Source organism: Lynx canadensis, chromosome B2, assembly GCF_007474595.2.
Source record: "Lynx canadensis isolate LIC74 chromosome B2, mLynCan4.pri.v2, whole genome shotgun sequence".
Lineage (NCBI taxonomy): Eukaryota > Metazoa > Chordata > Mammalia > Carnivora > Felidae > Lynx > Lynx canadensis.
Window position 1 is genome coordinate 102,845,898 of NC_044307.1, and position 72,089 is coordinate 102,917,986.

Consider the following 72,089-nt stretch of genomic DNA (forward strand, 5'->3'; position numbering starts at 1 on the left):
AATGATGGAAGGACCCATTGAAGCCATTCTAGTACGGTGGTTGGTGAACAATGCTTTTGGGGAGGGTACTCTATACTGACCTATATTGTGTCATTTCTCACATAGGCTAAATACAGAGATCTAGAAACCAGGGAGTAGAAATACGAGTGGCACTTTTTGCACCTGGAAAAGTGGCTCCTGGGAAAATTTGACTGACAATCCCAAGACAATAGGCTCTGATAGATTAGAGCTCTGCAATCCAATATGGTAACTAATAGTCACATGTGCCTATTTAAATTCATTTTATTCTATACTTTTAAATGGTTATTTATTTATTTTGAGGGGGAGGAGGGGCAGAAAGAGAGAGAGAGAGAGAGAGAGAGAGAGAGAGAGAGAATCCCAAGCAGGCTCCACACTGCCAGCCTAGAGCCCAATGTGGGGCTGAAACTCACAAATCGTGGGATCATGGCCCGAGGTGAAATCAAGAGTCAGACGCTTCACTGACTGAGCTACTCAGGTGCTCCTTAAATTCATTTTAATAAAAATTAAATAAGGGTAAAAATTCAGTTCTTCAGATACATTTCAAATGCTCAATAGCCACATGTGGCTTGTGGCTACTTGTTGACAGTAAAGATACACTTTCATTGTTGTGGAAATTTCTATTACACAACACTAGTTTCGGGTCCAAAGGTAAAAGGAATAGAGAGTCTGGAAGTGACAGTTGACACAAGTGTCCAGAGGTGGCTCTGCCAGGGCCACCTTCTTGGCCGGATCCCAGCTGCGACTGGATGTGAGCTGTTCTTCAGCCTAACCACTACAGGTCGCTATCTGTCTTCCGAGCCTGAATTCGGGAGCCGTCTACATTCCTTCCAACACATTTCTCTTCTGTTTAAGTTAACCACAGTTGTTTTCTGTTAGTTCCTGCAAGAACCTTTCCTGATAGAAGGGCCTTTACTTAATATTTCCTGAAACTGGAAAACCCACACTTCAGGAAATTACCAACATTGGGTCGTTACATATTAACATAATTGCTCTTGAATCTCAAGGTTAATTACCCAGAAAAAAAGTAGGTTTGGGGATAGAGTTATGTAGACCTGAGATTGGTGTGAGGGTACATGTCTTTCTCTTCCTTGGCCTAGTGAATCTTGGACCCCAGGACGCTTGGACCGTGAATCGTGCCTGCCGTAAGAAAACCAGGGACTATATAGGGTGTGTGTTTTGAGAGCTCCATGGTTTGCAGTCTTCAAGGCCAAACAAATAGCAAATAATCCCAAGTCTTTGATAAATCTTAATGAAAGTTACAGCTGGTGCTATAAAGAATTACATAAAGATTTTGCTCTACTCCTGGGATGGATAACCAAAGGAAGAATTGTAGTCCCAAATTAGTAACCATCAGTGACAGCCAGCTGTGTCCAGCCGAGAGATGGCCACCTTATAAGGACCATCTGGGTTCAAGCCAGTAGCATGGCAGATTGATAACAGGACCAGAGTGTAAGAACTGGGCTGAAACTGAGGTCACATGTGAAACAGCATCCTGGAGGAATCAATCAAACAAACAAACAAACAAATAAAAAACAAACAACAAAACAAAACAAAAGAAAACCCTGGGAAGTGTTCTAAAACATAACCTCAATTTCTTACAAGGGCCCATAGGGACTCAAAGTCAGCACAATTTGGGTTTTAATGGAAACATAATTTTACAAATTTTCAGAGGCTGAAAGGGTGAATGGCATTTGAATTATATAAGGGAGAACATTTTTTTGCCATCAGATGTCTTCAACAATAGAATGGACTGACTTGTGCACCAACAAGGTACTTATCACTGGAAGGACTCAGCTAGGAAATTGGGTAAACAACCTTCAGCAGGAAAGATTTCCATGCAGGTGGAATTTCAAAAGCCTCCTCTCACCTAAAGATTTTATGAACCTCTGTTTCTCACTAGACTAGCCTTTACAAACCAATGTGATTTCAATTGAAAAAGTAGCAAATTTTCCTTAAAGCCCAGGGAAAACCAAGAATATCTATTAAAATACTTGGAATTTTGTGGTTAGGCTTTTCCAGTTTAACTCTCTTAATGCCTCGTACTTTCCATTTTCTTTCTGTTTCCTTTGTGTGTAAAACAAACTGTAATTTTGTGCAAGTTGGGAGCTATTAAATTGCTTTAGTGGAGAGGTAAATGATTCTTAATATTATTAGAATTTTAATCAGAATATGGTGAACAAATCTTGGGGAATCCTAACCTTATTTGCTACAAAGATTAAAACATTTCTCTGTAAAAAAAAAAAACAATCATATAAGCCGTCCTGATTTCTTCTGCATATTTATGTTTCCAAGAACATTTCAGTCAGGGGCTGAGCAACTTGGGGAAATAGAATTATGGCTAGGTTTTCCAGGACATTCACATGTGCGACCAACTCTGTGGATATGCTTGGAATCTGTTCCTGGCCCAGGATCAGATACATACATAAACTCCTCATAAACTCATACCACATTTTCATCCTATCTGTTTCCAAGAGTAATTCTTCACAAATGCTAGAAGCCTGCTTTGTGTTTTACTCATTTATTAATGGCCCACATAATCTGTAATTTTTCATACCTTTGGAGACTTCAGGACTACCATGATCTCTGCCTATTCTGCTTTTCATATTTGCATTTTCTTTTCTTTTTTAAGTTTACTTATTTTGAGAGAGACAGAGAGAGAGAGAGAGAGAGAGAGAGAGAAAGTGGGGGAGGGGCGGGGGGAGGATCTGAAGCAGGCTCTGTACTGACAGCAGAGAGCCCAACGTGGGACTCGAACTCATGAACTGTGAGCTCATGACCTGAGCCGAAGTGAGGCGCTTAACTGACTAAGCTACCCAGGCACCCTACATTTGCATTTTCTTTTAAGTTGCCCCCTCTCCAGCGTATAGTATAAAGAAATATCAAAATAAAAAATGTTACCAACTTTTTTCACAAATTCATTCAGTAAACATGTATTTTTTAAACCTATTGTCCAACTGAGGAGGGCACCTGTTGGGATGAGCACGGGGTGTTGCATGGAAACCAATCTGACAATAAATTTCATATTAAAAAAAAGAGGAAGAAAAAATAAAACCTATTGTCCATATATATATGTACATGATTTGCCAAATGGCAAGTTACCACCATGTGGTGTTGTTTGCATTGTTGTACATGTTCCTACTCCTATTTGTACATGTTCCTATTTCTCGTGAGTTCTGTACTTTGCCTCAGTACGTAGATCATAAGGTCTTAGAGGGCAATGTTAATATTCCCTGTATAGGCTAGTAATATTTTGAGCATACTAGATATGTGACGATATTCTCATTTTATTCTTGACTATAAATATTTTTATATGAAACATGGCAAAAACCAACAGCAAGGAAGCATCAGTGAACAATAATAATATTAGCTAACATCTTTTGAGTACTATGTGGCAGTCACTTTTAACTGCTTTGCATGAATTATTTAATCCTTCCAACACCTCTTTGATGTAGGTAGTAGTATTATTATTTCTCCTTTACTGATGAAAACACTGAGGCACAAATGGTTAAGTGGTGGGCCCAGTGCCACACGATACATAAGTGGTGCAGCCAAAAGTTGAACTCTGATCCTGGGGCTCCGGAGCCTAGGCTTTCAACCACAACTGTGTGCTGTCTCTAAAGATGGAGAACAAGTTGGAGGATGTGGAAATTGAAGGATTTGGAAAATGTAATTTTTTCTCACTTTTCATAAAATCGTCTCCCTGGAGGATCAGTAATCAAAGGTGGCGAGGAAATTGGATGTGAGCCTTCCCCTCTAACACCGGCGCCAACTAAACATCCTCTACACCAGTACGCAAGCAGACAGCTTGTTGGAGTTCAACAATGCAGCTGCCCTAACAGTATGAAAGGCAGTGAAAGAATATAGGCTGCTGAGCCCTGTTTACTGCACAAGAGAGAAGGGAGTTCTCTATGCCACAAGAATAAACACAAATGCCCTTTAAACATTTCTTCCCGGTGGTTTTTCCATGACAAATACCTTGCCTCAAAACTTTAGGATTATTTTACATTTCTGCCTTACCCTGAGATGAAACTATCCTGAGATAAAATGATAGATCAGTCTCTCACATACACAGTTCTGTGTGTGAATCTGCGGTGTGCTTACTCAGTCATTTATTTCTTCAACAAACTATTATCTGACTGCCTTCCTATACCGGACGTGATTGGGGCTACAAAGACAAACAAGACAAAATTCCTGTTCACGTGGAACTCACAGTTTAACCCTAAAGGTAGACAACTGACATACAATTGCATGGAGAGGGAAAAAAATAAATAAATAACAGCCTCTCTTACACGAGTGAAATATAACCCTGTCCCTACAAACGTTGATTCAAACATTTATTAATTCTGCAAGCATCTATAAAAAATATAGTATGCACAGGGTGCTTTGTAAATGATAATTTTCGTTGATAAAGTATGTCCCACAACTGAACATAGCTTCTCAGACATACTTGACCATCATAGAGTAGCATAGAACTGTTGGCCTACCTGGCTCCAAACCCAAAGGTCAGCTTATATTGAACTGTACTTGATACTGGGCCATCATCCCATACTGAGAAATATTCTAATAAACACTTCTATAAAATCTGTCTCCAGATTTACAGTAAGTATATTTGCATGAAAGCCATTCTGGGGAGGCCTGGGAGAAACCCCCTGGTTACATATAAGGAATAGTGGTGCTTCTTCTAGATATCTAGTCTACTTTGACTACATGGATATTATGTCCATCATAAGTGATTCTTATCGTAGCTAGCTGATAGAATACATAAGTCATTATTTACGAATCCCTCCTCACCATACCTTATTCAACTACTCCTACTGGTCTACCCAAGCATGTGTAGAGGACCTCATGTCAGGCACATTTTGTGCACAGTTCCTTGTATTTGTTCTGTGTTCACTTTCCCTTTGCTTCAATTTTTATTTATCTTGCACTTATCTTTTCTTGCAATAATGTACACTTCTTTGTGAATGACTTCTCTCTTGTTAAAAGTGAGATTTGGTGGAGAGATAAGTAACTTGATATCTAGCTAGCTAGATGACAGATAACAATGAAAGAAAGAGAGAGATGGCAGGTTGTTTAACAGTCTTTGAATTTGATACTTTGCATCTATCACAGCTGATGAAAATGTCACCTGTTTATGGCTTTTAGTCACCGCTGTCCTCTACTTACATGTGTCCTTTAATGCTAACCCACTAGACACCTACACTGCAATAAGTCCCTTTGATTTTCCCTTGTGCACGCCTCTCAGAAACTCCCTTTTCTCTCCAACCCCATTTCCTCTGTCCTTGTCCAGATCCTATGGCTGAGTTAAGGCAGCCATTCTTCCAAATATCCTTGTAGCAAATTCAGATTGGGGCTTCTGCCCCACTTGCAGTGATTCCCACGGCGACTTTTCCATGATACACTCCCTTTCTCCATTGGAGTAAATGGGTCCCGTGCTGTTGTATACGTGTTCTGAAGAGTTGCTGCCAATTTCTTGCTTGACCTTACCTCCATGGCCACAGTATTTGACTAGAAGGACTGCGTAACACGTAGAAAGGTATCTGGCTGCAAGGAACCAAAATTGTTTAATAGTAGCTTCAGCAAATAGAGTTTGTTTTTCTCACATAATAAGAATGCTGGAGGTAGGCGGTTGCTCACATTAGTAACGGTGCCTCAAAAAATTAAGAACTATAGTCTTTGCAATTCCCCTGACATTTCCACATACATTGCAATTCGTGGTCACTAGTTGGCTACTACGGCTCAAAGCATTATATCTATTCTAAGGGCAAGAAGAAAAGCAGAAGGAAAATGGATCCCTATCCTGCCCAATCCCTTTCATCAAGAGAGCCAATAGGTTTTTAGAAACTCTTACCGTACAGGAATCTCATTGGAATGGAGTAGGCTTTAAGAATATCTCCAGTGGCAAAAAGAAAAAAGAAAAAAACACAGAATGAGATTGTAATGCTTGGCTTAAACTAATGATCAGTTGCGTGATTTTGGGCTCACTACACCCCTAACAGACTCAGGGTTCTGTCATCAAAAAAGAAGTTGAAGCTAGGTATTGGATAGGCAGGTGAGCCCCAAAACTGTCAGCATCCCAACCTGTGGCCTCACTGATTTTTCCACGGGTGAGCACATGACCCAAACCCAACCCACAGAGACCTTACACAAGATTTTTGAAACTCTCTGGCAAGACAGCTATCTATACTCACAGATTAAGCTGAATAAAGAATGTTCTGAGAAAAGGAAGCTAACATAAATAGAAATAAAACCAAGAGATGGAACATTCAACCGATACTCAGGGCACTGATTCTTATAGAGTCATTGTTAAGGCCAGTTTACATCTACCCTTGGGTATAGAATCCAATCAGTTCTCCATTATGTTCAAACTAGATCAAGTTCGATTTCTATGCCTTGCAACCAAAGAAAGACTCTCGACTAACCTACTTCTCGACATGTTTCCCTGCTTCAGTCAGTGCAGCACTGAGCCTGTACAGTTGTTTTTATCAAACATAAATCCAGTGATGCCACCAGTTAAAAATCTGTGATGATTTCCTCATCACCTACAAGATGAAGTTCAAACATTTTGTTATATTAAAAGCTTTTTGTAACCTGCCTTAGAGATAGCACACAAATCTGTGCTTTGACCATATAAAACTTTAAATACTCTAACTTTCATGCCATTACCTCCTTTATCTGAGATGTCTTTCCCCATGTTGTCCAACTAGATAACTCCAATTAATTCCTCACGACCCAATTCAGCATAACCTGCCTCTATAGCTTCCATTGACCTACATAGGTACATTTACACCCAAACATACATATATCCATCTGCAAAAAGTCTCACTCATGTCCTTTTCTCAGCTCTAATAGTCCATTTTGCATATCTTGATTACAACATGGATAGCATTGTAGCATAATTCCTCCCAACTAAGTGTGAGTCCTGCAAGGTCAGGGACTGAGAAAATTCAGTGAGTGTTTGTTTAATTAAAATAAGTGAAATATTTGCACAAGTGGAGGAAGAAAGGAACGCCAAAAATCGTCTGAGTTTTTCTCTCATTTGGCTTATAGTCAATTAAATTCCTCCGTGTTTTTTTCTTGAACTGTTATTATAGTCACCTCCCATCTTGTAATAATGTTACTGATAATTTATATTTTTATGATCATGTCTGTGCATAATAATATGTTTACGCACAATAAACCTGGTATTGTGTTTTAGCTTAGTTTTACAGATGTAAAATATTTTGATGATTTGATTCTATAATTGGAAACTATCTTCCCATACTTATGTAAAGCATTTAGAATTATCACTTCTATATTTCCACAACATGTATTGATAATATGTGGAGAAGGGTAGAATTTAGAGTTGTGTGGGGCATCTAGTAGGACCTTTATACAAAGTTGACATTGATCTATTGACCAACAGTCTTTGAGCCTAATTATTATAATTTTTTAATTGAGGTATAATTGACATCAGCCCAATTTTTTTTAATCTTACCATGAATCTATCTAAACAGAGTTTCATCCAAGTCATAGTTCTTTTTTTTTTTTTTTCCCAAACCATGGTTCTTAACTTTGTTCTCAAGAAACCAGTAATTTTGGAATGAGATTGAAAATACGTACATAAATATACTTATTTTAGAGATGAAGAAATGTAGCTTCAGAAAAGCTATGTGACTCATGAAAGTTTATAGAACTGATAAATAGGAGAGTTGCATCAGTTTTCTGACAATCCAATGATTGTTTAATTATACAATAACCACCTCAATGCAAACTCTATCAAATGTCCTACTGAAACAAAACACTGTACCTGTAGCATTTTTTTCTATCTACCACTCCACAAAGCTCATTTAAATAGGAAATGGTATTTCTTTGGTATGATTTGTTTTCAATGAACCCATGGAATTTCTGAACAATCACGGCTTCTTTTTCTACATGCTCACCAACCATCTGTTAATAATCTAGTTTAATCCTGAATGTCTCTTCTAGTTATCCAAGACGCCTCTAGTCAGAGTGTTTGCTCAGCCTCTTATAACCCTCAAAACTGTAAGACTTCTGTAGATTTTTTGTGCTTGGAAACACTTTTGTTCAGGAGCTACATGATCCAAGGAGGCTGAATATGACTAAGGAGATACCAGTGAACAAGCTTAACAACCACAATTCTTTTTCCTTTTTTAATCTGGAAGATATTCCCTTCTCAGCTATTGTCCTGAGTGGCTTCAGAATTACTATATAAAAAGGGCTTACGGGCAAAAATCCATTTTGGAAGAGGAGGACTACATGTTTGTCGTGAATTTGCATGCAGAACAAGTTCACTGTTTTTGCATGCAAATGTTTTGATTTAGATTGTTAAGCATTTGGTATGTTTGGAGGGTATGTTATGGAGATTGGGGTAGGGAACTAAAACACTGCCCCCAGCCACCTTTGGTGTTGTCACTGGATCCTGGCCAGTTACTTCACATGCCTGAATTCCTATCTCATCCAAGTGACATGCTTGCTTTGCAGTCAATAAGACCAAGGACTGAACAGAAGCCTGCTAATTGTCCAGACCACTCATGTCTGGTTGCCAATTGGCAGTTTCCCCTGGAACAGTAGTACATTGCTCAGTGAGAGAAGTCATTGTAGACCAACCTGAGACGTTTCCATCCCCCAAGGGGAGCACAGCAGAGGGACTCAAAGACTTTGCCAACCAGAAGTCTGAAGACTTAATTTCTCCAGGGAGGAGCAGCCTGCTGTTCAAGCCAATAAAATCACAAACCAAGAAATCCAGACTATAAAATACCTCTTCATAAAATTCACACTGTGTTGGAGGTAAGGATTAGATCTATCTTGAAATCTCATTTTGGTTGCCGATGAACGGAAGAAGAAGAAGAGGAAGAGGATGAGGAACGTGAACAAGAGCAAAAACAAGGGGAAAGAAGAAGAGGAGAAGTGGAATGAGGAGGGGGAGGAGGAAGGGAAGAAGAAGGAGGAAGGGGAGGAGGAGAAGGGAGAGAAGGAGGAAGGGAGGGGGAGGAGAAGGGACAGGGGAGGAGGGGGAGGAGAAGGGTCAGGGGAGGAGAAGGGACAGGGGAGGAGGGGGAGGAGAAGGGTCAGGGGAGGAGAAGGGACAGGGGAGGAGGGGGAGGAGAAGGGTCAGGGGAGGAGAAGGGACAGGGGGGGAGGGGGAGGAGAAGGGACAAGGGAGGAGGGGGTAAGCCACATAGTTATTGTACATTGCATAGACACACACACCCTTACACATGTACCTACAACCTTGATTTAGCGAGGAAACCAACGTAAATATAGGACCCTTGTTTCTCAGCTGTCAGGGCAATGGGGCCAAAGATTATCGCTCAGTCTAAACCAATCTCCTAAACTTAAAAGCTTAAAGGCATTTCCTTGGTTTGTTATTGTCAGGGCCAACTCGGGGCGGGGCAAGGCCCTAGGCAAGTATTGTTCTGTGTGCACATTCATAATGAGATCAAGTTAACATAATATTTCGAATGCTGGAATTCCTTTCTTTCGGAAAGGAATATAAATAAAATGTCACCTCTAAGATGGGGACAGTGAAGACCTAGGAAGGGGAAAGACTCAAGGTCTGATTTCGTCTGATCTTGGTGATGTTAGGATGAGGTGGTTAGACTGCATTGTCTGCATGTGGATCAATGGTATTTGTCTCTTGGTAAACCAATTCCCTTCTGCTTTAGAAGCAGTCTCTCAAACACCAATGTTGGAGTGCCCCTAAAATGGTAATTTCATACTCTCTAGGGGCCATCCCAGACATGACCTTTAAAACACAATTAAAATAGCCAGCCATTTCCACATTTTTCCAGGACTCAGAAATTATGTTGTTTAATTAAATTTATCAGTAGCTAAAGGGAACGGTACCCCAGTCATCGTTTACTTGTTTCTAATAAAATTTATAGTTATTTTAACTTTTCTTATTTTTTCTTTAATTTCTGAAACTGTTAATATAGTGGAAGGCTATCAAACTCAAGTTTGTGTAGGAATAGTTTAGAATATTCTATTGCCTGGATAATTACTAACAAGAATGTTATTAGCCTGCAGTGAAGGGAAGCTGTTTCCCCAGTGTTAAGTCAGGACTATTTTCAGAGCTTTCCTTAATGTGGAAACTAAAGAATTAGCAGTAAGACCTTAGAGAAGCCTTTCAATTCTCAAAACATCTTTTTAAATTTTTTTTGTTTTTTGTCTACCCTGTAGGTTTGCCCACAGAGTTAAACATTTGGAAAAACATTTTGCAAAGAAAAATGTGAAATGCATGTTCATGGGAAATGGTACTTAAGAGCTACTCTTTAAGAGTGAGATGTTTATCGAAATAAGGGAACCTAATTGTCAAAAATGATGGGAAACAAATGTGAAAAGTCCTGTGTTTGGAACGCAGGCTACACGGAACACTTAAAAAATCAAATGCTGTGTTTCAAAAGAAGAGGCATAGTTTTAGAAGTTGCCATCTTTTGGAAAAAGTGTTCAGTTTAGGGATGAAAAAAAAAAAAGAACATGGCTGACAAGGGACGTGGAATAAGAAACAAAGAACATAGGTGCCAAAGTTCTCTTCTCTGAAACATTGGGTCACCACTTGAATATCAGTCTACCTGTTCTATAATATTCAGTGACATCCCAGACCAGCCCTGCTGAAGACATATACTAAAGAGGCTGATAAGTGAGAGCTGCTGGAGATAGGACAAAATTCTCTGCGAAGATGAGATGTATAGCACTGCTTGTCTAAATTCTCAATATCTGCAGGGGTTTATTATTAGTTTCCAGAGCATCTAGACTAGAGTTTCTCAAACTAGTGCTATTGACACTTGAGGAAGCTAATTCTTCGTTGAGAGAAGACTGTCCTGTGCATTGTAGGATGTTTAGCAGCAACCAGCCACCCTGGCCTCTATCCACAAGATGCCAGTAGCAGCTCCCACCCTGCAGTGACAACCAGAAATGTCTCCAGGCATTTCCAAATGTCCCTGAGATGGACGAGGTGTAGGAAATTGCCCCTGATTAATATCTGCTGCTCTAGAGGATAAAACATTGATTAGGATTCTGAGTCTGTATTGTGTATTTGCGAGTGCATTCAGCAAAGATGTAAAATTCATGAGGACAGAATAACCCTGGTCCCCACCAAAAAGGTCAGTAAGTTGAGGATCCCTCTATTCTTGTCAGGTAATAAGGATTGCTTCTGGTCCTTCCACAGAGTTTGGTTCCAGCTGTATCCTTCGTCACTGGTACGACCAAGAACTTGTGATCTGACCTTTCAATAAGGCTTCGTTTTCCTCAGTGCAAAATGGGGTCCGTATCTGCCTCAAAGGATTGTTGGAAGGATCAAATAAAAAGCTTATCTTAACACTCACACTGGACGTCACCTAGCCAATCACCATCTATTATTGCCTGGCACAATTCATATTCAGGTTCAATGAAGCAGATCGGTCAACTTTTTATTATTTTAACCACTAACCCAATCGGCATGGACAGATCTCATTAACTGGAACACGTTTGAATAATCATACAGGAAGACCTACAAATAATTAGAGCTCTTTCCAGCTTGTATTTTGACTTGCCTTTAGTTACCCTCATGATGGATGGGTATTAGTCACTTGCTGCTGTACCATCAGCCCACAGTTTTTGTTTTCAGTGGGAGTGCCCAGTAAAATAGTTAACATCAACTTAACTGCAGTTTGACAAACCACAGAGTCGTTTCAATAAACACACAGTGTGCTGAGCTGTGTGCACTTAGGAATGGGTGAATGTTGACCAAGAAGATCCTATTTGGGGGTCCACCTCATCATAAGGCAGGCACAGTCTTCCCCTGAAATCACGGAGCAGTTGCAATTACTCAAAGCTTCACCTTAAATAGAAATACACCTGCCAGAGGAGAGAGGATGGGAAGGACTCACAGCAGGTAGGAGCAGACCACGATTCGAGTGACAGGAGGAAACAGGCCCTTCTGAGGTGGTCCCTGCTCATTTTTGCTGAAATTTTCCCAAAGACCGTGCTGCTCAGGATTGTGCAAGAGGACCAATGATTACTATGAGAAGCAAAATATTCTTCTTTACAAAAGCTTTCCAGAGGGATTAGAATGTTTATGACACTTGGAGACTAGCCAAGCCAGTGTAAATTCCAGCACAGCATGGAGAAGTGATCAAGTTTACAACCTGTGGTCTATACATTGGGCAAGCATGCCAGATAGCTCCCCGAGAGTGGCATTACCTGGAAAGCTCTTCAGAGGAGTCTACAAGGGACAGATGATTCCTCGTCTACAGTCACCTCTCTAGGGGAGAATCCCTGCTTTAACCAGCTGTGCAACCTCAGGAAACCTCCCCCAGAAAGATGTCTGAGGGCTTCACCTTGGAGTGCAGCTAACCCAAGAAGTAACTGCTATCCACCCCGCTCTTTCCAGCCTCATCTCCGGCTCCAGAAGTTGGTGCCTACTCACCTGGGTGGACAAGACCCTTATAGCAGCAAGAAACAGAAATACAGCTCCCATCAGCATAGGCCAAGTACAAATTTATTGACTCAATGAAAGAAAAGAGTTGACTCGGGAAAAGAAGACTCTCAATCAAACGAGAGAATACAAGCCCAAGCTCCTCCCTCACGGTGTGAGTGCGCAGTGAGCATTTCTCTGAAGAAGGAGACTGCTGTTCTGGGCATCCAGAACCATAGATGTCTACCCCTACATTCAGTAACTCCCCACAAGGAATCTTGATGCATAGCAGTATCGGTGCTTTGGATCAGGCCCACTGCCTGCTCTGGTAAATAAAGTTTTATCGCATACAGCCAAGTGCATTCATTTACGCATGATCTATGGCTGTTTTTGCCCTGCAATGGCAGACTTAAATAGTTTGCTATAAAGATCGTGGTATCGACAAAGCCTGGGTCTACTGGCTGACTCTTCCCAGAAAAAATGTGCTCACTCCTGCTCTAACTAATTCTCTCAGAGATTATCTCGACTTAAAATCTGGCTTGAGTAAATCCAAAATGGTTACAGGTTTGACAAACCTTTCCAGTCCCTAAATGTTTTCTTTGAAAGAAAATTGGTTGTGTATTTATTCCTGTACTTTCCCTGAGACATCTACTTGTTTATACCCCCTATTTTGAACGGCTAAAACCATGAGGCTACACGTTTACATTTTTAAACTTGTTTTGTATTTGGTAGGTTTGATCATGTATGAACCCCAAATAAATAGGCTTCCCATCACCCTAAGTAGGTAAGAGTCATGTGTATTATTGTTAGAATTCCCCACTTCAACTCTTTTTTTTTCCCTTTAAATAATCAACTAATCTCAAATGATAAACAGATTAAAAAAAGGTCCTTTCACACATTTAAATCTCTTGCAAAATCCATAAAGTCTGGACAAGATTTGACTGAAACAAATGTTTTTATTCTTGCTGATTTAATTATTACTGATTAAAATAGATCTTATTTTTCCCTGGGACTTGTCTACAACTCAAGATTTCAAAAGGGACTGGTCCTAAAGATGCTGCAAGGGACTTCCTTTTAGTCTACGTTTTCTCTCTGTAATTGCTAAAATTGCCTGGCAATCAAACTGGACTATTAGTTCATGAGAATTCTTGTGGGTTTTGTAACGAGCTCGATAGTCCATGCCCCATTTCTTCTTACTTGTCCTCATATTCTATGACTTAACGAGAAAACAGAGGGAGGTAAAAAAAAAAATAATAATAATACAAAATAAAATAATAAATTAAATTATATAGGAAGAACATTCTATCCTTTTTTGCCTGTAAAAATTTTCTTGATGCTATAGTTTAGGTGATTAATGATTTTTACACAATGGTAAAACTTAACTTGAAAAAGCTACATCAAAAACAACCAAGTAACTGGGGCGCCTGGGTGGCGCAGTCGGTTAAGCATCCGACTTCAGCCAGGTCACGATCTCGCGGTCCGGGAGTTCGAGCCCCGCGTCGGGCTCTGGGCTGATGGCTCAGAGCCTGGAGCCTGTTTCCGATTCTGTGTCTCCCTCTCTCTCTGCCCCTCCCCCGTTCATGCTCTGTCTCTCTCTGTCCCAAAAATAAAATAAACGTTGAAAAAAAAAATTTAAAAAAAAACAAAAACAACCAAGTAATGAACAAACACATTTGTTGAGGGCCTGCTATATTCAAACAAAGCACTGTTTGGGATAGTGGTGGTTATAAGAATGTCTAAGACAACATCATCCCTCAACGAGCTCCCAATCTACAAGGAAGATAAACAGACAAATACACCCCAAATCACACTTTGATGGAGGAAAGGAAAAGTGCTATGGGAACGCAGTGACAAGAACAATGAATTCAAAGTAGGAAGGAGGAAGGTGCTTAGAAAATGTTCCCCGGGGAACACGCATTGGAATTCAATCTTACAACCTCTGATATGTGTGTGAAAGGGTGTGATGAGAGCTCTGGTTTACTGTACTTCGAGGAGAGATAATACCATGAACAAAGGCAAAGAGATGTGTGTTCCCCTTTTAATCACCTACCGTATTGCACTGGAAATTACTTGTTCATGGGTCTGCCTCTGCCACCAAATTTTCAGTCCCTAAGAAGGGGCCACATCTTCTCTATCACCTGTGAGGCTAGACCTTCCCATGTAGATGCCCCTTGAATTCAGCAATCCCGAATCGACCCTGTGATTCAATCTGTTTCTTATTTAACTCATTTCAGTTGTAATTCACGTTTTCCAAAATTCAAACTTAAAAAAAAACACTGTAAATTCTAATCCCTGCTTAAATCTCATCAGTTTACAGGGACCCTATATTTATCCTCTTGGTTCCTCAGTTTCCTAATCTACCAATTGGGAAGGGGGGCAGGGTACACTGCAGAGGAAGAGTAATAACACATTACAAAGATCACGATAAATGAGACAGTACCTATCATGATAACATACCTAACTCCATGTTAGACGCAGTAGCTAATTAATTTGCCTTCATTTCTTTTCTCTTAAAATGAAGGGCAGTAAATCGGTTTTCCACATGCTCAATAGTAACATAGAATTTTCTAAAACTGTCCCAGGGTCCTCTTTCCCCTGTGAGCCCTTTTAAAAGTATTCCATAGTTGAATGCATTTGGGGACGTTGGTACCATAGCCCCCTCCTGACTGGTTACAGGGCACATGAGCATATTAAAGGCTCAAGTAAATCCTACAGTAAACAAGTCTGTTTAGCTTTATTTATTCCAATGTCCTTCAAACTTATTTGATCACAGACTTCTTCCCCATGATACTTGATACATGACAGCATTCATCAAGACGTACTTTATGAACTCAGGTCTAAAGAGGACATTCCTGGCTCACCACCGTCATTCTACCACCCACGTCCCAAATATTCTTGCCCTTATTCACATGTTATTGCATAAGGAGACATCTCAGGAAGGTAATTTTTTTGATTGTTCGTTTGTTTTGTTTGTTTTTTGGCTCCGAATAGCTAGCTGTTTTCCTAAGTCATGTGTCCTGTTTTCTTAAGCATGACTTAAATAGTCCTCCTTCCACTAATATTGAGTGTTTTTTTAAACCAAAGCAAAGTAATTAAGGACCATGTAATTTTAAGGTTTATAGTTTCTCTCTCTCTCTCTCTCTCTGTCTCTCTCTTAAATCTGCACTATTTGGGTTTATGTATTTATTTTTAATGCAAAGATTTAAAAAAGCTCCAGGAAAATCTCCTTAATGACCCACACCACCCATGGCTATCTGGGCTTCTCATTTCGACCCCCTGCCACTGTCACTGAAACCGACCCAACACTGTTATCATTTGTCATTCAGCACTCGCTAATGTGTCTATGTGAGGTTCAGCCCTCTTTCACCAGTGTTTCCCTTTTTACTTATTTTACTTTCGCTATTATCCACTAGTCCTAGCCTGAGGATATTTTCATCTTGCAAAAAAAAAAAAATATATACATAATAATGATGCCTCTCCTCTTGCATTGTGAAATCAGAAAATTAGAAATATCTCTTTCATAAGCTCAAAACTCTAGGTACAAAAAAATGCCAGAAAGCTTTTATGAAAAGTAGCAAAAAAAACAATAGTAAATTAGCCCAAAATGTACAAATGTATGTTTGAAAGTTTGGAAAATACTTTTGCCTTCTCGTTTCCCTGCTAGTGTTCCACACAGAACTCTAAGTCCCCCAGCATGGAGGTAACATCCAACTTATCTTTTTACCCCCAGGACTTAGGGTAGTGTCTTGTGCACGGGGTATTTGTTCCCAAATATTATTTACTGAACTGAACTTAATTTTTTATTATTTTTCGTTAATGTTTATTTTTGAAAGAGAGAGAGAGAGAGTAGGGGAGGGGAAGAGAGAGAGGGAGACACAGAATCTGAAGCAGGTTCCAGGCTCGGAACTGTCAGCACAGAACCCGACGTGAGGCCCGAACTCACGGACCACGAGATCATGACCTGAGCCAAAGTCGGATGCCCCAACCGACTGAGCCACCCAGGCGCCCCTGAAGAGCAATGAATTCTAATTTTATATCAACTCTCTGAGTCTTTACATGAGCAGAATCTGAGTAAACCAGTAGGAAAAAAAAAAAAAAAACCAAAGTGGCCCATATGCCCTGAAACTCAAATCATTTTTAATACTTAAACACCCAAAGAAAAAGACAAAGAACGTTTACCTTTGTGTTGGAAATTCTCTCCGTTTGAGGAATAACATCTTGATTATCCAGAACTTACAACTGGGTGTTAGCTTGCTCTTCTCCCGCTTCAGGACAAAAGGGTGGGAAAGCGAGAAAGAAAAGACAAGAGGAGAGAGGAAGATGGAGAGAGAGGGAAGAAGGGAGGGAAGTAGGGAGGGGGAATGAGGAAGCCAAGAACAAAGGAATGAAGGAAGGAAAGGAAGGGGCTGGGATCCAGGTTGCTTATTTACTTCAAACAACTTTGACAGTTTGTTCCCGAGCGAGTCTAATTTAGGTTGAACTCCCATCGGTCTTCCTCAAGCTTCAGTATTGCATAGTCACCTTCAAAAGGGAAAATTTTGATGGTGAACTTACCTTTACCCTTAATCCGTTATCAACAAAATTCAACAGGGAATGCCAAAATAAAATAAGTAGAGGAAATAATATCAATGAAGTTTTCAATCTTGCACTTACATTTGCTCCTGCATTTATTGCTACTGAACTTTTCCAAGTTTCCTTGTCAAACACAAGCAAGAAAGATCCGCAGGGGACGTTTCCTCACAGTCTGAACCTCGTGAATACGGCGCTGACTGCCTCTGCTGCTCTTTTCACTTGAACGTCTGTCCTATTTGCCAAGGGAAGGCCTGAAACTCCCATTCCTTCTCTCTAATCAGTTATGGTAAAACCATCTTTTGCCTGGCATTCCATGATATCATTTTGCCTCCACATAGCCGAAAGAGTTTATTTATGTAATAAGTCACCTCCTATTATTTTCTTCATTACTCTGTAACAACGAGTGCTCAATTTCACTTTTATGGTGTCCAATCAAAATCTCAATTTCTTGACTAATTTAAGAACATTTCTGTCATTATGGCAGAATGCCATAGTTGGCAAAAGAGGGATGTCTTGGGGCGCCTGGGTGGCTCAGTCGGTTGAGTGTCGGACTTCGGCTCAGGTCACGATCTCACAGCTTGTGAGTTCAAGCCCCCCATGAGGCTCTGTGCTGACAGCTCGGAGCCTGGAGCCTGTGCCTCCAGATTCTGTGGATTCTGTGCTTTGGATTCTGTGCCTCCCTCTCTCTCTGCCCCAACCCACTCGCATTCTGTCTCTGTCTCTCTCAAAAATAAATAAACATTTAAAAATAATAACAATAATAATAATAATAATAAAGAGAGATGTCTTGGTGGGTCAGTCGGTTTAAGTACCCAACTCTTGCTTTTGGCTCAGGTCATTATCTCAGGGTTTGTGGGTTCGAGCCCCACGTCAGGCTCTGTGCTAATGGTGCAGAGCCTGCCTGGGATTCTCTCTCCCTCTCTCTCTGCCCCTCCCCTGCTCATACTCTCTCTCTCTCTCTCAAAATAAATAAAAAATAATTTTAAAAGATTACTTAAAAAAACTAGCAAATGAAATTCATCTTAATGACTACTTTGACACAATGCTGTTTTGACATTAGACTGGACAAAGAACATTAAGAATTAAATATTGGGGCACCTGGGTGGCTCAGTCGGTTGGGCGTCCAACTTCAGCTCAGGTCATGATCTCACAGCTCGTGAGTTCAAGCCCCACATCGGGCTCTGTGCTGACAGCTCAGAGCCTGGAGCCTGCTTTGGATTCTGTGTCTCCCTCTCTCTCTCTACCCTCCTCCGCTCATGCTCTGTCTCTGTCTCAAAAATAAATAAACATTAAAAAAATTTTTTTAAAAAGAATTAAATATTAAGTCCTTAGATGATCCTTCAGCATTGACACTAGGAACCCAAATGGAGACCCTGAATCTATACAGCAGTGTTTAGGTTATCTGGCCCACAATACACGTACGTTGTTTAATTCAGTGAAGTGAAAATACAAAATGAAAAAAAAAAAGTTCTCATAGAATTTGTACACACTGAATAAAACAGAATATTCCAATTTGGAAAAAAAATACTTTTATAGATCTACTGTCTTGAACATTAAATTTATCTTTAAAATAATGATCCTTATATTTTTGGACATTTCAATTATCAGAGCAACTCTTGATTAAACTGGCTTTATTTTCCAAGATAGAGTTTGGGGGTAGGAGGTTGGTTGATTTTTAAGTTTTTATCAAATAATTTAATTAAAGATGTTTTCCCCCTTAAAATGTTGCTTATTTTTTTTTTGATTCTTTAAGTTTATTTATTTATTTTGAGAGAGAGAGAGAGAGTGGGAGGAGCAGAGAGAGGAAGAGAGAGAGAGTCCTAAGTAGACCCTGCAGTGTCAGTGTAGATCCTGATGCAAGGCTTGAACCATTAAACCATGAGATCATGACCTGAGCCAAAACCAAGAATTGGAGGCTTAACCCACTGAGCCACCCAGACTCTTCAAAATATTGTTTCATCTGAAATTTTAGTTTATCAACACTTTCCACTTGTCAAGAGTTTTGTTTTCTTTTTTCCCCTAGTGGTTTCCAGTTGCCAAGACTTGTAATTCAGTTTCTAAGTAGTAAAAGCATCCATCCAAGACCTGATAACAAGAGAGCTCATTGTAACATGTGTAACATTTTCTGTAATTATTTTGTTCTTCTTGTAATAGTTTTTTTTTTTTTAAATCAGTTTGTAACTAATAGAATTTCTTTCTCTCCCTGTTTTTTTTTTTTTTTTTTTTTTTTTTTTGGTGACTAAAAATTTTCCTTTAAAAGTCATATTCCTTAGGGGTTTTATATTGCTGAACATTTCCTTTTTGTTTCCAACTTGGATGTTTCAGTTGGTGGTGTAATCATTCTTTAAGGAAACTATCACTTTATCTAAACATGTCATCATTCAAAATGTCCCTGTCGTTTCAATCCACAAAGGACTGAAAGTAGAACAAAATATCAATATGCAGTGAAAGAACTATGTGAGTATTTGGAATCTGGTTTTCCTTTGCAGAAAAAGCAAGTCAGCTATCCAGAACACCACCCAGATAGTATCAAATCACATTAACTAACCATGTGGACCCATTCCAAAAAACCAATTTCAGAGTTACTGGGGTTTCTGACTTTGAACAAGATAATGTCATTTCTATTGAAACGATTCACTGAAATTCAAATTTAATGCAGCCTGGACTATGGTCATTACCCATAACTACCTAGAGTTATCTTGCCTTATGAGATCTAGCATAATTTCTGTTTTTCTCTGATATGACCAACTTTCCTTTCTGGGATGTTAATTTATAGGAAATGGTATATTTAGAAATAAATATGAAAGTATCCTTGAGGCATGAAAAACTTGCTCCTCTTGAGGGTTTTCTGGCTTGGTGGTACTGGGTTGGTTTGTTTTCTTCTTATTCCCAGAGTTAACACAAATCAGCAGTTTGTAACACCCTAATTGCAACCAAGACCGAAAACTTAATGCCAATAATACCAATAAAGCAACTTGAAGAAAATCATTAAGTACTAGGCTAGCTATTAATGATGATGATAATCATAATAATGATATTTTATGCCTCTGTAGTGCCTTTACTCTGAGCATCTCAGAGGACTTTATGGATAAATGCTTTGATCTTACCCAAATAAATCTGACTTTTCATTTATATGCACTTCTGTAAAGTTGCTTCAAATCTCAACATTAATCAAAAACACGGAATCTCTCAATTTTAAAATTTCAACACTTAGCTTATTTAAAGAATACCTGTGCACTTTTTTGATGTTCTAGAAACAGCTTGCTTCCTGGGAATTGATTATAGGTGTTATCGGAGTTAAACATCTATTATTGTAAGAGGTACCAGAATAAATATAGATATTTGCATCTCTTCTAGGTCAGGAATAGAAATTCTAATGACTTAGAAAAGCAAATCTTGGATAAATTTGTCTGATCTCAGTAAAATGTAGGCATTTCATTGTTGCTGTTTTTCCAACTTGAATATCTGAGTAGGAGAATTCTTTGTATTTTTAAAAAAATACACACACACACACACACACACACACACACACACACAAACTCCTTGGGTTTAATGGTGGTCTGCCATGTTGTAAGATACTCCAGAAGTGAGAGTACTCTATGAATAATATTTCTTCCTTTCCTCAATGTGGATCTTTCCTGATAGAAAAGGGCAGCTTTGACCAAAGGGTACATTTTGCTCTGTGGTAAAAGCATAAAGTAGCTAATGGTCTCCTGATAGAATCTATACTCAACTTCCCCAGGTTCACTCATGATCAATCCCAAACATTTGGCTTGATCATTTAGCCAATGTTACATAAACAACAACAAACCCCAGTACCCAGTAGGATTACTGAAAGCACTAAAAGAGTTAAAGACTGAGGAAGTTCCTAACATGATGCCAGGCATCTATGACTACTTATGAAGCAGGGGCATGATCCCACTGAAAATTAAATTAAAACAAAACAAAACAGAACAGAAAACAGACTGAAATAATAACAGAAAATTCAATTGCTATCTTACGACCAGGTCTCTTAACCTGGAGTCCATGAATAGCCACCTCTCTAGACAGCTTATAAGCAAAACTGGAGATAAATCTGTACATGGGAATTCTTCCAGAGTCTATCCCTCTCATCAGACATTCCGAAGAGTCCCTGACCCAACAGAGTTCAGATACCACTGCCTTACAGTGATAATAGTGTTGTCAATAGCAGTGACAGCATGACAGGAAAACCTTCTCCCTCCTTCCCTACCCACCACACCCTCACACATTCACTACAGGGGAGAAAAAAAAGTTTTAGAAATTGGAATACTTGATAATTGAGTGACTGATGCTGATACTTTCCTGGTGTTTTTATTTGTAAATGAAAGTGTGAAGTCCATGAACCCTGCACTACTGGTCTCCCATTATCTGGACACACTAGCTTGATTGATGTGTTTTCTTTCTCCTTTTCTTCCTCTTCTACTCTTCTTATCTGTATATCCCCTTCCACTAATTTCTGGATACACAGAAGTCAAAATGTTGACATGCAGCTAGATGGTGATGCACAGTGTTTGTGAATCCCAGTGCCTGGGGTTTGCGGAGTAGCTTTTAGTTTTAAAGCATTCACTGTGAGGTAGGCTATGATTCATTTGCATTTTGCAGATCAGAAAATGGAGCTCTGAGTGGTTAAATGAGTTGTCCAATTGCAGTCAGCTAGTACAAGACAGAGTCAGGGCCCAACCCTGCTGTTGGGCCAATTCAAAATCTTATTCCTCCAACTGAGACCACTTTTCCCAAAGGGACACAGCCTGGCTGTCTTCCCCCACAATACTCCATAAAAAAGCGTTTCAAACTCAAATGCATCCTAATTAACATGGCTCTGAATTGGAAGATATAGAAGGTCTGAAAGACAACAACAACAACAACAACAAAACAACCGTTCAACTTTCTTACCCCACACGTGACCGGAAGACCCCACGTAAAACAAAAGTACCAAATGATGCCGAACTACACCAGTCTGTGTCTTTGAAAGTAACCCCTCACAATGGAGAGTTGGGGCAGGCAATAACTTTTTACCCCATTTTCCCTAACCACCAACCCAAAACGTGTATTCTGAGTGAATTAGCCGCCACATGGAGGAGTTTTCTCTCATCTACCTGCTTTAGCTTATCAAAGTGTTTAGACCGTATCGCTCTGGACCTAAACCCCTCCTTAGCGTCAGTCCTCTCCTTGATGCTGATCTCCCCAAGGCTATTTTTCTACTACAGCCAAACCTACTATATTTTTTTGCCAAATCCGTCTGTCTAAAATACAGGCCAGGTGACATTAGCCCCCTGCTCAAAAACAATTTATTGATGGTGACCCTACTACAGAATACTATCGAGGGCTTCTATAATCTGGACTCAAGCCACCTTTTCAATTTTGTCTTTCTATCCTGCCACATTGAAGATGGCAATTCATCATCATGTACCCCCCAGGCACATGTGTTCATTCAACGACTAGTTGTTGAATACCTACCGTGTACATGGGCTCTGTTAAGCTCCAGGAATATCACAGGCGTGTGGTTCCTGACCTCATAGAGCTCATGGCTAAGTGGAGAAGACAGACAATAAACAAGAAAATAACTGAACTGTGGGAAGGATTTCTAAGGAAAAAACATGATTCCTGAATACAGAAATGGGGATGGGACTTGTGGAAGAGAGAAAAGGATCTAGTCAAATAAGATAGTTGGGGACTACAATAGCTGAAGGTACAACATTCAAATAAGAGGAAGTCATCCCTGCAAACGAGCCTTCCAGATTGAGGGACCAGCATATACGAAGAGCTTGCAGAATGGGCAAGAGGCCTGTCTGAATGGAGGGCAAGGGACCGGGACTACAGCCTCCAATGAGGCAAAGTCTACATCATGGAGGTCCTTAGACCCATGGAGAGAATTCGTTTTTTTACCCAGTGTAATAGTTTTAAGCAGAGAAGTGTCACAATCGGATTAATATTTTTTTAAAAAATCAAAGAGACATTGATAACCAAGATAAGCCTCTGTCTTCAAAGGGAACTGAAAATAGAATAGTAATCATGCTGAAAAGCAGAAGTACTGAAGTATAGGGGAAAAAAATGATACAGGCTGTTGTACGAGTATGTGTTTACTTCAGGTTTTCTGCTAACAAAAAATGAGACTAGAAAATTTTCGAAGATCCATTTTAGGCTTGAAACAATCTAAAGCCTATCCAGCCTGGAAGTATGATCTTGCATATTCTGTATGGAGACAAGGTGAAAGTCAGAGCTTTTAGGCACAACTTCAACTCTTTGGGCCCAAATCTATTGTAGGGATCTGGAGGTAGGGGCAGGAATAGATTGTAAATACATTATACAGAATACATTACAAACCAAGCTCAGCCTGAATTTCAGAGCATGCAAACTCATGGTATTCCTAAGTAAATTCCATATATAAAATTAGCTAACACCTAAGGACATCTACCGTCTAAGAAAAGTCAGCAGAACCCCCTTAAATATCAAAAAGAGGAAGCCCACAGCATTCCCACCAATTTTGAGTAAAATCTGCCCGAGCTAGGATCAAATCCTTTATATGTTTACAGCCTGTCTCACATTAGAGATGCTTTTTTCTCTTTTTCAAGTCTGATGTAATCTTTCTTTCTTTTTTTTTTCTTTCTTTCTTTCTTTTTTTTTTTTTTTTTTTTTTTTTTTTTTTTTTGACAAAACTGTGGAGTAAACCCTAGGAAAAACGTGTGGAAATAGATTTTAAACAAATGTGTTCTAGAAGCACGTTAACACCTAAGCAGGCGGTAGCATTGCCCCCTGAAGAATCTGGCCTTGTTTGCAGACCATTGAGTCCCTTTGAGGTTGCACATCGGCTTGCTCGCAGTTGGGCCTGAATTGTCACACCGCTGAAGACACAGCACGAGGTGTCTAACCCTTCTCTGGGACTGCTGTGCGGGCCGATGTCAACACCGCTGGCCTTGCTGCCTGGATTCTACATGATTTTCACTATTGACCCTCCAGTTCCTGTGGCTCTGCATCAATAACTTTTTGTTACTGAAGCTTCCCTTAAAAACACATGAGCAAGGTTAGAACGAGAGAGTGTGCTTTTTCTGTGTCTCAGAATGTCCTTGTTCCCCCGGTAGACCATGGATCCGGGATGTGGCTGTGAATGTTGGCGTGTGTGGAAATGGAAAAAGCAAATCTTCCCCACAACAGCTTAACGTGAATTACAAAATGCACGAATCCAGAGCCCCGGCTTATCATTTGTGGTCTCTCTCGTGGCCAGTTCCAAATCTGCCTGAGGGGGGGTCCCAGCAGCAGGCCCCCCAGCACCGTCCCCAAGGGAGTCACCTGCGATATAGTGATTAAGCGGTGTTTCTGGGGCTTTCTTCATGATGCTGACAGAGGATGTGACCCCCACTTAACTTCCTAACCTTTTCTTTTGATCAGATTCCCAGGTAGCTATAGCAATTCCAAACTGCACCCCGTTGAGTTTGAAGATAGTACGAATAAGCTTCCGCAGCTGTGGCAGTATTGAAAGAAATTATTTCTTACCAGGCACGATGGGCTGCTTGGAACAGCCTCATAAGGCTTGACTAACAGTCTGGAGGCTGTGTTGGTGCAATACAGCTCTCGGTATAAAATAACACCCACCCAACACAATTTGCTTGGAATCTTGCTCAATGACTACTTGAGGCGGAAGTCATTAAAGTGACTCTGAGGACGGGGCGCCTGGGTGGCTCAGTCGGTTCAGTGTCCAACCTCAGCTCAGGTCATGATCTCGCAGTCCGTGAGTTCGAGCCCCGCGTCGGGCTCTGTGCTGACAGCTCAGAGCCTGGAGCTTGTTTCCGATTCTGTGTCTCCCTCTCTCTCTCTGACCCTCCCCCGTTCATGCTCTGTCTCTCTCTGTCTCAAAAGTAAATAAACGGTAAAAAAAAAAAAAAAAAAAAGTGACTCTGAGGAAATACATTTAAAAACTGATGCCACCTTTTTAGGACATGGTAAAGAATTTTCTGGACTCCTTTCAGAGTCCAGAAAGAGCTGGACTCCTTTCAGTGCTGTCATTCTGCCTGATATACCAAGCGGCTCGCAGTCGGTCAGGGAGCTCGAGGCGGCACCTGCTATACGCGCTGCTTAGGAGCAGTCCATCCGAGGAGACCACACTTCCCAGAGCAGTGATGTTGCTGCTCCTACGTATAAAAACCACAAAGCAACATCAGAGGCTTATCTTCCTTAGAAAACCACATAAAGATGGGCTGTGCTGTTTTCTAAGTGGAAAAAACAAACAGAACCATGGAAATGCAACGTTATCGAGAGCGAATGGGATTAGGAAAACAGATACCTTAAGTAATCAAGATGAATTCATTAATTTCAAAAATGTCCTTTGTTGAACATTGGTGAGCCTGTGTTTTAAGAATGTAATACTTCGGTTCTTTCGTACGGATACTTGGCAGAATGTAAGGCTTTATATTTCCAACCTTCTTTCTCTGGAGCCTGGCTGCTTAGGCAGAATCCTGGCTCTGTCACTTTTTAGTTGTTAAATTCAAGTCCCAAAGTTCACTATATCTGAGTTTCTTCTATGAGCTCGGGGGCAATTTTAAGAATCTCATAGAACTGATGGGAAGGTCAAATAAGTTAATGTACATAGAAAGCTAGAATGCTATGTGGCCCACCATAGGAAGAGCCGAATAATTTTAAAGTTCCTCTTGCTGCTATCCATTGCCATCATCATCATCTTCTTCTTCTTCTTTTTCTTCTTCTTCATCTTCATCATCATCATCATCATCATCTCTGTCTTCTCGGTGAATTCCCACAACAAAACAGTAAGGAGCTGTGGGCAACCTGTTCTAATATAAAAATAAAAGAAACTAAGGCCCTTGAGGGAATGAATGAATAACTGTATGAATAAATATTTAAATATTTAATTTTTTTATTTTTAAAAAGTGCTTTTTTATTGATTTATTTTTTAAATATAATTTATTGTCAAGTTAGCTGACATGCAGTGTATACAGTGTGCTCTTGGTTTCTGGAGTAGATTCCCAGGATACGTCGCTTACATACAATATCCAGTGCTCATCCCAACAACTGCCCTCCTCCATGCCCGTCATCCATTTCCCCCTCTCCCCCGCCCCTCCCATCAACCCTCAGTTTGCTCTCTGTGTTTAAGAGAGGTTTGCCTCCCTGTCTGTTTGAAACTACTTTTTCCCCTTCCCTTCCCGCATGGTCTTCCATTAAGTTTCTCAAATTCCACTTGAGTGAAAACATATATCTGTCTTTCTCTCACTGACTTATTTCACTCAGCCTAATACCTTCCAGTTCCATCCATGTTGTTGCAAATGGCAAGATTTCATTCTTTTTCGTTGCCAAGGAGTATTCCGTTCTGTGTATAAACCACGTCTTCTTTATCCATTCTTCAGTTGGTGGACATTTGGGCTCTTTCCAAAATCTGGCTATTGTTGAAACATTGGGGTACATGTGCTCTATGAATAAGCACTCCTGTGTCCTTTGGATAAATTTCTAGTAGTGCTATTGCTGGGTCATAGGGTGGTTCTATTTTTAGTTTTTTTTGAGGAACCTCCATACTGTTTTCCAGAGCAGCTGCACTAGTTTGCATTCCTACCAACAGTGCAAGAGGGTTCCCATTTCTCCACATCCTCGCCAACATTGATTGCTTCCTGAGTTGTTACTTTTAGCCACTCTGACCAGTGTGAGGTGGTATCTCAATGAGGTTTTGATGATGATGTGATGTTGAGCATGTGTCTGTTAACCATCTGTATGTCTTCTTTGGAAAAGTGTCTGTTCATGTCTTCTGCTCATTTCTCCACTGGATTACTTGTTTTGGGGGTGTTGAGTTTGATTAAGTTCTTTATAGATTTTGTATATACTAATCCTTTATCTGATATGTCACTTGCAAATATCTTCTCCCATTCCATCAGTTGCCTTTTAGTTTTATTGATTGTTTCCTTTGCAGTGCAGAAGTTTTTTTATCTTGATGGGGTCCCAATAGTTCATTTTTCCTTCTATTTCCCTTGCCTTCGGAGATGTGTCGAGTCAGAAGCTGCTGCGGCTGAGATCAAAGAGGTTGTTGCCTGTTTTCTCCTCTAGAGTTTTGATGGTTTCCTGTCTCACATTTAGGCCTTTCATCCATTTTGAGTTTATGTTTGTGTATGGTGTAAGAAAGTGGTCCAGGTTCATTCTTCTGCATGTTGCTGTCCAGTTCTCCCAGCACTATTTGCTAAAGAGACTGTCTTTTTTTTCCATTGGATACTCTTTCCTGCTTTGTCAAAGATTAGTTGGCCATACATTTGTGGGTCTATTTCTGGGTTCTCTATTCATTCCATTGGTCTGTGTGCCTTTTTGTGTCAATACCATACTGTCTTGATGATTACAGCTTTGTAGTAGAGGCTAAAGTCCGGGATCATGATGCCTCCTGCCTTGGTTTTCTTTTTCAACATTTCTTTGTCTATTTGGGGTCTTTTGTGGTTCCATACAAATTTTAGGATTGTTTGTTCTAGCTCTGAGAAGATAAATCTTTTTTTTTAAATAAGACTTTCCAGGGGTGCCTGGGTGGCTCAGTCGGTTGAGCATCCAACTTCAGCTCAGGTCATGATCCCGTGGTCCATGAGTTCCAGCCCTGCGTTGGACTCCGTGCTGACAGCTCAGAGCCTGGAACCTGCTTCAGATTCTGTGTCTCCCTCTCTCTCTGCCCCTCCCCCCACTCATGCTCTGTCTCTGTCTCTGTCTCTCTCTCTCTCAAAAATAAACATTAAAAAAAAATCAGACTTTCCAGGGGTGCCTGAGTGGTTGAGTCGGTTAAGTGTCTGACTCTTGATTTTGGCTCAGGTCCTGATCTCAGGTTCATGAGTTAGAGCCCTGCATCGGGCTCCAAGCTGGCAGTGGGAGCCTGCTTGAGATTCACTCTCTCTTGCTCTCTGTCTCTGCCCCTCTGGTTCTCTCTCTCTCTCTCTCTCTCTTTCTCTCTCTCTCTTTCTCACTCTCTCAAAATAAATAAACTTTAAAAAGTAAAAAATAAAAATTAAATTAAATTAAATTAAATTAAATTAAATTAAATTAAATACTTTCCAACTAATAACAGCAGAGCCATGACTAGAATTCTCAGCCCGTTCCAATGACAGCACCACTCAGAACCTGCTCCAGAGAGTGGACACCAACCACCTCAGTGTGCGTTTACTATAGCCCTGTACCATTTTCTTGAATCATTGGTTGCAAATTCCACACCCCCTGCAAGGTGTCTATTTTCTTCTCACCGTCTCTTGAAGGCATTAGGTGTTGTAGGATAAAGTCACAGCCAGTAATTTCTCCCGATCCCTGGATATGTATCCCTAGGTCTTATACTCATATTCACCTCTTTTAAATTACAAAGCAGTTGATACACAGATTGCTTCCATTCCCTCTCTCAAAAAGTAAATTTCTTCCTATTTGCTGGGGATGACTCCTCCTCCTCTTCTTCTGTCTCTCTTCCTCCTTCCCTCCCTCCCTCTAAATTTCTATAGATTTCTGTTTCATCAGTTATTCTCCTTTTCTAAAGTATCCTCAGATTATTTCTGTTCCCTCCTCCATCTTTTTTACTTTAAAGAAGAAAAGATCTTCCCTCTCATGTCAAATCTTTACTTTCCATTGTGACTTTTCATTAAGGGTCCGTAGTCTCTCTCTGCTCACTCCCATATCCTATAATCTAGCACATATGTTTGTCAAGCTTATTGGGATTTCTTGCTCGAAAGTCACCGGGAAGCCACTTACTATTGTATCTAGCGCCCTTTTCTCAGCCCTCACTCCCTTCCTCACTCAAGAAGTGACACCCAGGTAGGGTGGGGGTATCTCTCTCTGCACACTCTCCCTTGGAGCTCATTGCCTCAATGCCATTCTCATTGTCCTCACAACCTTCCCTCAGGCTTCTCTGTTGTCTTTGTTTTCTTACCTGACTTTTAATTTTTTTCAATTAAAAAATGTCTGTCTTCAAGCCCTAGTCACCATCCCTCCTTTATTTACTTACCTGTATTATGGATCTATTAAATTCCATCTTCTCACTAAAAGCTCTTCACCTTCTAATGATTTCCCTATTTCATGTATTGGTCATGGGTGACTCTCAAGAGATTGGAAGTAAAAATGGCCTGGGATTCGATCTGAGCTTTGCCATTTACTGTATCATTTGGGGAGAAGCTTCTTAACTTCTCAGAACTTCAGCACATCCTCCATAACATGGGCTTGAGATGAGGAAATTATAAGTGCATACAGTGCCAGCCTGTAAAGGGGATCATGGGAAGTGACCCGCTGCCCACTCCGGAGTCCCACCCCACCACACACATCCCTTCCCCGCTTGAGCATTCCAGCACTGAAATCAGTACCAGACTTGAGTCCTTCCCAAGGCCCATCTCCCAGACCCAGTTTGTCAAGTCCACCTGCTTAACCCTCCTTCCTGTGGGTTTTCTTTCCACCTCCAGAACACAGCCTCATGGTTCACTGCTGGCTTGTCAACACAGTCTTCTCTCTAGTTCCACCACCTCCAGTTTCTCGCAACTTTCAATCCACCCTGGACAATGGCACCAGATTAATAAATATTCCAACACACTGCTCAAAACAATTACTTTCCTAGGGTGCCTGGGTGGCTCAGTCAGTTGAGCGACTGACTCTTGATTTTGGCTCAGGTCATGATCTCACGGTTTGTGAGTTTGAGCCCCACATCGGGCTCCACGCTGACAGCAAGGAGCCTGATTGGGATTCTCTCTCTCCCCCTCTCTCTGTGTTCCTCTGCTGCTTGTGCTCACTCTGTCTCTGTCTCTCTCTCAAAAACAAGTAAATATTAAAAAAATTATTACTTTCCCAAGGCAACCCACCTAATGAGTAGGACACAGATTTGAGCCCAATCTACTCCTGAGTCTGTATTCATAACCACAAGCCTGTGCTATCTCCGTAACAATGCTTGGACTTGAAATTCAAAATCCTTCATGATCTGACCCTCTCTACCTATTCAAGCTTTCCTTCTGCCAGACCGGTATATCAGTATTTGATTTACTTGCACTTCCTAACATAAGCTTTCTTTATCCTTCAGGATTCTTTCAGCTATGAGTAACAAAATACTAACTCAAGTGGCTTAAACAGTAAGGGGATTTATTATCTCATGTAACGAGTCCAGAGCTGAAATAGTTCCAGAAGCATTTAATATCACATTTGAACAATAATCCTAAGACCCAGATTTCCTCCATCTTCCCTCCACTTTGCTCTATTCAACATGATCTCATGTGAACTCTCTCTGTGGTTCCAAGATGGTACCTCAGTTCTAGAAAGCACGTACAGATACAACCATATCCAATAAAAGTAAAGACAGCAGCTATATGGTGCACCATGATTTGAGTGGAGAATCTTTTCCCATACCCCACACCTGTACCCCAGCCTTTCCCACCAGACTTCCCTTGACATTTCATTGGCCAGAGCTTTATCACCATCACCGAATAATTTGTAAACAAACCACCATGAAGCCAGATACATTTAGAGGCTTCCAACATTTGTGAGATATGTCCACAGTGAAAATTACATTGTACATCCCAACTCGCTACATGCATAAACACATTTCATAATTCATATATAAAATGCAAACGAAAGTTTTACAAAATAAAATACATCCTTACTATGTGATGCATTCAGATATTTTCTATTTTATTTTATTCTCTATACTACTCCTTTAATCAAAAACAAACAAACAAACAAAAAACCCACTAAATTGGTTTTGCAGCTCCCTAGTAGACTGACTGTTACCTGCACTTCAAGAAACACTGGCTTCTACTAATGAGAATTTACTCAAGTATTGTCAGAGAGAGGTGAACTCAAGAATATCATCGAGTCAGTATGGTGAAAGGGGAAATGACTCTTTTAAAGACAGCCAATACTTTCTCATTTTTGTGTGTCTTAGATTATATATTTATCATTTGCCCACACATACAACACCCCTCACTCAACATTCATTTGCTAACATTGGGATGTTTCAAACTTGGGCTGCTTCAACGCACTGCTGAAAAGGCTGGGGTTTTTATTTAGAATTTTGAAAAACTGACATCCCGGGGTAGTTTGTAAGTCACAGAAAATAAATCAAGCATTTTTTTTAATTTCAAGATCTAGTTTCTTTTGATGATACAAGTAGGGTAAAAGGTCATGGGAGTTCAATTAATTTACTTTAAAATGCTCCTTTTAAATGATGTCCAAGGAATAAATCACCAAAGATTAATCTGGAAAAATCGAGTCTCTCCCTCTTGTTTAGGATGTCTTAAGATCTGAGAACAGCTGGCCCCATCTCTGTTCTCTCTTCTCCTGATTCATCTTGCCCGTGATCCCAGGGAGAGGTCACCCTGGGGCCCTAAATAATATGAGCCTGCACACAGAGACTGCCACTTTCTCCCTGCAACTACCTTACCCTTCAGAACCCTGCCAAGCTCAGCAAAGGCTTTAAAGGAACTGGGCTTTGTACCCAGATCTGCTTTTCACCCACTGTGCCTGGCTCTTCACACATCCGTGATCATTTATATTTTTACAGTAACACCTTGGTGTGTCCAAGGTTCCTGAGCATCTGTTAGGAATAAAGCATGGTGCAAGGCTACAGGGAACCCCACATGGATAAGCCATGATGCCTATTCTTAAGTGACTTGGAATCGAACACAGGGCCTAATCCTGCAAACAGCTATCTAAACAGAAATTTAATAGTGGAGGTTTCCAAGAAGGGAGATTCGCTAACATTTGGGGAGTGCCAAGAGCCAGATACGGAGTTAAGCCATTTATTTAAACTACCCTCATCAAAAAGCTATACCTCTTTTGCAGTATTATCATCTCTGTTTTGCAGATGAGGAAACTGAGGCTCAGAGAATCCTAGTAACTTTTCCAGTGGGACATGATTAGTAAGCAGTGAAGCCCAAGGGCAGAGATCCTTTAGATTCCAAAGTTTAGTGTTTTCCTCTGGCATTTTCTCTGAGTCCACAGGCAAAAGAGAATTTTACCCAGAGGAAAGGAAGGCATATTTGAAATGTGCTTTGAAAAAGAAAGATGTGTTTCCCAGTGATAGGGGGCAGTGCGGGGTGCTGGATACAGAAGGCAAGGCTTCAATGAGTTTTGCAGGCTGGCAAGGGCAGGTTGGGTTCAGGGGATGCTAAACAGTGCAGGTAGGTTGCTATGTGAGGTGTGAGAGACCTCACAAAAGAAAGCAAATCTAGAAAAGTTGCTAAATTCAATTCCCCCAGTTTTTATAATCCAGTAGACATTGCCAAAGGAGGAAGGGCCTTCTGCAGCTTAACTATTTAGATTGTAAGTCAGGGGGCTGGGGGGCATACTGGAAGGGCCATACAGAACAGGAACCTGATGTTGTATTCCTTCACAATGCTCAGAACAAGAGCTCGGTGCTTTGCAGCTAGGAGGTAAACTGCACTTTACCTCAAATGAATGAATGACAGACAAACAAAGGAGGTTTTCCTGCTCTCTCTTGCCATGTTGCTTAAGAAGTGGGTCAGGGTGGGGTGCCTGGGTGGCCCAATCGGCTAAGCACTGGACTTCAGCTCAGGTCATGATCTCATGGTTTGTGAGTTCGAGCCCCACGTTGGGCTCTGTGCTGACAGCTCAGAGCCTGGAGCCTGCCTCAGATTCTGTGTCTCCGTCTCTCTCTGCCTCTCCCCACTCCCGCTCTGTCTCTCAAAAATAAAGAAACATTAAAAAAAAAAAAAAGAAAGAGAAGAAATGGGTCAGGGTGTGCTGTTGGACAATGGGGACAGGGACAGGGACTGACAGAGCAGAACTCAGGGCAAGCTTGACTCGTCCCTCTATACCAGCCTCCAGATGAGTGAGCTGAACAATATGGCCTTTCACTGCTTCTCTGGTTTGGCAGAAGTGACATGCTGGAGGGCAGAAAGTATTCAAGAGAGAACAGACAGAAGGTAGAAGAGGCAAACGTCCTACAGGATTGGCAGTAGGATCTCCATAGCCAATAACCCCCTGGCTCATGCTACCACACCTCCGAGCCACATTTTTTTACACAACAGCCTGGTATTTTCCTTTGGATGAAGGAAGAAAGAAACCTAAAATTCTGGCTGTGGGTTACTTACTGCCTTGTGGGTTAGGTGACAAGGAGGTGACACTGGTGTGGAAATTTAGCAGCATGGTGCACCACAGTCGGGAAGCAGCTTTGTGCCAAAGCTCGGTTTCGAAGACTTTGCAAGTTGTTAATATATAAATCCCAAGCAGGAAGAGGCTCCAATGTGTGGCAGAACAGTTTTGCAAGTTTAGTTTGCTCGGCTTTACAGCCAGATAAAAATGGGCCCCCTTGAAGCCACAGTCACAACCTGAGCAAGTGAAGCCCAAACTGTGAGGACAGTGAGGCGAAAAGGGACACAAAGGGGACACAAGAGATGGAGGGAACGTCAAACTTAGAGATACACCTGCTTCTGATGCGGTGAAGGCCCTGAATGCTTAATAAATGGTCATGGTAATGGCAATAGCAGGAGTTACAGTCACATTAAACAGGAAGTTGCTGGTGCCAGTTTCTGTTAATAATGCTCAGTGACACCTTCCATTGGCCTTTATCTGCCAATCACGATGCAGGATGAAGGCATGCTGGCTACATTTAAGGTAGCAGAGGTTAGGGGGGAAATCTCAGAGATTTTCATGCTAGTGTTACCCAATAATTAGAAACACAGATATCGGATGCCGTGGCCTTGGATGAGTGCCACAAGGTTTGTGACTCTGATCTCATGAATAGGATGACTCCAGGTACACCACAGTAAGTATTCTGGGTTTAATCCTGCAGCGATGTTCTTTTAAGAAGTATTACAATCTGGGGGCACCTGGGTGGCTCAGTCAGTTAAGCATCTGACTTCAGCCCAAGTCATGATCTTGCGGTTTGTGAGCTGGTGCCCTGCCTCAGGTGAACTGAGCCCAGCTTGGGGTGATCCCCGCTTCTCTCTCGCTCTCTCTCTCTCTCTCTCTCTGCCTCTTGCTCACTTGTGCCCTCTCTCTCTCTCTCTCTCTCTCAAAAAAGAAAAGGCACAGAAAATCTGGAAGAGCATGGTAATAGCCAGTATACGACCCTTGTGTTGAGTTACCATGTAGCCAAAACTGTCACATGCTCACCTGCAGAGAAGTAAAATGTCAATTTCAACCTGCAGTGAGGGAAAACGTTCAGTTCGTAAAAGTCAGATAGGGTCTTCCAAGGTTGTTAAGGTGAACGTATATTACTTTATTAAGATACAGCGCGTATTAATTGACACATTTGTTCATAAAGCAGGAGATATTTTCATTTACATCAAAACAATGAAACTAACATTAAAAACTGTTTTGAAATCAGAAGAATCCAGTGTCAGAGGCTAAGTGCACCAATGTGGTCCATAAACACTTATGCCCTTTCTATCTTCTCCTTTTCTCATGTCATCTTCAAGATGATGCTGATCTTTAAGCTGTAGACCTACACTAAACTCTGGGGAACACAGCACAACAGTCTCCCCCCTCCCCACCCTCCCCGCCCCCACTCTTTTTCTGTCTCTTTCTCCCTCTACCTGACATCATAACTATGCACACAACCCCCCTGCCTCACCCCCCCCGCCCCGCCGCCCTTTGTCTGTGTCTTTCTCCCTCTACCTGACATCATAACTACGCACACAAATGCATTCCCAGGCGTAGTCAAATTAAACATAACAAGAAAGCAGATTTCTCGAAAAGTCTAAATTCTAAGATGAAGAATTTGATACGCTTCCAACTTAGGTCCATAGGAAAAGGTTTGAGTTCTTTCAATTTTGTTTTGCTTCTGGACAGGGAAAGTTCAGGATATTTATTATACGTTGGATGAAACTCACTGTTACTCACTTGCAAATCTAGTAACGCTAGATTGAGGCATTTGCTGACACTCTTTCTGCCATCAGTAACCTGCCACCAGTAACAAAATCTTCACCAGTCTGTCCTAGGCTATATTTAAGTGAAGAAATGTTACAGCTACAAAGGGATGATCTTGTGACTTCTGTAAAAATAAAATGAGGTGATGGACCCCTGGGTGGCTCAGTGGGTGAAGCATCCAACTCTTGACCTCGGCTCAGGTCGTGAACTTCCAGTTCGTGGGATTGAGCCCTGCCTCAGGCCCTGTGCTGACAGTGCGGAGCCTGCTTGGGATTCTCTCTCTCCCCCTCTCTCTGCCCCTCCCCTACTCTCTCTCTCTCTCACATTAAACAAACATTTAAAAATAAATAAAACGAGATGGAATTTTTCTCTCGTAGGCTGAGCTGATGCCAAGCTGCAATGCCTGGCTTCTGGACTGTGGTTTGTAGGACATGTTGTCTTAACAGAAGGCCGGTAAATGTAGAAACAGAGGATGCTATTTGAAGTATTTGTAGTGTCTAAACTTTGAAAGGGATACTCTTCTGGATGAATTGGTTGATCTGCCTTACTTCACAGGTAAGGAAACTCCAACCTCAAATACTTTTTTTTTTTTTGAGACAGAGAGAAAGAGAGAGCATACACTCGAGTTGGGGAAAAGCAGAGGGAGAGAGAGAGAGAATCTTAAGCAGACTCCACACTCAGCGAGGAGCCTGATGCGGGGCTCCATCCCACAACCCTGGGAACATGATCTTATGTCACCATGATGCAGAAAAACAAAGTAAAATTTGTCATTGTGAAATAATGGAACTCTCATCTGAAAAAGGTAAAGACGTTTGCAATAGAGCAGATACACTTTGCTGTGTCAGGCATCAGGCACCATGCTTGTGGGAGCTTCTCCGATTGTGTCAGAGTCCCTTCTGCACCCATTCCCACCTCTGCCCTCAGGTGCTTCTCGTCCTCTCCTCTGCAGTGGCGTCTCCTAGTTCTTTATTTACTCATGCGTGGTTTCATAGGCTATATTTGTAAGCTTATTTTCTTTACCCCATGTTAAAGTCATCGAGAACATAATAGTTTAAAAAATAAATTTGTTAAATGAATAGTGAATAAAGAGTATATATATATATATATATATATATGTTTATTTTTCTATGGCAAAACAACAAGGATAATAGTCCAAATACTAGCTATAATATGTGTTAAATGCTTCATATAGGGCACTTAACCTTGTCAAGTTATATAGTAGTAGCTCGATGATATCTATTGAATGCCTACTCAGTCTTCTCCTGGAGCTGTCGAAAAGTGTTATCTTTCCACATGCTAATGATTTCACTTTTAGTATTCATTGATTAAGAAGACATAAATGGATGGACGGATTTTCAGATGCTGACCTTACAACTCCACAATCTCCCAAGGGTCCCTAGCCCATGGGTTGGAAATCTCACGAACTTTAGATTGTTCCAATATCTAGAATGAGACTTACGATCCGTCGTGAGAGTCACTACAATGGAGCAAAGCACTCGCAAACATGAGCAAAGGCAAAGGTCTGAGAGCTAGAGAGAAAGAGACAGGAGAGGACCAAACAGCAGATCTCCATTCCTTTTTTGTCTTACTGAAAAGTTTAAGGGCAGAGTAGCTTCACGCAAGGCTGGATCCAGGAACTAAAAAAATACAAAATAAAAAGTCACCAAGACTCAGTTTTTCCCTACCTCTGGTTTTCTCTGAAGAACTACTGTCAACCGGGCTCTCTCCTCATGATATAAAGAAGGTTAGCTGAAGCTCAATATAATGACTACTGCAGAAAGTGAGGGTCTTTTCCCCAGTGGTTCCCACAAAATCTCATGAGTGGCAGCAGGTGTATATGTTCTAAATCTGATCCACTCACTGCGGCCAAGAGGATAAAATGTGTGGATGGACAGGCATGGTTTACACGTGGGATGACGCACCATTCGGTTTTGCTTGAGATTGTGTTGGCTTTACAGTTGCAAGTCCTGTGTCCCAGAAAACGCTTGGGTAAATCAGGATGGTTGGTCACCCAGCTTTCGTACAGGGGACTGAGGATGGGATTATTTCTGAACTACAGGAGTTGAGAACGTGCATAATGGCAGGGAAAACGTTGCCTACACCTACATGTGAACTCTAGCTCTGTGCTAAATACAGCGGTTACAAGTGCACATCATTGACCTGAAATGCAGTAATCTACATCATAGTCAAAAGTAGGTCTGAAATGGGGCGCCTGGGGGGGCTCATTCGGTTAAGTGTCCGACTTCGGCTCAGGTCATGATCTCACTGCTTGCGGGTTCTAGCCCTGTGTCGGGCTCTGTGCTGACAGCTCAGAGCCTGGACCCTGCTTCAGAGTCTGTGTCTCCCTCTTTCCCTGCCCCTCCCCAGCTTGTGCTCTTTCTCTCTCAAAAATAAATAAACATTAAAAAGAGTTAAAAAAAAAAAAGTAGGTCTGAACTGAGATGCCCATTAAGTTAAAATGCACACTGGATTTTAGAAACCTGCTATGAAAAAAATAATGTAAGTTATCTCATTAGTAATTTTGTTAATTAATAATATTAGTTGACTTGCTGAAATGGCAAGGCTTTAGATATGTTGAGTTAAATGAACTATACTATTCTTTTTACTTTTTTAATGTGCCTATTAGAAAATTTAAAACTCACATTGTGTTTCTGCTGCACAGCACAGCTATAAGAATTTTAACAAGGTAATAATGTAATTATGTCATGTATAGGTGGGGAGATATTTAAAAAGATGGCTTGAATATATGGGCATCTTAAATAGCAAATGATAAATTAAAGAACATCAGGCCCACAAACAATGGGAGATAAAAATATCAAATTCAAGACCAAATTTATTCACTCACCTCTTCCTATCCTCATCTGTGCCAGGATCAGCCTTAAGTCCTGGGACTTCAGGCCCAAATGTCCTTCGAGAGCACAGAGACCAGAAGGGAAAAGACTGGCAAAAAAAGAAAATTGTAATGCAAATAATGTTGTCAGTAATATGATAAACTCTCATGCCCCTGGTCTGTATTGATTTAATTAATTCTATCATCCAAGTAAGTTTTGTTTATTCAATACATACTGAGCCTTTCCTCTTTTTATTTCATGCCAAGTTCCTTGAGACTAGGAATCGTGTACTACTAAGCTGCATTGCTTACTAACCAATTGCTGTGGTTTCAGAGCTCCCTTTTTACATCATGATCAAATGTTTCTTCATCCCTTAGTCACTCTGACCAGAAGCAGGTGAGCCCCAGGAAAGCTGATGGGCTTAGGTTCTAAATATCACCAATGTTCCTCACCAGCTCCCTTACCTAAGGAAAGTGGTTAACCACTCTGTGCCTCATTTTCCACCAACAGCACTGAGAAACAAGATCCTAGGTGACTCTTCCAACACACACACACACACACACACACACACTCACACGCCTTTGCTCGCAATTTAGCTTATTATTGTCAATCATCTGTAAATACCAAATGCTTACAAACACTCCAACTCACTGTCATTGGATTCCTTTGATATAACTATTTTCAGTCACGGGGAGGGTTCTGCATACTAGCGACTGGGTTCCCTCTAAACATCCTTGAGAATGTTTATTTGAAAAGATTACCTTGTTTTCCTTCAGGATTAAGTCATGGTCACCGCAGAGAGAGATGATTTGGAAAAATGACAAACAGTTTTTGATCGTTCCTCAAAGGCTGCCCTTGTTAAATGAATATGCCCACAGAAAAAACAAAATGTATTCTAGCCCACACACGTTAGAGGCATTTTTCAAACACCTAGATTAGAGAAGATAGGTATTACAAATAACATATTTGTTGCATAGAGTGAAGAAATCACAAACTTGCTTGGATAAACACTATTAAATGCATACTTACCCAGTGGATTGCGACAGTTCCCCTCTGGCCCTCACTGACGAGCTTGACTCCAGCTGTAAATTTGCTTGCAAAACTTCCTTGTCAGAGAACTCGCCCTGTTAGGAGGACTCAACCCTGGCTTCGAATCTGCAAGGACAGAAAAATCGATGTGACAGAAAAGCGGTTGCTTGTGTCAGGCCTAACTAAGGAGAGAAAAGGCTTTAAATTAATCATGATTTAGGGATGCTAGTGAGGCAGTACAAAGGCACATTCCTCTGGAGTCTCTGAGAAAAGGGGGGAAAAAAAGAGCCTGGAGCGCTCTGGTTATGCTACCCGCGGATCCTGCCCTTCTGTTATAAACAGAATTCAGTGTTTATGGTGGGAGTTGATCTTGTGTAAGCAGATAAAAATGCATCAAAATCTACCAGCTGTTGGTTTAAGCGGTTATGCACAGAATCTCTCCACGTATAGGGTAAAGGTAAATGAAAGTTTCATCTTCTCTCCTAGAACCTGTGAACTGTGTTCCGTAAGCTGGGAGGATTTTAGATTATATATTAAATTTTGATTCCCCACAAAAGCAAAAGCTGATTTGAGCTTCTTATCTGGAGAGAGGTTGAGCATCACCCTCTGGATGTGCCTTTGTTCATTCCTCACCTACCTTGTACAATCAGAGCATCTAAATATGAAAAAGAGGGACACCTGGGTGGCTCAGTAGGTTACGTGTCCGGCTTCGGCTCAGGTCACCACCTCACAGTTTGTGGGTAGGAGCAGCACGTTGGGCTCTGTGCTGACAGCTCAGAGCCTGGAGCCTGATTGGGATTCTGTGTCTCCCTGTCTCTCTGCTCCTCTCCTGCTCATGCTCTGTCTCTGTCTCTCGCTCTCTGAAAACTGAAGATTAAAAAATGTTTAAATATGAAAAAGTAATTGTGCGTGGCTTTATAGTCAGTGTCTTACAAAGCTGTCACGAAAGACCTACTAAGGTTCTGCTCAACTGCCACCCATCAGATGGCACCTGTGAGGCAGCAAACCTAATGCCACCTCGGCCGTCAATCTCTGTTGGCTAAACAAGGCCGCTTCAATTAAGAGATGTCTGCCTCCATTACTAGTTTGGGTAGTTGAGTCTGCATCGGAGAGAAAGACATCCTGGTCAACTGACTTCAGACTGACTTTGTTCCTGCACCAGGCATCACACCCTGTTAGCCCAACAAGCATCAGCCATTCCAGGCTAAATTAGGAAAAATGCACCCCCCTCTAATGAGCTGCTAACCACGGGGGTGGGCGAACATGGGATTCAGTGATGGAGAAGGACAATGTCCAGGGTTTGAGACATGTTCAGAAATAGAAGGGAACTTGGTCTTTCATCCTTAGGCTAAACCTTCGTCTGGCATCAGAGGCCAGGTCAGTGAACCAGATTCATTTGTTTCCACGGCCATCTCCAACAGGACCAGGATTTTGCAGGCCTTTAGAAAATCACTGGCCTGGGGCCATTTGGCCACAGTTGCTTGTCGTGATGATACAGCGCTTCTTCCTCAGTTCTTTACTCTGTAAATAGAGAGACACCCCCTAAAGTCCCAACAGCAAAAGACCCTATTTAAAAAAAAAATAGTCCTTTGAGGGGTGTCTGGGTGGCTCAGTCAGTTAAGCGTCTGACTCCATCACGGTTCATGGGATCGGGCCCTGCGTTGTGCACTGCACGGACAACGTGGAGCCTTCTCAGAATTCTACCTTCCTCTCTCTCTGCCCCTACCCCACTCATTCTCATATTCTCTCTCTCTCTCTCTCTCTGTCTCTCAAAATAAATAAGCTAAAAAAAATTTAATGTTCTTTGAAAATAAATAAATAAATAAATATTAAAATAAAAGTAAACAATGTTCCTTTAGGTTCATTTTATAGTGACATCTCTGTCATCATAAAACAGCCCTGGGGCACAAGAAGTCCCACCAAACACTATACAAGAGAAAGGTGTAGAAGCTGTTCCCGCCCCCCAAGGGCTCACGGTAGAAACCACAGAGCACTTCATCTATGCAGATGTAACCAGTACCTATAAACAACAGAATACAAATGCCGAATGCACGAAGCGAAAAATAGAAAATACAAGAGTCTACAGAAAACAGAGTTGTAGGGATGAATAACGTAAGTAAATAGATTTATTATACGTTTTCTTTTTCATTCGTGACATTTTGAAGTGTAGTCCAGGGTAAGGAAAAGAAAATCTCTGTTACAACTCTGCTCTTACCTTCAGTGGTCCTGAAACCGAAACGGAGACACGGCCAGGTAACTAACACGTGGCCACTTTCACAACAGACTCTTTTGAGCGGCACTGTGTATTAAGCCGTTCTCAAACAAAACCGTTCTATTTCTTTCCACAGAGGAGACTCACAGACATCAGTGCAGTCTTCTTTGAAAATCAAGAACAGTCTTCATCTGCACCAAGGACCTTACTAGGAAAGGTTGTGGGCACTCCCTCGCTAGAGATCTTTACAAACAGGATAACCTTTCACCTATTTTGTGTGACTTTCCCTGAACGCAGATAATAGGCAAAGAAATCCCTCAAGACCCTGTTTAGTTCTCTCATTCAGGGGTATTTTCCAGTCATTCCCTCCATTTGCCTTTTCTGTATCTTGCAGTCAACTCTTGAGAAAAGACGATCAGAGAAGATGAAGCCAATAGGGTCAGAGGGCTCTGATAGGATAGTGACATTCGAACAGTTTAATAAATATGCAACCCTTTCTGTATTCCAAGAGCTACTTAGTACTCTACTTGAGTTAGTCGAAAGGAGGCAAAAAATGTTGCAATCTTCCTGTCTAGACCAAATAAATCAGTAGCCAACTTTATAAAGAACCTTCCACGAGCCAAGTCCTATCCTGAGCATTTTACATGAATGATCATAATCTAACAGCAACTCTGTGAAATAGATATTTTATTATTCCCATTTTACAGAGGACACAACAGAGTCTTGGAAAGATGGTCTCGCACTAACTAACAAGACGGGGTGATGGATTGGTACACAAATTGATTCTTTTATAGTTCTGGAGGTCAGAAATGTGAAATCAGTCTCAGTGAGCTAAATCAAAGGGTCATCTGGGCTGGCTCCTTCTGGAGGCTCCAGGGGAGAATCTGTTTCTTTGTCTTTTCCAGGAAGGATGTTGTCCTCATTCCTTGGTTCATGGCCCTGCATCACATAATCTTTTCTCTTCTTATCCTGCATCACATTGCCTTCTCCTTTTCTTATCAAATTGCTCTCTGCTTCCCACCTAAGAAGGACAGTTGTGATTACATTAGATTCTATTCTACCCAGAAAATCCAGGATAATCTCCCCATCTCAAGATCCTCAACTTAAGTACATCTGAAAAATCACTTTTACCATATAAGGTGGCATGTGTAGATTCCAGGAATTAGGACCTGGATATCTCTGGGGGCCGTTATCTAGCCTGCCACGAATCAAACTATCTTTCCACTTCCTTAAACACTATGGTACCTTCTTCCCAGATGAGTACTCTTAACAAGCTGAGTGACTGATGTTCAGCAAGTGAATGTGTATCTCCTAAAAACTAAAAAGGTTAAATTAAGTCATTTTTTATGGACGGTAGCACAATATAGTGGCAAAGACCTGGACTTGCAATCAGGAATGGAGTTCTTCTCATTAATTACACACGCAAACTTGGACCAAGCCCCGATCTCTTAGAGTCAGGGATGGTTAAAGGGGGTCTCAACATGTGCCAGCTATCTGATCAAATCTTCAGGCCTCATGGGAAAGGGTGAGCCCAGCTATCAGGGCCTGCCTTGCTTAATCACTGGAGTCCCTTTTAACTCTGACTTTACATGATCAGCGATGTAGAATTATTCAATTGCTGCCTAAAGAATCGTCTTAAAATTCAGTGGCTTACCACACAAACGCTTATTATCTAAAACTTTTTATGGGTCTGGTATTGGGAGCGGCTTAGCTAGTGGCTCTGACTCGAAGTCCCTCGGGATTCCTGCTTGGGGCTGCAGCCATCAGAAGGCTTGACAGAAGCTGAGGAGTCTGCCTCCAAGACGGCTCACTCACATGGCAGTCACCAGGAGGCCTCAGTTCCTTCCCACACGGGGCAATCCACAGGCTCCTGGAATGTCCTTATGACATAGCGACTGGCTTTCCCCAGAGCACGTAAATGAAAGAGAGAACGAAACAGGCGATGCCCCAGTATACGTTAAGACCTAGCCTTAGAAGTGGCAAACCATCCTTTCCTCTGTGTTCTGTTTGATACATAGACCTGCACTAACTCAGTGTTAGTGAGGATTATACCAGGGCATGGATACCAGGAAGTAGGGCTAAGGCCACGAAGGTTCAGTGACTTATGTGGACTAGTGCTTCCACAATTAGACTTTCGTGTGCATGTCTATCTAGAGGCCTCATCAGCCTGTGGAAACCCATATTACATAATTCTTCGTGATGGATGAGTGGCTTTGTGGCTTTGAGAAGGGTATTAACATCACAAAACATATTTTTAAAAAGATAGCCCTGACGGCACAGCGGGTGAACTAACGTGTGCCCCTACTGCCTGCCGGATGCCCCAGACGGTCATCCAGTTGGCTAGCGTGGCCTTGTAAATTTCACATGTTCCTCGGTCCTCTTCTGTCCTCGTGTTTTCTCTCTAGCCACCGTGACATTCCATTGTATCCTGAACCGGCCAGTCCACTCCAGACCATGCCCTAAGTAACCTTCCCAGCTCCAATGTCAGACGCTCCACGAAGCTTTCCCCTAATCCTGAGACAGCGCAAGTATCTCTTTCTAGCATTTTCATAGCACTTTATTCACCTCTCTGTTACAGTATTTATCATACTTTCCTTTCAATAATTCGATTTGTTTCTTTCCCTAAATATCGTGTGTATCCCTTGAGGGCAGGGACCAACACCTCACACTATGGTGTAGGATCCCAGAGCGATCAACAATGTTTTTTTTTTTTTTTAATTTAATGAATAGACTTATTTCAATAAATCATATTTCTAATACACTAGTGAACACTAACCAAGGGAGAGGCCTTGTGCTAGGGTCCCAAGTCTATAATAATTACCAGTACGGGCAGGGCCCTACCCTCAGATACAGAGAGAAGACCCACAGACGTTGGTCTTGACAATGATTATGTCCTTGTTCTCTCTCTTCCCCACTGCATTTTCAATTTTCCTACCTCCTTCCCACCTTTTCCAATTATCCTTTCTCTTCTGACTCTTTTCTAAACACAGCACTGCATACATAGGCATTGCCTGGTCTCTCTGACAGATATCATGGCCAAATAGTTGGCCATTCCAGGGCCAGGGGCAGGGCCAGGGCCAGGTTATGATGTTTATGTTGCTGGCAAACCCCTGTGTATATGAAAATCCATTCATTTCTCAACTCCCACTTAGAAAAGAAAAATGAGGGATGAAACAAGCATTCTCATGTCTGTATGACTCAAATTTTTTATCGTTTCTGTCTTTACTATCTTAAGTGAATTGAAAGCTCAGTTTTTCTCTCTTAACATGTTGGTTAGAGTTAGCATCCATTGTTTAGTGGAAATGGCATGACCACCTAGATTATAAACTCCATGACTGCAAAAAAAATGTTGTTTCCTCTTTTCCTTTTAAATTCATAGCTCCTAGAATATTCTCTGACACATAGTGTGTGTTCACTGAACATTTATTAAGTGCATTCCTCGAAGCCATGATTTCTATCATGCTAAGTTTATAAATGACCTGTTCTCTTTCCCGTTACAAATGGCTAGATGGCCTCAGTCAAGGCACTTACTCTGAGTTTTCTTTCCTATAAAACAGGGACATCAACAGTTACCTCTCTTACACGAGGGTGTTGTGAGTATTAGAGAAAACTCTTGTAAGCAGAGAGTTCTTCATAGAATAAAACAGTGTCTTTATAGAATAAAACTGAACAAATGGTTTGATGCTGAATCCAGAATCCTTCTGATAATCTTATTTCTCTGAACATGTAGGTTTGTTGAATGCTTATCTCTGATTGGTTATAATCCACTGATAGATTTGCTTTCCTAAAAGTCAGGCTCTTCATGACTTTTTGAAACACAGCATATATTCAGTCGATATTTATTAAGTACTTATAATAAAACTGCAGCTATGCTAGGCACTAGAAATACAAAGAAAAACTAACCCGTTACCTAAAAAACTAGCCCTTTATCTAAACAACTTTATTCTTGGATAAGGAAGACAATATAACAAAAATTACAGAATACTGTGAGATATGCTAAGACTGAAATAGGCGAAGACTGAAATAGACATTTAGGTAGAGCACCCAACCCAGCCTGGGAGGGAGGAATAGCAGAGGTTTTCCAGAGGATCTTAGTTATAAAGGAGTTAGAAAGAGAAGAATTTAGCCAGAGAGGGAAAGGGATGTGCGACATTGGTCCGAGTAGAAAGACGAACCAGAGCAAAAGCATAGGGAGCAGAAATGACATGGTCAATTAAGAGGGTGCAGGAGATAACATTCTGATTAAAACATGGAATGAGAGACAAAATCCGGTCAAGGGCTAAAGTCGTGCAGAGATGCATGGAAGTCAGATCTGACTTTGTATGTGTTTCTGTGATTTTGCATGTGGTGCTATGGATTCTTGACTATGCCCTTGTGGTTTATAGAGAGTCCATGAATAATTTTAAGCTGCTAACCTGGTAAATTGGACTCCATTAAAATTTAGAATATTTTTACCTCATCAAAGTTAAAAACATTTGCACCTCATTTTTTTTAAATAAAAAGGCAAGTCACAGACCAGAAGAAAATATTTGCAAATCATGTGTTTGATAAAGGACTTGTACCCAAATACGTAACACACACTTATGACTCAGTGATAAGACAAACATCCCAATTTAAAAGGTGGCTCAGTCGGTTAAGTGTCCAATTTCCACTCAGGTTATGATCTCACAGTTCATTGGTTTCAAGCCTTGCGTCGGGCTCTGTGCTGAGACCTCAGAGCCTGCAGCCTGTTTCAGATTCTGTGTCTCCCTCTCTCAGCCCCTCCTCTGCTCATGCTCTGTCTCTCTGTCTCTCAACAAAAAAATAAATGTAAAAAAAAAAATGGGCAAAATATTTTTAGTCATGTCACCAAAGAAGATATGCACATAGTTGATTAAGCACATGAGAAGATGCTAAACATCATTTGTCATTAGGAAAATGCACATTGAAACCATAATGACATGCCACTTTACATCTACTAATATCACTATAATCAAAAAGACAGAGAATGCAATACGAAGTATTGATGATGGTGTGGAGGAATGGGAACTCTCATATATTGTTGGTGGAAATGTAAAATGGCACGGATGCTTTGGAAAACATTTAACACTGTCTTAAAAATTTAAACAGAAACTTCCTATATAATAAAGCAATTCAATTCTCAGGAATCTATGTAAGACAAATGAAAGCATATGTCCACACAAAGACACATCCATGCATGTTCGTAGCAGCATTAGACATAATGGCCCCAAACTGGAAACAATTTAAATGTCCATCAACTGGTAAATGGATTTTTTTTTAAATGTGACATATCCATAAACGGAATATTATTCAGCAATCAAAGGATAGTACAGCCGATGCATGCTGCAACCTAGACCGATCCCCAAAACAAAGTAAGACACAAGAGGCATAATTACCATTTAATTCACTTACATGAAATGTCCAGAAAAAAAAAAAATTGTAGAGAGAAAATGCGAATCGATGGTTGCTGGGAGCTGGAAGTAGAAGCAGGAAGGCCTATATAAAGTGCACAAGAGAAATTTCAGGGGTGATGGAAGTGTTCTAAAACTGAAATACGGTAAAGGTTACATTGCTATATACATTCACAAAAATCTTTGAATTATGTACTTACAATGGGTGAATGCTATGGGACATAAATTATACTCCCATAAAGCTGCTTTTTTAAATAATTACACTACATCAGAAGGTATATGGTCATGAACTACTTAGTAAGCAAGAGGGTCTGCTTATACAAAGATATCCTCAGGATTTAAAAACTCTGACCTAATTTTCGAATTACTTTTCATCTGGACCCAATCAAAGTAATAGAAAGTTGATTTAGTTAGATTCCCCTAAACATGAACACATCTTAAGTGTGCAGGGAAAAAAAAAAAAAAAACAAGTCAGCTCTCACATGACCCAAATTTGTTGGCCCATCTCTAACATGAGTCATAAAGGCAGTTTCTTCCTTGCTTATGAAAATGTTTTGAGGAAAAAACTATGTGCTTGCTGTAGCATAATTGACCACAGTAATTATAGTTCATGCAAATTTACGTTGTATTTATAAGACTGCTGGATTTGGTAGTGGGAGATTGGGGTGGGGGGGGGGCAGTCACTGCTTGAAATCTAAGTCTTTAATCCACAAAAAGCCATACTTTTTTTTTTTTTTTGGTCCAAACTGGCAATTATGGGTTGTAGAAGTATTTGTGCTTGTTCAGATGTTCCGTAGCCAAGAATTTTGAAGATGTCCCTTTTCTAAGTAAATCCAGTACTGAAGAAAAGTATTAAACTGTCAGATCTGAGAGCTGTATCTGTTTTTATGATTCACCATTTCACTGGTAAGGAGGTAAAGACAAGCTCATCTTTTAAGAGAAACCAATTGTGTCCGGCAGTTATTTAGGAAAAACAGTATGATTCCGATTCTTGGAGAAAAGAAGACATTGATTCCACTTATAATTTGGACTCCATCATTTAATTATTAATGATGGTTTCAGAGCTGCTGTTGGCTTACTTAGGGTCACCAATTTGATTTCAAACCAATAATAATAGCACAAAGATCCCTTGGGTTTCTCCAGAGCAACAGAGTGATCACATCTCTTAGGCAATTGCTACTTCAACTATCAATTGTGCCATTTGTTCAAAATCAACATGTCACCGGGGCACTTGCGTGGCTCAGTTGGTTGAGCGACCGACTTCAGCTCAGGTCATGATCTCACGGTTTGTGGGTTCAGGACCCACATCGGGCTTGTTGTGTCAGTGCAGAGCCCACTTGCTTCGTATCTTCTCTCCTCCCCTCTCTCTCGGCCCCTTCTCTTGTGCGCTCTCTCTCAAAAATAAAGAAATCTTAAAAAATCAATCAATCAATCAATACATCACCAAAGCCATTATTCAACCCAGATTGGGATCACAAGGTCATAAAGGCATTTACTCTTCTGGGCCTCATCTATACATTACAATATCAAAGTTATAAAGACCAGCTTTCAAGTTTGATATCCTACAACCATTCTGAGACAAGATCATTTCAACTAAGCTCATTTGGTAGACTATGACAGTGAAAGCAGATTGCCCTTACATACGATAACTTCCTATATGCCAAACATTTAATTTTGTTTCTGTTTCTCCAAGTAGGCAAAGAAAACAAAGAAAAGGAGGGTGTTGGGGCAACCTGGGTGGCTCAGTCAGTTAAATGTCCTACTTCAGGATCAGGTCATGATCTCGTGGTTCACGTGTTCAAGCCCCGCAGCAGGCTCTATGCTGACAGCTTGGAGCCTGGAGCCTGCTTTGGATTCTGTGTCTCCCTCTCTCTCTGCCCCTCCCCTGCTCATGCTCTGTCTCTCACAAAAATAAACATTGAAAAAAAACTTAGAAAGAAATGGGGGGGGGTGTTTAACTGTACATCTAGATCATTTAGTAGCTTATGCCTAGTAATGTTGGAAAAGGAGAGTTTTGTTTTCTTTTTTTTTAATGTTTATTTATTTTGAGAGAGAGAGAGAGTGTGTGTGCAAGAGGGGGAGGGACAGAGAGAAGGAAGACATAGAATCCGAAGCAGGCTCCAGGCTCTGAGCTTATCAGCAAAGAGCCCGACGCGCGGCTCGAACTCACAAGCCATGAGATCATGACCTGAGCCGAAGTCAAATGCTTAACTGACTCAGCCACCCAGGCACCTGAGTTTTTCTTTCTTAATCAGTGGTGAAAGAGCCAGGAGAGTATCAAAGCCCCTCATTTCTGGCCCTTTTCCTCCATCAGAGCAACTAAAGGAGCTTGGCTCACATTTTAAAGGGCAAAATTCCAAACCCTTAAAAAGTTTCGCGGAACTTACATTCAGCTACTCAATCATCCCATCTGCAATCAGGTGACATTAGCCCTGATTGGCACTGAAACATTCGGACCTACATATGACCTGGAACCAGTCACCTGCTCAGGCAGGAAGTAGATCAGAGGCACTTGGCTGAACCAAGTTTTTCTTTGCAGGGCTTAACCCATAGCTCCATTACCCACTCTTCTGTCAGGTTCAATATTGTATCTACACTGACCTCTGGGTGCAGTTCTCTCACTAATCTGAAGCTCATCTGCTGGAAACACTTTGAATTCTTGTCACAACATGCATTTTTAATGTTTTCCTGATGTATGGTGACCTCTGAACCCCTCACCCTTTCTAGCCTCTCAGAACTTTACGTCTCTGTACTGTTTTCAGACTCTGCACGCCTGCCGTTTGCCCAGGGACCCCCATACTCTGTGCTAACACTAGACCCAGCCTCACCATGCCACAGAGGGACAGAAATGATTGGCCTTGCAACAAGGTGTTGAACTGCCATGTTGCACCACGGCGTTCCAGCCAGCCAGTTGCAATTTGGCGACATGAGGCTTTTAATCCAAATTCATGAGTCCCCTGTTGGTCAACGTAACGAACGCTCCTTAAAAACCCTACTCTCTGCCAGGTATTCCTGTGAAAATTACTACCTACACATCACTGCCCAAATCCACACCACTCCCCACTCCCACCCCAAGATTTTCTGGTTTCAGCTGGACCTGAGAAAAAGTTAGGAGTGAGGGAAACAGCTGACCCCCGAATGCTTTATTCTCTGAAGCATGAACTCAAAGTTTTTGCTTACTTATGAATCATAGTCATGATGACAATATCCTTTGAAGTTATTTTCCTTGAAATGCTAGTAAGAGGCATTTTTCCATCCATCTCACAGGGGTTTTGTGTAAATGAATGCTGTTTCTGGAGTACTTCAAAGGAAGTATAAATGCACAAAGTATTCCTGAGTCTCCTTCCATGATGTTCGCTTCCAAGGCATCTAGATAAACACCGTCTAATAGAAATGGAATGTGAGCTCCGTATGTAATTTTTAATTTTCTAGTGGCACCATTTAAGAAAGTAATAAGAAACAGGTGAAGTAAATGTTGATAATATATATTTATCTAGTCCTTTGTATTCAAAATAGCATCATTTCTCCTGCCTTTAAAATCTCATGCGTATTTTAGACTTGCAGTACATCTCAGTTCAGAGGAATAGTCATTGAAAGTGCTCAGTAGTCACCTGTGGCTAATGGCTACCACATTAAAGAGCACAGGCCTAGATGCTCAGTTAGTGAAAGCCATCCAGAACAAAGCTAGAGACTTAGGAAAATTCTTTTTAACTGTTAAGTTTTTTGTAATTGACTGAAATGTGCCCAACGGCATGACAGTAGATCTTCCTTACAGGTAAGCTGTAAATCAGAAGTGACTGTTTTCGATTTGTCAGAGCTTACCAAAATTACGAATTGATGAACTTGGTCCAAGGACTTGTCTACCTCTTGTGTAAATGTAAAGGCTTTCTCTTACAGGTCTGGCTGGGAGAATTTAAGATGTCATAGTTAATTGGGTAAGGATTTTGATGCTAGACTATTCCCCCTTTTGAAACTGAGCTCTCTCAAAGGCACCCAAATGCGTTCTGATGAGAATCTCTGTATCAGCATCAGAAGACAAGTTAACAAGGCTATTCAAGTTAGACTCCATCCTTTGCCTATCTAGTGGTATGCCTAGAGGCACTGTGCCCTTGGAAAGGTCAGAGACACAGACATGTAGCCTGGAGGACCCGGTCTACAGTCTCCCGATAATTAAATTTGAAGACATAAAGTTCCTGACCCTGAAAAGAGAAGCCTTCTTCCAGTGAGAAAGAGTTATCTAGTCTCTTCCTGTGTGAGAATGTTTTGCCTCAATGTAAACAAACTAAAGAGTTGAAAATGAGGTGCAAAAAATGCCCTCTTCAGGGTAAACAACAAACCGGTTAGGATATGATTTTCTTGGAATGTGTTGCGAATTCCAGAGGCAGGCTCACACTGTCAAAGAACAGGCAATCCTTCTGATGGACATAATAACCTCAAGACCTTAGTTGGATACATCATGCATTAAGCTTCGCAATCCAAATCTGTGCTTACATTTTTCATATTTCTTATGTAACAGATATGTTCTGCATCTTAATGGAAGAAAAACAAGGCACAGCAAGTATTTGCTTCGAGAACAACGGGGTTCTGAAGACCATTAGAACCAACCTTATTCGTGTGCTTCACTGAACATTACAATCACTTTCTAGCACCTCGGATGCTAGTTTTGTTTTTCCTTTTATGATAACAGAAATCCAACACACTGACTAAAGAAATAAAGTTTCTGAGACTATTTGAGTAACTTCGCACGGTCACGGTTAGGGTATGGCTGATTCAGCTACTAAAATATCCAGTCACGTAGAAAATGTATCCCATGTTCCTTATATTTCTATCTGGAAGGCCTTGTAATGTTATCCTGCAAGCTTCTTGCAGGGCTGGGACTAGGGTGATGCTAGTGACTCACTCACCTCAGGTACAAAATCTAGGAAGGTGCCAAAAACACTCAATTAGAAAAAAAAAAGTTTTAATGGGACATCTTTTTAAAAAAAAATTGAAATGAATGTAAAAAAAAATAACCCTATAATGAACAAAATATCAAAATCTTACTTACATCAAGACAGACTCTGACCCTGCGCTGGCTTCCCCCCAATTCTGGCCCTGTTCAGGCCCCTGCTCGGGAGGAAGAGGGAGTGTCTGTCGGTGAGCTTAAGAGAAAAAACAGAGCATGCCCTTCCTCCAAAATCTGCCAGCCTGCCCTGCTTATCTGTGAGGTCGGTGTGAACCGGGTGGGCCCCCATGAACGAGGGCCTGCAGCTGGCCAGAGTGGCCAGGAACGCCAAAGTACTGGCAGCATTCATGTCTTGCTGCTTTATCACTGAGGCCTCAGACCCTTAAGCTGCCCACTGTGCCACACCACGCGGTCGTCTCTCAACTGTTCATGTGGTAGCAGCTCACTCCTTCAAGGTCAGGGAAGAGTCCTCTCTCCGGTCTGCGAAGACAAAGGATGCGTCTGCGCATGAGGAAACAGAATCAGGAGAGCAACAACCCATCACCTTTGCCATTTTCTATTGGTTAGACGCCGGTCACATTCAAGAGGAGGAGATCACACGAGGGCGTAGATCACCAAGGGTCACCCTAAGGCATCTCTGTATAGTAACCAACCGTGTTACAGAGAAATCAAAAAGAGCTTCAGTGAAGCTTGAAAGCACCCTCAGGTCATATGACAAGTAAGGAGGGCAAGTTCTAGGATGAAGCTCAGTTCTGTCTGAGGACTCCACAAGATATCCCACTAGGCCAGCGTTTTCTAAAATGTCTTCTGTAGAACTCCACTTCTGCAAGATGATATCTGAGGGTACTTGCAGAGGAGAACTTTGGTATTTATGTGTTTTTTTAATTAATTTATTTATTTTTTTTATAAGGGACTTTGGTATTTAAATAGATTTAGAGAACGCTGGGATAACTGAAGTTAAGCAGGGTTTTTATTATTTTTTTTAATTTTTATTAAAAAAAATTTTTTTTAATGTTTATTTATTTCTGAGACAGAGAGAGACAGAGCATGAGTGGGAGAGGGGCAGAGAGAGAAGGAGACACAGAATCTGAAGCAGGTTCCAGGCTCTGAAATCTCAGCACAGCGCCCGACGCGGGGCTCGAACTCACGGACCGCGAGATCGCGACCTGAGCCGAAGCCGGATGCTCAACCAACTGAGCCACCCAGGCGCCCCAAAAAGCAGGGTTTCGTCTAGCACTTCCGTTGGAAATCCCCCACTTCCAAACTTCTGATTTCCCATCAGTGTCTGAAGAGGATAAAGAAGGGTGAGCTTAACCTTGAAAGAGAACAGACTATCCCACACATCTTCACGCAGAGGTACTATTATTGAAACAACTACTGAACGGTTCAGATCCAAATCTCTTGATTCCAGATCCAAATCTCTTGATTCCACGTGCTAGACGTCACGTGGCATCGTGTGTTAAAGAAAAGGAGTGGCTGATTTGCTAATCAGTCATTCTCTACCAATATTCGTATCTGAAAATGTATCTGGTAATAAATGGGAGAGATCAGAACCTGCAGCTTTGATGGTATTCTTCCTGAAGTTACCAAAATTGCTTTATTTTATTTTTTTTTCCATTTTGCTACAGTCTCTTCCTTTCTTCCTGACTTCCTTCGCCCTGGCTATCCATTCCCTGAGATTTGCTTTCTTGAAGGGACGAAGATGTTGCTAGCTGATGGCCAGGAAGTAGATGTCACCCTCCATCGAAGGTCAGCACGGAACTATAGCCAGCACCACGGGAAGGGGCCCTTTAGCAAGGAAACGAGACCATGCATTTCTCCAAGGCCATGGGACAACCAAAAATCTTTCAAAGCTGAACAGAGGAATATTCCAGGAATGGCTTTGTGGTTGATTGTACCATTCCCACAAAGTCTGAAGGGAATTTCAAGGAACCTGCCCAAATTCTGTCTGTCCATGTAAAAACTGTTAATCTAATCCTTTGTTTCTTCATTTCTGCATTAAGACCAGCGTCAAAAGGAGAACATAATTGGGCAGTGAGAACTGCAAAAGGAATGAACTGAGTTTTAACCAATAACTGAATAAAACTTAATAGTACACATACATAAAATGATTTTTAGGTTTTCTTTTTTTTTAAACAAACGAGGAAATTTCGGAAAACTTCCAGAAATAATCTTTCGCAGAAGTGATGGGGGTCGATAACAGTTTACAATATTAATCTGACCCCTTTTATTATTATTATTATTATATTATATTTGTGCCAAAATTCCTTGCTCTAGATCGTATTCTCTTTAGTTACTGCTTTTGATCTGCACTGGATTGTTTGCCTTTTTTCAGTTAATGGAAGGAATTCTATGCATGAAATGGTACAAACTAAAGTCAGATATCTGGGGCCAGAATGTCAGCAGGAACCCATGTACTGGACTGTGAGGGGTAAATCACCACTGGTCACAAAAAAGAGAGAGAGAGAGCGTAATTGAGAATTGGTTTTCTGTTTTCCTGAAGGAAGAGAATGGTGTTTTTCACATGTATATTTCCACTTAAGAAAAAAGCAATACAAGTAGCAGTTTACAACTTCCCCAAACGTTGGATTGACTTTCTTTACCTCCATTTTAAAAGCAAAAACACTTTTTCTTCACCTGGTTAACCCCTGAGTTTCTGTCTTCCTTCTCCCTAAAAGAGGATTTTTTTTACAACCTGTGTTTATATAATTTGAAGACTTGTTAGTATTCTGAACTTCAGTCTTGTTGCTGTCTTTTACCACCTACTAATGAGAATTATTCTTGAATAATTGCGGCCAGAAACAAGATTCTACTTAAGACCGGGGAAGGTTAATTCCAGTTAGCGTAAAGGTCAGGAATTGAATTTATGGTGTTACTGTATTCAGCTACGAAATAATCAGGAAAAGCCACAGCTTTTTCTATGGGAACTCAGATTCCATGTGTGTTAACTCTAGCCATACTCCTGAAGAGGCTGGACAAATCAAACAACAGTGAGTCCTGGAAAGGACTAGGACAGCATTAATAGGAGTTAGAAACAATATATCATGTAATCCTTTAGACTGGGGGTCAGCAAACTTTTGTAAAAAGCCAGATAATAAATACTCTGTGCTTTGTAGACCACATCCAGTGTCTGTAGCATATTGTCCTTTGTTTTTCTTACAACACTTTAAAATTTAAAAGCCATTTTTAACTCTTATACTGCACTCAAACAAGCCACATTTGGCCTAAAGGGTATAGTTTGCTAATCCCTGCTTTAGTCCATTTATATTCATTAAAATAAATTCTTTTTTTATATATAGATTTAAAACTCAAGGCTCCTAATTGTTTTTAAAAATAGCTCAATAAAGTAATGGGTCCAACATGTTATAAAAATTTCACATTGTACAAATATAATCCAAGGTGTCAAGTCAAAGGGTTTGACTAACTTGCCAGTTTTTATTTTCTTTTTCTACCTCAAAAAAATATTTAAACTTAAGAAAACTATTGTAGTGTCTAATTAAATTGTGTAGCTTTTCAATAGAAAATTTTCTTCTTTAATATATCTATTTGTCTAAAATTCATGAATTGTATGTTCAAAGGCAAAAGCTGCCTATATAGCCTTAGCTGGCAAATTATGTTTCCCATAAATACCAAGATAATGTTAATTCTTGGGTTAGTTATGAAAAAGGAGGAGGGAGGAGGGGGAAGAGAATGAGAAAACTATATATGTAATGTTTATAACCACTAAGTTAACAAACATAACACCAGTAATAATAACAATTCAGTGACCAGGTTAGCTTTCAAAACACAATTGATAAAAAGCAAAAACTTACTTTTCCTATGGAAAAGTAGTCAAAGACTAGTTACTTAAGGTGACTCTCCCAAGAGGCTGATCAAGCTAAGATTAGTCTTATATTGTGGAGTGGGGGTGCAGCTGATCTTGGAATACAGAGCCAACTGTCTTTCTCTGTAATTTCTTTGCAGTACCTTAATGTCAGGGAGGAATACTTCTACATTTTACATTTATATTATGCCCACCTCAAACACATGATTACTTTAAAGTCTTTAGGTGAATTTTGAATTCTACCATATTATATAGCCACATCATTTTATATCAGAGAATAGGAGATTGGTTAAATTTCTCCAGGCGCTACTCAAGTTCCCAAATGCCTACCCACGTCTACCTTATAGGTTCATCTGCACCTTCTGTGCAGCACCCACACCTGGGAGTAACTCTGTTCCCATGTGGGCTTCCCAGGAGCCAACAGAAACGAACTAAAGAACTTCCCTTTCCAAAGCTCACCTTTCTGCCGCAGTGACTGGGTCTCCTGTTAGGGACTCCCAGCTCTGAGCTAAGGCTTTTGGATAGGACAAGAGAGAGGACAAAAGCCAGACACCAGGCTTTCTGGAATGTGCCTAAGTCAAGATTTGCATATATCAGAGAATATTTTAAATGTGCCAGAAAACTGCTACTTAAAAGACAGAAACTAGAAGTCTCTTGGTAAAAATTACTTTTTAAAAAAATGTTTATGTATTGACTTGTTGATTTTATGGATTTTGAGAAAGAGAGACGGGGGAAGGGCAGAGAGAGGGAGAGAGAGAATCCCAAGTAAGCTCCATGCGGTCAGCACAGAGCCCGACTTGGGGCTCGAACTCACAAACCATGAGATCATGACCTGAGCCCAGGTCAAGAGCCCAAGGCTTAACCGACTGAGCCATCCAGGCGCCCTGCCAGAAGTTCATTTTTTTAACACAGATTTTTATATTGCTTACAGTACAAAATTACCTACTTAAGATTATACTATAACAATGACAGGAATACTGTATTACCCCCCACTTTACAGAAAACTGAGCTGCAGAGAGGGCAAGTGAGTAACTTCCGGGTAGTCCCGGGGCTGGGATGTAGTAGAGACCGACTTGAACCCAGGCTGTTTGACCCCGTAGCCTGTTTTAACTCTGTGCTCTTCGTGATGCTATTCTGACACAGAACGACATTAAAATCAAAACAGTTCTTAGCGTTTTAGCAACTTCTTACGGTTCTGCTTTATGCTGAAATTAGCCCTACTTCTATTTAATAACCCCATCACTGATTACTATCGTAATGCCAGCTGAAATATTATACTATAAAGAGGAAAGAAAATGAGTACTCCTAGCTCTTAGCTTCCTATGGATCATTTATGCTGGTAGAATCTAAAGCATCACTCCATTAGCTTGTACTTAATAGCAAATCGTTTGGGGCCTGCACAGCCCCTAGCGATTTCACCAGCCACCCTCTGTGCTTCCATTTGTTAATGTTCACCTGCTCCCCCTCATTAATATGCAAACATGCAGTGACTTCAGCTTATTCCCAAAGCCTCGTCTTGACATGAAGTCATCTTTTCTCTCCGTGTGCTTCTTGGAGAGGCCATTATCTGAACTCAGAAATGTCCTGTAGCAAAATAGCTTTTTCTGAGGAATAGAAACATCTCATAACCCTGACGACAGAAACAAAAGGCATCATTGCCTGATAAAATGGCAGTCTAACCATGAATCCCCATAATCAGCTATTTAAATCCCCAGCTCACTGTGAGGTTTTGCTCTAGCATAAGCTATCATGCCCACAAATACTGACAAGCACATGATCGTCGTGGACTCTGGCTACAGAAAATGTCTGGCTGATGTGTTTCATGCTACTCTAATTGTGTTCCTTATATTTAACTCGGGTCACCTTTGTTAGAGGTGCCCCCAACCAGACCAGCAGTCATTTTTTCTTGCTGCATAAGCATGACAAAGTTCAAGTGCTGCCCCATTGTGACCTTACAGCTCTCCTAACAAAAACTTCTCTCTGCAACTACCGGGATGTGGCAAAAAGGCAATCTGAGCTTCCTGCTTCTGCGTGCTTTGGATACGTGACCTTTCCTGTCCAAAGTTCAGGGGGGGTCGAGGATAAAGTTCTGATTCCGGTATGCATCATTTCTGGTGTGTAGATACGAGGCACGTAAGCAAGCTTTAAACAAGAGGGTGTGTGATTTTTAAACTTGACTGAAAATATTTTCATTGACCTTTTTCAGGAGTGTGAAAAACTTTCTGCCCTCGAGTGAACTCTGTCAATCTTTGATTGCGCTTCTGGTCTCCTCGGTATGGTTATAAGAAACAATATTGAAGTGTCTAATTCTTCTGTTTGCAAGCATCATGCACACAAGTGTAATAGTTTACCATTTGTTCTAGCACAGAATTAGGACCGTATAGTCCTAATTGTCCATATAGTTGAAGCAGAAGCCCTTTAATGACGATTTTCTACATTTATCGAAAGGTAATGTTGTGGTGTTGGCCTGATATATGGGTGAGTTGCTTCCAATTCTTTGTTTCCTTTTGTATCAGACTAGAAGAAATTTCTATTCCAAACCTATAAGTACCACCCGAACACCATCCTTTTAACACATCCTTTTAACTCCATCCCTTTAACATCATTTACCTTGGGTTTTACGAAGTGTTCCCCTAAAGTCTTACTTGTGAATGTCACTCTAAATAAACCACACTGTAGTTAATATGGAGAGGCAGCCCCAGACATGTATAACAATCAAGGGATCCAAAAGAAGAGTTTTTAAAATCAAGATTTGAGTCAAGTTAATTACTTCCTACTGGTAAATTGCACCCATTATAAAACAGAAACATTAAGATCGTGTTGTGAGGATTAATGAGATCACGTTGGTTAAGCACTTTAAGCCCTTTGGAGATAGATTCCATCATTTTGCCACCTGGGTGCATGATAAAAAAGAAAATATCCCAGTTTTCTTTGAGGCACAATGTATAGAGTTAGCAACAGCCAGCAGGCTTTATCAATCTTTTTTTCTTTATCTTTTAATAACTAATATTGTTGGAGGAGGGAATGTTGCAAACCAAGGCTAAAAGTGAGATAAAGGCAGATAGCTGATTCCCGTAACTTCTACCCAATATATTAGACTTATAGCCAAATTTTACCAAATTCACTTGTCAGTCTACATGACAGAGGAAAATGAGCAAGAGGTTTAAGATGAGAACAAACTGGATTCAAATTCTGGTTCTACTGGATGGGTAACTCTCTTACACGTCAATTTCTGCAACTATAAAATGCAATGACAAGCTTCCTTCTAATAATTACAATTGAAATAATTCAGACCTACACTTTTATGGAGAACAAATGAAACTTGCTGAACAAAATATTATGATACTAAAAAAACAATAATTGCTTCTTAAAAACATCAAAGAGATAATAAGATGCTGAGGAATTACTGGACCAAAATCTAAAAGACAAGATCCCTGAGAAGAAAGCCAAGATGTAAAGCCCACTTTGCCCAAAGTCATCTGCCGATCTAGAAAAAAATAAAACAGTAGCAAAACGAGCTGAGCTTTTGGTAGCCTTAGAATAAGGCTAAGACTGAGAGGGAGGAGGCAAAGCCCAGAGTCTACCAAAGCTGGGGACTCTGATAAACTGATGCCAGACTAACCTGGAGCCCTAGGATGAGGGGGCTCAAAAGTCATCCAGCCCTCACAGACCTGCAGGGCTCTGGGTATCCTAGAGAACCTCAGCTTTGGACTGGGATCAGGAGATTTTCTAAGACTCCCGGGAGCATGATGTGTCTGGGACAATGGTGGCCAATAAACTTTCATTCATAATGCAAGCTTTTAGATTTAACATAGATTTTCATAAGTGCCTTAGATTTTACTTATACAGGGCTTGTTAATGCCTATTTTTCAGGTTTATGATTGGAGTCTGATGATACCGCTGATATCAATGGTTAGGCATAATGGTGAATTAGTCTCCTATGTTATTCTTACTTATGTTACCTTCATTTCTTTCTCTCAATTTAGTATCTTTTCTTTTGCCCTTTGCCCCTTTCTCCCTTCAACTCCCAGGTTCAACATCCTCTCTCAGTCACCTTCACCTAAGAGCCTTTCCATAGCTTCTTCACCATATTATGAATTATTCTCAAGTTCAGTCATGTCACACGGGAAATAGTATAAAGAAAGGGCACAGTGGGATCACAACAACATCAAGGCGACTTTAGGACATGTGTTCCCCTCCACAATTTTTCCTAGTATAGTAATTTTGAAGAGTTTGTTGTATTATGATATTTGTGAATTCATCTATCTCAATACCTTCGTTACTAGATGTTGAGCAGATGATATGTGACCAACAGTAGCCAGATGCTGAAGAGAGTAGAAAAAAAAGCCCATTAATGATTCCTGTCCCTCAGGATGCACTTCGTCTGCAGCTGAAGAAAATAAATGAAAACATATTGGGCAATGAGAGAAACAACGGGAATTCAGAGAAGACTGTATGAGGAAAACACTGTATGACTTCCACTGGGAATATAAGGGGAGGCACTGAAGTGCCAAGGAAGTAAGAGAGCAGATGCTGGGCTACCTGGGTGGCTCAGTCAGTTAAGTGTCCGGCTTCGGCTCAGGTCATGATCTCACTGTCCATGGTTCGAGCCCCGTATCAAGATCTGGCTGACAGCTCAGAGCCTGGAGCCTACTTTGGGTTCTGTGTCTCCCTCTCTCTCTGCCATTCCCGGATCACTCTCTGTCTCTCAAAAATAATAAAGCATTTTAAAAATAGAAAATAATGAAAAATAAAAGAGAGAGCAGATACTATGCGTGAAAGCAAGGACTATAACACAGAGGACAGGGGCAGAGGGAGCATGACCAGACAATAAAAATAAATAAATGAATCAAAAGCCCACTGTGTGTTGTATGCTATTCCACACGTCTTACAGCTATCTTAGACACCTCAAAAAGCCTTACCAGGAGGTATTACCATCAGTTACAGATAGTCAATTGAGGCTTAATCCATTGAGGCCAAACCACAGAGTCTATAAGTAGTGAAGCTAGAATTGGAAGCCGGTTCATAAGGACACCGAAACCTGTGCTCTTAGCTACTACCCCAGAATGATTTTACCAGGGTCATTTTATGGAAGGCCTAGCAAGAATGTAAACAGGGGTTATTGGCAATAGGCAAATGCAGTCGACCCTTCTGGGTTCTTGAGGAAGGAAGTGAAATGCTAAAAGCACCTTTTAGAGCAATTCCTCGGATCTTGACACGGAAGAATCAACAGAAATTAGTTATGACTAAATCAATTAGACCCAGTAGAAGATTGTGGGCTATATCCAAGGTTTGACGTGTTCTGGTCTGAAACCCAGTGGTGGGTGTGAGAACAGAGAGCAATTGATGAGTCTAAAAACTAGTCTAAAGGAAGAAAAGAAAGACATGTTGACATTGGCTAAACAAATGAAGAAGGAAGAAAAGCCAAAGAAAATCTTAGAGAGAAATGGCAAAAAAAAAAAAAAAAAAATTGACAAGCTAACAGTAGAAAGGGAAGCAATCTCTATGAGAAGAAAGGGAGTTCATGTTCCAATGTGTTCAGCTTGGGGCAATGGCAGGACGTAGGAGGAATGGTGTATCATGAGCATTGAGAAACCCTTGGATAAGAGACCATAGTAAGATGCCTGTGAAGGAACAGGAAATGTAAAACACCAGAGTGTCAATAAGATAACTTATTTGTTAAGTCTCAGAAGCTTCTTACAGGGAAAATACAACAGAAGTACTTAATAAATAATGAGACACCTTCCCCTAGCTGCCACTTTGCCTGAATTTCTCTTCACTTCTGCTTTCCTCTGAGTAGGCACTAACTGCCAGCCATTCGTGTCGCAATATCACCTCCCACTTCTTAATTTCTGCCGTGTTTGTTTGTTTAGATGTGCCTATGCCTTTAATCCTGCTTTTCTTCTGTGCTGTCTCCAAATAATAAGGACAACAATGACTGGAATCTACCTCTTTCGGCCTATCCAGCAGTGATTGGAGTGATATCCTTCTATACCATGTTATTTCATAGTAAACATGACATTAAACTCAATTACATCGAAGATTAAGTTCTTGAAAGTCAGCCTTTCTAATGAGACTGACCTCACAACTCTTTGCATGACCTTTGTTGAATCACTTTGGGTCAAGGCTGAGCTACTATTAAAACAAACAAACAAACAACACAAACTCAAAATATAGGGGCTCAACTACATGGAATTTTTTTTTCACCCATGTCATAGCTCAATAGCAGTTAAGGTCTGGTGGGATCGGTCTGATATCGTCCACTGCATAGCTTCTATGTTAGAGATTAAGGAGGCTGTTCCAGTCATGGAAAGGGGGCAAAAGAAAGTAGAGGGCAATAAGCTTCTTTTTCCCAAAGAATTGACACAAAATGTACATACATCACTTCTGCTCATACTTTATGCTCGGGACTTAGTCATGTGACTCAGGGCTAGCTCAAATAAAGCTGGAAATACAGCTTCTAGCTGGGTGGTCTTGTACCAGCTACATGATTGTAGAGGAGAGCAGGCAGTTCAGGGCTTTATTATTAAAAAGAAAAAAGGGAGGATGAATTTGAGGGAATAATTAGCAGGTCCTACTACATCTGTGTTTAGAGCCCCACTCCTCATTATGCTGTTCTCTTCATTTAACGAGACCTCCCTCTCCAGGTGTCCAAATAATTTTTAAAACAGCTAATCTATTCCGTAGTACTGTTTTCAAATGGAACATATTACTATTTAGAAGAGCTGAGGGGAGTGGCTCAGTCGGTAGAGCATCCGACTTCGGCTCAGGTCATGATCTCACAGCTCCTGAGTTCCAGCCCCACGTCGGGCTCTGTGCTGACAGCTCGGAGCCTGGAGCCTGCTTCAGATTCTGTGTCTCCCTCTCTCTCTGCCCCTCCCCTGATCACATTCTGTCTCTCTCTCTCTCAAAAATAAACATTTAAAAAAAAAAAAGTGAAGGGAGAACTGCTTCAATTAGCAGTTGGAAGTGAGGGGCCAGAATTGGGATCCGAGTCTCCGCTTTTCCCTCCGCATCTCACTACACAGGAGACCCTTGATTCTGAGAAATAAAATTTGGAAACTGCTCTCACAGAGTTTTTTTTTTTTTATCAAAAAGGAATGTTTTATGCTTCCTAAGCAGTCAGACCCAACCAGTGAAAATTACTCTCTCCCATTTAAATAATGGAAAGTCCTCTTCAAGTCCTGATTTACATCCATCTTGTCAGCTAAGTGAACAAGCGAGCTCAGAGCCATTTTCCCAGTCTGCTCTGCTAAGCTTCTGACCTTGCAGAACACCCTGCCAAGTGTGAATTAATAATCACTTTGATGCAAAGGGTAAAAGGGGAGGATATTTCTGTGATTCTTCCCCACAAATCTAATCTTGACAAATGGAATCGCATTATGTCTCATTAGCTAATAAACTATCTAGATTGAAATTGCATGTAGGGCGAGAAATGAACTCAAATTATGCCCTAACACTCCTGGAAACAACTTTTCATCTTCATTTCAAGAATAGAGGAGATAAAAAAAAATCCCTGAGGAAAAGTCAACAGAACTGAAACAAAACACGAAGTTTTCATTTTAGCCACTAATCCCATAGCCTTCCATTACTGAAATCTAAGAAAACATGGCAAACACCTTGACTGTGGTGGGGGGGGGGGGCCTTGGTTGATTATTTCAAGTCCTCTGAGCCAAAACCAGGCCATGAAGATCATCAGGGCTTTCTGTCAAAATCAGAATATTTAACAGCTTTCTTTTCTTTCTTCTTTCTTTCTTTCTTTCTTTCTTTCTTCTTTCTTTTTCTTGTTTTTGTTAGCATTGTACTATAGTTTCTCATTTATTCACCCATTTTCTGATGAAAGTTCCCAGTGAAAGAATCTCTTTCTTGAAATGCCCATGTTTGGGGTGCAAATCATTTACATTTCAAATTTCTGAATGTGGGGGTAAGTTATATCCAGCTACTTATTAATAATATTCCTAGGATTAGTTCAAAATGGGTCATATCAATACTTGTGAAAGGAAATTCTTTGCAGGACAATCTCATGGTCTGAATTAACAAAATGCACATGCTTTATCACAGAGTGACTTTGTCATGGCCTAAAAGCACTCGTATTTAGGTTATTAATACTGTATAGAATTCAAACAGAAAACTCAAAATACTGATGCACTTTATATTTGGAAGAGTAAAGCTTCTCCGTAAAACAAGAGGTCTCTTGTTTTATAAAGAAATAACTTCCAAGATATACTGACATTTTTATTGTCTTACTAGTGATTACTTTGCTCAAAAGAATTACAGAAGAATAATATTTAGGATTCATAATGAAACACACATTAGAGCATCTATAATTTAAGTTTTGTTTCAGTTTCAATTCTTTTCATTTGCACAGGACCTGATGGCAAACTTATTCCAGAAAATTTTAGGGTTTCAGAGATTGCTTTACATGTTCTATCAGATGATATTTAGATGATCAAAATACTGTTTTGCAAATCCTAGTCCTTGAAGAGTTATGAATAACCACTTGTATTCAGGAGAGAGAATCCATGAAAACAAACCTGACGATATGAATGCAACGTGTTATTTTTCCAGCAATTCATATTCTAGGTGCTGGATCAAACCAGTAATTAAACTATCTGAGTCTGACAGAGACAAAATCAGATTAAAATCAAATTATGGCACCTGGTCAAATACTTCCCAAATAAAAACAAAAAGAGAGTCGATAATCCCTTTTTAAAGAGGCCAGATGCTTCAACTCACAAGATAAACAGCATTTAGCAAGTCCCAGCTCAGAGGCAGTACCTGTTCCAGCGGTGCGATGGCCCTCACAGTAAACTTCCCTTAGCCTGTATCTTTCTTGTTGTCTTTAGTCTTTTAAGTGTGTGTATGCATATGTGCACACACACGTATAATAAGAGTCTGTTTCGAAGTTTATCTCTGCATGAAATTATAGCTTGTCATTACAGTGGAATACTCTAAACTTCTACAGGATAAGGGCAATGTCTTCCTTATTGACCTCAAATCCCCAGTGATTGGCACAAAGCAGGTGCTCAAAGAGTATTTTAAAATGAATAAGTGAATGAATAAACTAGTGCCAGGATTTTCACTCCCACACCCTATAAAAACTACTTTTGTCAGGGTCACCAATTACCTTTATGTTGCTGACGTCAGCCGTCCATTCAGTGTCCATGCAGTTTTGACACAGCAGCCCATCTGACAAAGTTGGTCCCTGTCTCTTCTCTGAGATCTTCCTCCTACAACACTGATCCCTCTTTTTCAATCTGTTTTTGTCAGTTTCTCTTCTCCTCCCTGAGTTTTCATGTCAGACAGCCTGGATTCGGGGGTGGTCCTCTTTTTCTCTATTCCTCAGTGAGCTCACCTAATCTCATGGCTTTCAAACGACATCACTAACTTTCAGATTTATGTCTACAGCCAGCTCCAAACTATCTAGTCCCTTATTGATCTCCCCATTTGGATAGCTACTAGGCATCTCAAACTTCCTATATCCAAAATTGTTCATCCCTATTCATCCACTTACTTCTGCCTCAAACATGTCCCATTTGCACCCATCTTCCCATCGGTTCATGGCTTTTCTGTTCTCCAGGTGCTCAGTCACCCACTGCCCCTACCACCATGCGGCGAGAAGTGCCATCAGAAGCAGAAAAACTGGCTTGTCTCTTCCTCCTACACTCCTCCTCCCACCATGCTTTCCATTGGCAGATTTTACGTGAAAGCCAGCTGGCAAGAGAGCCTAGGAATAATGGTCTGCAAGCTTCCAGACTCATGGTACACAGAGGAGAGTTTAGAAGCCTGAGAGTGGAGCTGAGCATCTGTGGACGCTATCTGCCACAGCCTACTAACTCATCTCCCTGCTTCCCCGCTTACCCCCTTGATTATTCTCACCATTGCACCCAGAGGCACTTTTTAAAAATGAAAATTAGATGTCACTCCTCTGCTAGAATACAGAAAAATAAAACAAACCCTATTTGCTCTCTATTTCACTGAATAAAAGCCAAAATGCTCACAGATGGCTACAAATAGAATGTGATCTAACCTCTGTGGTCTTCCTGACTTAGCTCTGTAGCAGCTAACCTGGCCTCCTGTTCCTGGGACACCTGTCCACTCCCTTTTGCCCTTGGCACTGGTTGTTCTAAAAGCCTAAAACACTCTTTCCCCACGTGGTCACCCTCACCACTGTCTTTTCTTAGTTATTACTTTTCTAATGAAATTTTATTTTAAATTTAAATCTTAATTTTAAATCCCATCCCCAGCATTTCTAGTACCCATGCAATATTGTGATTCAGGAGAAATATATATTTTGGTCACTCAGTTGACTAGATGTGTTTGGTCTTTGTCCATAGTTCTTCACTCAACTGCTCCTAAAACTCTTGGCATTTCCTGTGATGACAGCAAATAAGGTGTCCTTTATTATGTTAATGGGGTGACTTTTGGACCCCCCTAAGGGTAGGGGCTGGCTGCCAGAAGAACCAGCTGTGTGATTTAAAGGTTTGGAACTTTCAGTTCCGCTAACCTCACCCCCAATCTAGAACCGGAGAGGGGCTACAGGATGAATTAGCCAATAGTTGATGAGTTAATCAATTGTGCCGATATAGCAAAGCTTCCATAAAAGCCCAAAAGGACAGAGTTTGGAGAGCTTCCAGGTTGGTGAACACTTGCAGATCCAGGGAGAGTGGTGTGCCTGGAGAGGTCAGGAAAGTTCTGTGCCCTTTCCACATCCCTCACCCTCTACATCTCTTCATCTGGTTGTTGATTCATATCCTTTATCATATCCTTTAATGAACTGGTAAACAGAGGTGTTTCCCTGAGTCCAGTGAGTTGCTTTAGCAAATTAAAGGAACCTGAGGAGGAGATCATTGGAACCTCCAATCTATAGCTGATTGCCTAGACTCGCAGGTAACAGCCTGGGGCTTGTGCCTGGTCTCTGAAGTGGGGAGGAGGGATTGGGGAATGAGGCAGTCCTACACTACTGAACCCTTAACCTGTGGAATCTGATGCTATCTCCTAGTAAATAGTATCAGAATTGAGTTGACACCAGCGGGGTGTCCAAGAATTGCTTAGTGTTTTGTTGGGGGGAATCTCCCCCTACACTGGAAGGAAGTCCTAAAACTCTAAAAGAACGCCCTTCTCTGATTTCTTTGCTGTTGGTCATGTTTTTAACACAACACTTATCACTTACTAGCCACAGAATAATTTACATGTTTAGTTTTTCATGTTTTTTAAAAAACTTATCTCTCCCTGCATAAAAAGATAAACCCCACATTCTGGGAAGATGGCGGCGTAGGAGGACGCTGGGCTCACCGCGCGTCCTGCTGATCACTTAGATTCCACCTACACCTGCCTAAATAACCCAGAAAACCGCCAGAGGATTAGCTGAACGGAGTCACCGGACCCAAGTGCAGACGAGAGGCCCACGGAAGAGGGTAGGAAGGGCGGCGAGGCGGTGCGCGCTCCACGGACTGGCGGGAGGGAGCCGGGGAGGAGGGGCGGCTCGCCGGCCAAGCAGAGCCCCCGAGTCCGGCTTGCAAAAGCGGAGGGGCCTGACGGACTGTGTTCAGACAGCAAGCGCGACTTAGCAAGCGCGACTTAGCGTCTGGGAGGTCATAAGTTAACAGCTCTGCTCGGAAAGCGGGAAGGCTGGAGGACAAAGGGAGGGTGAGCTGCGGAGCCCCCGGACGACAGAGCTCAGTTTGGCGGGGAACAAAGGCGCTCGCCAGCGCCATCTCCCCCGCCCATCCCCCAGCCAAAATCCCAAAGGGAACCGGCTCCGGCCAGGGAAATTGCTCGCTCCGCGCGAACACCCAACTCTGTGCTTCTGCGGAGCCAAACCTCCGGCAGCGATTTGACTCCCTCCGGCTGCCACAGGGCCCCTCCTGAAGTGGATCACCTAAGGAGAAGCGAGCTAAGCCTGCCCCCCCTCCCGCCGTGCACCTTGCCTTCCCACCCCAGCTAATACGCCAGATCCCCAGCATCACAAGCCTGGCAGTGTGCAAGTAGCCCAGACGGGCCACGCCACCCCACAGTGAATCCCGCCCCTAGGAGAGGGGAAGAGAAGGCACACACCAGTCTGACTGTGGCCCCAGCGGTGGGCTGGGGGCAGACATCAGGTCGGACTGCGGCCCCGCCCACCAACTCCAGTTATACACCACAGCACAGGGGAAGTGCCCTGCAGGCCCTCACCACACCAGGGGACTATCCAAAATGACCAAGCGGAAGAATTCCCCTCAGAAGAATCTCCAGGAAATAACAACAGCTAATGAGCTGATCAAAAAGGATTTAAATAATATAACAGAAAGTGAATTTAGAATAATAGTCATAAAATTAATCGCTGGGCTGGAAAACAGCATACAGGACAGCAGAGAATCTCTTGCTACAGACATCAGGGGACTAAGGAACAGTCATGAGGAGCTGAAAAACGCTTTAAAGGAAATGGAAAACAAAATGCAAACCACCACGGCTCGGATGGAAGAGGCAGAGGAGAGAATAGGTGAACTAGAAGATAAAGTTATGGAAAAAGAGGAAGCTGAGAAAAAGAGAGATAAAAAAATCCAGGAGTATGAGGGGAAAATTAGAGAACTAAGTGATACACTAAAAAGAAATAATATACGCATAATTGGTATCCCAGAGGAGGAAGAGAGAGGGAAAGGTGCTGAAGGGGTACTTGAAGAAATAATAGCTGAGAACTTCCCTGAACTGGGGAAGGAAAAAGGCATTGAAATCCAAGAGGCACAGAGAACTCCCTTCAGACGTAACTTGAATCGATCTTCTGCACGACATATCATAGTGAAACTGGCAAAATACAAGGATAAAGAGAAAATTCTGAAAGCAGCAAGGGGGTAAACGTGCCCTCACATATAAAGGGAGACCTATAAGACTCGTGACTGATCTCTCTTTTGAAACTTGGCAGGCCAGAAAGAATTGGCACGAGATTTTCAGGGTGCTAGATAGCAAAAATATGCAGCCGAGAATCCTTTATCCAGCAAGTCTGTCATTTAGAATAGAAGGAGAGATAAAGGTCTTCCCAAACAAACAAAAACTGAAGGAATTTGTCACCACTAAACCAGCCCTACAAGAGATCCTAAGGGGGACCCTGTGAGACAAAGTACCAGAGACATCACTACAAGCATAAAACATACAGACATCACAATGACTCTAAACCCGTATCTTTCTATAATAACACTGAATGTAAACGGATTAAATGCGCCAACCAAAAGACATAGGGTATCAGAATGGATAAAAAAACAAGACCCATCTATTTGCTGTCTACAAGAGACTCATTTTAGACCTGAGGACACCTTTAGATTCAGAGTGAGGGGATGGAGAACTATTTATCATGCTACTGGAAGCCAGAAGAAAGCTGGAGTAGCCATACTTATATCAGACAAACTAGACTTTAAATTAAAGGCTGTAACAAGAGATGAAGAAGGACATTATATAATAGTTACAGGGTCTATCCATCAGGAAGAGCTAACAATTATAAATGTCTATGCGCCGAATACCGGAGCCCCCAAATATATAAAACAATTACTCATAAACAGAAGCAACCTTATTGATAAGAATGTGGTAATTGCAGGGGACTTTAACACCCCACTTACAGAAATGGATAGATCATCTAGACACACAGTCAATAAAGAAACAAGGGCCCTGAATGAGACACTGGATCAGATGGACTTGACAGATATATTTAGAACTCTGCATCCCAAAGCAACAGAATATACTTTCTTCTCGAGTGCACATGGAACATTCTCCAAGATAGATCATATACTGGGTCACAAAACAGCCCTTCATAAGTTTACAAGAATTGAAATTATACCATGCATACTTTCAGACCACAATGCTATGAAGCTTGAAATCAACCACAGGAAAAAGTCTGGAAAACCTCCAAAGCATGGAGGTTAAAGAACACCCTACTAACGAATGAGTGGGTCAACCAGGCAATTAGAGAAGAAATCAAAAAATATATGGAAACAAATGAAAATGAAAATACAACAATCCAAACGCTTTGGGACGCAGCGAAGGCAGTCCTGAGAGGAAAATACATTGCAATCCAGGCCTATCTCAAGAAACAAGAAAAATCCCAAATACAAAATCTAACAGCACACCTAAAGGAAATAGAAGCAGAACAGCAAAGGCAGCCTAAACCCAGCAGAAGAAGAGAAATAATAAAGATCAGAGCAGAAATAAACAATATAGAATCTAAAAAACTGTAGAGCAGATCAACGAAACCAAGAGTTGGTTTTTTGAAAAAATAAACAAAATTGACAAACCTCTAGCCAGGCTTCTCAAAAAGAAAAGGGAGATGACCCAAATAGATAAAATCATGAATGAAAATGGAATTATTACAACCAATCCCTCAGAGATACAAACAATTATCAGGGAATACTATGAAAAATTATATGCCAACAAATTGGACAACCTGGAAGAAATGGACAAATTCCTAAACACCCACACTCTTCCAAAACTCAATCAGGAGGAAAGAGAAAGCTTGAACAGACCCATAACCAGCGAAGAAATTGAATCGGTTATCAAAAATCTCCCAACAAATAAGAGTCCAGGACCAGATGGCTTCCCAGGGGAGTTCTACCAGACGTTTAAAGCAGAGATAATACCTATCCTTCTCAAGCTATTCCAAGAAATAGAAAGGGAAGGAAAACTTCCAGACTCATTCTATGAAGCCAGTATTACTTTGATTCCTAAACCAGACAGAGACCCAGTAAAAAAAGAGAACTACAGGCCAATATCCCTGATGAATATGGATGCAAAAATTCTCAATAAGATACTAGCAAATCGAATTCAACAGCATATAAAAAGAATTATTCACCATGATCAAGTGGGATTCATTCCTGGGATGCAGGGCTGGTTCAACATTCGCAAATCAATCAACGTGATACATCACATTAACAAAAAAAAAGAGAAGAACCATATGATCCTGTCAATCGATGCAGAAAAGGCCTTTGACAAAATCCAGCACCCTTTCTTAATAAAAACCCTTGAGAAAGTCGGGATAGAAGGAACATACTTAAAGATCATAAAAGCCATTTATGAAAAGCCCACAGCTAACATCATCCTCAACGGGGAAAAACTGAGAGCTTTTTCCCTGAGATCAGGAACACGACAGGGATGCCCACTCTCACCGTTGTTGTTTAACATAGTGCTGGAAGTTCTAGCATCAGCAATCAGACAACAAAAGGAAATCAAAGGCATCAAAATTGGCAAAGATGAAGTCAAGCTTTCGCTTTTTGCAGATGACATGATATTATACATGGAAAATCCGATAGACTCCACCAAAAGTCTGCTAGAACTGATACATGAATTCAGCAAAGTTGCAGGATACAAAATCAATGTCCAGAAATCAGTTGCATTCTTATACACTAACAATGAAGCAACAGAAAGACAAATAAAGAAACTGATCCCATTTACAATTGCACCAAGAAGCATAAAATACCTAGGAATAAATCTAACCAAAGATGTAAAGGATCTGTATGCTGAAAACTATAGAAAGCTTATGAAGGCAATTGAAGAAGATTTAAAGAAATGGAAAGACATTCCCTGCTCATGGATTGGAAAAATAAATATTGTCAAAATGTCAATACTACCCAAAGCTATCTACACATTCAATGCAATCCCAATCAAAATTGCACCAGCATTCTTCTCGAAACTAGAACAAGCAATCCTAAAATTCATATGGAACCACAAAAGGCCCCGAATAGCCAAAGGAATTTTGAAGAAGAAGACCAAAGCAGGAGGCATCACAATCCCAGACTTTAGCCTCTACTACAAAGCTGTCATCATCAAGACAGCATGGTATTGGCACAAAAACAGACACACAGACCAATGGAATAGAATAGAAACCCCAGAACTAGACCCACAAACATATGGCCAACTCATCTTTGACAAAGCAGGAAAGAACATCCAATGGAAAAAAGACAGCCTCTTTAACAAATGGTGCTGGGAGAACTGGACAGCAACATGCAGAAGGTTGAAACTAGACCACTTTCTCACACCATTTACAAAAATAAACTCAAAATGGATAAAGGACCTAAATGTGAGACAGGAAACCATCAGAACCTTAGAGGAGAAAGCAGGAAAAGACCTCTCTGACCTCAGCCGTAGCAATCTCTTACTCGACACATCCCCAAAGGCAAGGGAATTAAAAGCAAAAGTGAATTACTGGGACCTTATGAAGATAAAAAGCTTCTGCACAGCAAAGGAAACAACCAACAAAACTAAAAGGCAACCAACGGAATGGGAAAAGATATTTGCAAATGACATATCGGACAAAGGGCTAGTATCTAAAATCTATAAAGAGCTCACCAAACTCCACACCCGAAAAACAAATAACCCAGTGAAGAAATGGGCAGAAAACATGAATAGACACTTCTCTAAAGAAGACATCCAGATGGCCAACAGGCACATGAAAAGATGTTCAGCGTCGCTCCTTATCAGGGAAATACAAATCAAAACCACACTCAGGTATCACCTCACGCCAGTCAGAGTGGCCAAAATGAACAAATCAGGAGACTATAGATGCTGGAGAGGATGTGGAGAAACGGGAACCCTCTTGCACTGTTGGTGGGAATGCAAATTGGTGCAGCCGCTCTGGAAAGCAGTGTGGAGGTTCCTCAGAAAATTAAAAATAGACCTACCCTATGACCCAGCAATAGCACTGCTAGGAATCTACCCAAGGGATACAGGAGTACTGATGCATAGGGGCACTTGTACCCCAATGTTCATAGCAGCACTCTCAACAATAGCCAAATTATGGAAAGAGCCTAAATGTCCATCAACTGATGAATGGATAAAGAAATTGTGGTTTATATACACAATGGAATACTACGTGGCAATGAGAAAAAATGAAATATGGCCTTTTGTAGCAACGTGGATGGAACTGGAGAGTGTGATGCTAAGTGAAATAAGCCATACAGAGAAAGACAGATACCATATGGTTTCACTCTTATGTGGATCCTGAGAAACTTAACAGGAACCCATGGGGGAGGGGAAGGAAAAAAAAAAAAAAAA

General features: G+C 41.1%; 1 long non-coding RNA gene across 3 annotated transcripts; it reads right to left on the bottom strand.

Annotated features, from left to right (window-relative positions):
* Nucleotides 1–3,077: 3,077 nt before the first annotated feature.
* On the bottom strand, nucleotides 3,078–39,164 carry LOC115514305. Of its 3 annotated transcripts, XR_003968936.1 has the most exons (5): nucleotides 38,686–39,164; nucleotides 38,418–38,586; nucleotides 37,671–37,765; nucleotides 16,598–16,939; nucleotides 3,078–5,565 (listed from the first exon to the last, which is right to left on the bottom strand). It is a non-coding gene; the product is annotated as an uncharacterized LOC115514305 (long non-coding RNA). The 3 variants fall into 3 exon arrangements; XR_004343657.1 differs by lacking the exons at nucleotides 3,078–5,565; nucleotides 16,598–16,939 and adding an exon at nucleotides 27,952–29,210 and having other exon boundaries at nucleotides 38,686–39,162; XR_004343658.1 differs by lacking the exons at nucleotides 3,078–5,565; nucleotides 16,598–16,939 and adding an exon at nucleotides 35,526–36,462 and having other exon boundaries at nucleotides 38,686–39,161.
* Between the last annotated feature and the right edge of the window lie 32,925 nt (nucleotides 39,165–72,089).